At 43.0% G+C, this 72,089-nt stretch overlaps 1 protein-coding gene across 1 annotated transcript; it reads left to right on the top strand.

The window, feature by feature from the left end:
* Positions 1-36,965: 36,965 nt before the first annotated feature.
* Positions 36,966-47,282, top strand: LOC306934943 (kelch domain-containing protein 3-like; the record flags this gene model as incomplete). The annotated part of the gene is made up of 2 exons (XM_079517765.1): positions 36,966-37,929; positions 47,149-47,282. The coding sequence occupies 2 exons, from the start codon at positions 36,966-36,968 to the stop codon at positions 47,280-47,282; spliced, it is 1,098 nt and encodes a 365-aa protein (XP_079373891.1).
* Positions 47,283-72,089: the final 24,807 nt, after the last annotated feature.

Genomic DNA, 72,089 nt, shown 5'->3' with positions numbered 1-72,089 from the left:
ACTACATTTTGTCAACAAATTGAACAATTTAATTGAGATCGAAATGATTTCGAACTGATGCTGCTAAAGCAATCTTCTGCTTCCTTTGTCTCCTATGTCCTCAGTAGAATTGTGGTTGGGTGGGGGGGGTGCCTCCTCGCTATGCAAAATGCAAATGTGAACTTTGCACAGAGAGAGAGAGAGAGAGATAGAGAGAGAGAGAGAGAGAGAGAGAGAGAGAAAGAGAAGTATAAAGTATGAGTTGATGCTGCAGCTACAGCATCTAATGAGCTGTGTGAGCCCCAGTCTCAGTGGGTGGGAACCAGAGCACTCTGATGACTATGTTTAGAAAGCAAACAGGTGGAGGTGAATGTGGTGGGTCAACACGTGCCCTGTGTGTGTGTGTGTGTGTGTGTGTGTGTGTGTGTGTGTGTGTGTGTGTGTGTGTGTGTGTGTGTGTGTGTGTTGTGTTGTGTTGTGTTGTGTTGTGTTGTGTTGTGTTGTGTTGTGTTGTGTTGTGTTGTGTTGTGTGTGTGTGTGTGTGTGCGCGCGCACCCTCAGTTTTACTCCTGGGTAAATAAAATACGATAATGTGATAATGACTTTCGTGACCTTCTCTGCAGATGGAAAGTGTGGACAGGTTTTTGTAGCTGTCGCTTTATCAGGCCATAATTATTGCAAATTACAATGTTTTACATTGTACTGTTCCCCCATCATTTTATAGATAAAAAAACACCTCATTAGTTGGTACAATACATGTATACAGTCACTGTATGTATTGTACTAACTAATGAGGTGTTTTTTTTGTGTCATACATGTATGCCTGTTATTCCAGCATTAAATGCTGGATGAGTGAGAACTTTCTCAAGCTAAATGAGGATAAAGCAGAAGTTCTCATAATTGGTTCTAGTTAACAGAAAGAATCCATAAGCAATAGACTCATAGGTAAGTTATTTAACCTGGGGGTTATTATTGATTCTGAATTGGATTTCGTTACGCACATTAATCATGCCACCAAGACGGCCTTCTTTCATCTTAGTAACATTGTGCAAATCAGAGCCTAGCTATCATTAGACAATGCAAAAACATTGATCCACCCTTTTGTTTTCTCTCCACTTGATTACTGCAATGCTCTTTTCTCTGGCCTGCCAAAGAAAACAACTGACAGGCTACAACTTGTTCAGAATACGGCAGCCAGAGTTTTAACAACACATACAACAGGACATATCACTCCAGTGTTTGCCTCCTTACGCTGGCACCCGGTTGTTTTTAGGATTGATTTTAAAATTATTTTACTTGTTTATGAAGCTCTAAATGGTCTTACCTACAGTACGTGACTGCCTGCCCTGCCTAGATATGACCCAAACCAATATATAAAAACAGTGTGTATACTACAAGTAAAAAACATGTGTACTGGTCCCTTTTTTGCATACGGCTACTCAGATGGCTTTGTTGAGCGCATGGAGCGAGCTGTAAGGGTGAGTTCAGGATTGACCCCACTCAGCTATTGTAACCCCTTCAAAAGCTTAGAAACAAGTAAAACAACTTTAGCAGCAACAAAGTACAGAATGTGATGGCAGAATGATTTAGCATAATATCCATAACTGTATTATAGTACATGCGTGTGCCTGACCGTAGGAGCCCAGACAATCAATGCAAACAGTTTAGGCCCAATTACAGTCATGGATTGTGGGTTGAATAAAGGTTAAATAAAAACTACATTACAGCTCCCACACATCTAGTGGCATGTCTGTCTGGGGGCACTACCCTCACCTGACCTTCATTAAAATGGTTCTTTGCAAGCGGCGCATATTAAATGCATTTTACATTTTATCTTCATTCCACCTTGCTACAATTAATGTGAAGGTGCTTTAGCACCATCCTCTGTACCCCCTTAACCCGTTAAAACCGTGAAAGCTTCTATGTCATTTTAGATTTTAGAGTTTTTCCAGAAAACTCTTTTAGAACTAGATTTAGAACAGTGGTTTAGAACAGTGGTTCTCAAAAATAGCAGATCTACAAGCTCACAGCACATCACTTGGTGCCGAGCTAAAGCTTGTACATCTGCTATTTTTGAAAGTATTTAGAACATTTTTAACACCAATCTTCTGGCACAAAACACCCATATAAATATATCATTTTGGGGGTCCTTGGCCACAAAAAGGTTTGGAGAACTACTGATTTAGAAGGCTTTTTTTTAAATCGGACTCAGGTCTCAATGGGTTAAAGTGAAACAGTTTAATTGAGTCGCTCTTGATAGAGGTCCTTAAAATGTATTGAGGGTCAATGTATGCACTTACAGGAAGCAGCTACACACCAAAACCCGCAGTGCTAATGTACAGGTATATCTATCCGTAACTCAGAGTGTATGGTATTATTAACAGACTCTACCATAGCCTACAGATGATGTTTTATTCATTCAAATAGGTTCTGGACTGCAGCTTTAATGCTCAGGTCTTTGCAGTGTACGGAATATGGCTCTGTCTGTCGCACCGGCTGTCAGTGGTACATGGAAGTGCTTTTACTTAAGTAAAAGTATCAATACTGCAATTTAGAAATTCTCTGTTGTAAGTAGAGGTCCAGAATTGAAAATGTATGAGTAAAAGTACCACATCAGTGGTATCAGAATGCACTTCAAGTACCAAAAGTAAAAGTACACATATATGCAGAATCTCCCATTTCAAGTTTTCAAATGTATAACAATCTTTTGAAAAGATCAGATCTACAATCTCACAATGCCTTGCATCGTGACACATTGTGAGCTTGTAGATCGGCTATTTTCAAATGCCCAAATGCATATAGGGCAGAAGTGGTTAATGTATGTTTTGTAATAATAATCAAAATCTACAAACTAAATTAACTAGTTTTTATGTAGTGAAGTAAAAGTACAATATTTGGATCCGAGATGTAGTGGGGTAGAAGTAAATGTATTGAAAATACTTGTATAAAGTAAATGCCTCAACCACAAGTACAGTTCTTGAGTAGATGTACTTGGTTACTTTATACACCACACTGCTGGCCATAATGTTATATCCTTGTGCATAACTAATGCAGATCCGTGAAGTGTACAAGAGCAGGTGTGACTAATGGTGGGTTTCTGGTGACATTTCTTCACATCGCAATTGTCATCCATCTGCGGGAGCCGGCAGGTCGATGACTAACGTGACATCGTCTGCGTACGTGCTGTCACCTCAACTGTGGACGGAAAAAAATCCTTACCTCATAAAACCTTTGCAGATTACATTTTCCACAGTGGTCTTCTCTCCTTCTTTTTTGCCACATTTTCCACATACATTAGCTGTGCTATAAGTTAGAATAATGCTCCCTCTTCCTCAGTTCAATGGCCAGTAATAATTTTTTATGTCAATACATTTCAGGAGAATGCATGCCTTTCCCCCCGCTGTACATCATATGACGATTGACAAAGTACAGTACGAAGTAATGGCTTAACGGTTAACCCATTACAACCGGGAAAGCATCACTTTCAATTTGAACCACTTTGACCATTATTTTATACTATTAAAATGCTATTCAAAAAGAGCAGATACAGACAAGCTCATAGCTAGTATTAAATATATAAAGACACGTTTTTTAAACTAAAATATTTGCTTCTGGGGGGTCCCTAGCTGCTGGAACAAAATATTTTGAGATTGAAGTAATGATATGATAGGACACCATAGCATAGGATAGGATATTATATGATATGATAAGATATATAATATAATAGTGAAATATCTGCATCATAATGTATCCTAAACTTGCTCGCTGTGTGCTCATGCATCCTCCAGTGCATGCTGGGATAACATAAAGTGGCTCTTACATAGCGCAAACTCACAACAAGATGCTGACACTGTCTGCACATATAGAGCAGGTCAAGACCACACTCCTTACACTGTCTGCACACAGGGCGGCAGTGGCTCAGGGGTAGAGTGACCGAATGGGAACCGCAAGGTTCACAGTTCGAACGTGGGCTCCCCCAGAGGTAGTGTCGAAGTGTCCTTGAGCAAGACACTGAACCCCTAATTGATCCCGATGTGCAGGTTGGTGCCTTGCATGCAGGTTTCCTCCGGCATCTGTGTATGAATGTGTGTGTGTGTGTGTGTGTGTGTGTGTGTGTGTGTGTGTGTGTGTGTGTGTGTGTGTGTGTGTGTGTGTGTGTGTGTGTGTGTGTGTGTGTGTGTGTTTGAATGGGTGAATGTAATGCACAATCTATGTAAAGCGCTTTGGATAAAGGTGCTACTGTATATAAATGCACCATTTAGAGCAGGTTAAGAGCACACTCTTTACACTCTCTGCATATACTGTAGACCAGGTCAAGACCATAATCTTCACACTGTCTACACACAGAGCAGGTCAAGACCACACTCTTTACTGTCTGCACATATAGTGCACGTCAAGAACACACGCTTTACTGTCTGCATATATAGAGAAGGTCACACTCATTACAGAGGCACGGCGACTCCCATGTGCACGCATGTTGGCGACGGTGGCAAGGAAAAAACCCAGGAGGTACGTACCTCCCACAGAACCTGGCTCTGGGTGGGCGGCCATATGCCTTGACCGGTGTGCGCGCACACGTGTGCGTGCATGTGTGTGCGCGCACACGTGTGCGTGCATGTGTGTGCGCGCGTGTGCGTGTGCGTGTGCGTGTGTGTGTGTGTGTGTGTGTGTGTGTGTGTGTGTGTGTGCGTGTGTGTCTCTGGGAGAGAAAGATAGAGAGGGAGACAGAGATAGGCACAGTAACAATAATAACTAGAATGATGAAAACATTTATAAATAAATAACATGTGTACAATGTGATCCGGTCGGGAGCGGATTATAGTCGTTACATCATGTTGTAGTCATTGTTTTGTAGTCATCAGGCTGGAACCCTCAATCTGGAACTTCCTTTACCTCAAACCGGAAGAATGCCAATAAAAGACTTGTTCTCTCGTAGCCTGCAGCTTTTATCGGGAAAAATCGGTTTGAGGGAAAGGAAGTTCCAGATTGAGGGTTCCGGCCTGATGACTACAAAACAACGACTACAACATGAGGCAACGATAATCATCCGCTCCCGACCGGATCATAAACCCGAAAAGGAATGCTGCCCATGCAGGCTAATGCAGTTCCAAGCTGTGTTGTTTTCACCCCATAAAGGAATGGCGGATTCGGCCACTTCCCAAAACACCCGCATGTGTGTCAGAATCAAAGAAGCATGGTAGATTCTCCGAAGATTTCGCCTATTTACAAATGCAGCCTTAGCTATGAGCATGCACACCCAGGTTCATGAGGTGCTCCAGGTTATGTTAACGAGCCACCTGCGAAGGAACCGGGGAGCCACATAGTAACTCCAGATGACAGGAGGGGTCATCAACTCAACCCCCTCCCCTCCCCTTTGGATGGGGTCCCAACGGGATCACACAATGTAAACACATTCCTTGGTCTCTTTAATTCGTTCTGATAACCAAAAGGCCATGATGAAGACACACCGCCACACACATGCGCGCGCGCGCGCGCACACACGCACACACACACACACACACGCACACACACACACACACACACACACACACACACACACACACACACACACACACACACACACACACACACACACACACACACACACACACACACACACACACACAATAATACACTGTAATGACCCCGTCTGTGAATCAGATTCATTACATGCGGTTCATTGTCATTGTTTGCCCCAGCTGTGCAGTGAATGATGGGTCATTACCACTTGGCCAATACCCGACATTGCATCCTGTCATGTTTATTACCTTGTTTAATGGTCCATCTTCATCTTGTGGGAACAGACTTTATCATGCATTTGCATGATGGAACAATGGGGCCAATTTAAAGGGGGCCATGCCATGCAGGCCACTTCTACATACAGTACACCCAAATAATGGTGGCTTGAACACGAGAGGTGATGCGACGCATGCATGTTGTCAAAATGTGAGCAGATGGAACCGGCTATATTTGTCACAATGAGCACTATACCGTCTGCATGGGACGGGACTGTGGCCAACACTTATCAATGCTGCTGATTATGCTGCTTTTTCCAAAATAGTTGAGATATATATAGTTTTAGACGTGGTGTGCACTGAAAGATCTCCCCACTCACTAGTCACTGCCCACTTTGTCTGTTTCTTCCGGCTATAATTGTGGTTTTAAAATATAAATACATTTGGACAGCTACCAAGTGTGCTGTCTAACCGAAAACTATAGCAGTGTTGTCTTGATCACTGTTGATTACCATTCCAGCAAAACACTGTTGAGAAAATTATGCAGTTACAAAATGTTGTTTCTTTGAAGACTAAGTCGTGTTAGTATTTATTTAACCTGTTATAAATTTGGACAATCTGTAATATTTTGAGATTTGTATTCTGATTGAATTCTCTCCACCTGAGGTGGTTTTTAACCATGCGAAATATGGGTAGCCTACTGGTCTTTGAAACAGCACTGTACCTGCTGCCACAATTGTATTTTGTTTACCCAGCCCCTATTGGCAGCACGTTGTACTTTATTATGTCCGTTCACCTGTCCAGGGACTACAGGGAATGAGCTATAGTAGCTAATCAGGTACGAAGCTTATTTTCTCGTCGTTGCTCCAGATTAATACGTGTTGTACATGCGGTCCCTGCAACACATAAACTAATAAATGAAATGAAATGAAAATGCCCATCATGAGTCAGTGTCCACTGAGAGAGCCGTGCCGCAGCCTGATGCTCTGTGACTAGAGAAACGACTCCAACAGTCTCATTAAATGGCTGAGGTGTCACAAGTCACACTTGTGACACATGCACACTTCAGCAGTGGTGACAGTGACATAAGATAACAATATTATTCGTGATATAATTTATCGTATCGAGTATCAGTAAATGTATAAACTCTACTTGTACTTACATAACAGGCCATTTCACGCACAAGGTATTTCTGTCTAAACTAATCTTGTATTTGCATCTTGTATGTTTTATGAACCATTTTGTGCAACCACCGATGAATGCCAACTACAAAATCCGACTTAAATCTGACTGACTGCCACCTTTGCAAGCCTCCAGTATAGAAACCATGTGTAAGGATTATTAAAGCAACAGGCCTTAGATGATAGATGTAAACAATATTTATGCACACCTCGCCACCACTAATGTGCACATTAGCACTTCGTTGGAGCTTGGTTTTACAAACTGTAGCCTACATCTGGTAACTTGTAATCCTTAGGAACACATAGCACAGGGAAGCAATATCGTTATTACATCTCACGTCTTGTTTTCATATAACTGGTGGTGTTTTTATTAGACCCTTGTTTACTTTTCTCAAGAAATGAGCGAGATCAGTGGTTCTCATCATGTTCATGTCAAGGACCCCCAAATTGATATCTATAGGCTTCGGCCGATTTGAAAAGTAGGGACCCCTATATATATGCCAGGGACTAGGGACCACTTGCATGTGTAAGGGACCCCCAAATTCTCTCTCAATTCTTCAAGATGTTTACAGTATTTTAAGAAAATAGAAGATTTACAACCTTACTTAACAGTCTAAAGGCCTATTCATAGTCTGGATTTTCGGTGGTGAGGTGACCACCGCTCCGGTGGTGAGCTGACCACCGGAGCTGAAATATAGAGAAGGGCTGGATCGGTGGTGGTGGTTTGCTCTTCACCGCGGCTCGTGACGTCATGTTGTAGTTCGGTGGTCACCTAACCACTGAAAATCCAGACTATGTATGAGCCTTTTGTCCATCATTTGTTCTGACCCTCCCCTTATCCATAATTTATACATTATGGATAATTTGTGTGGATTTAGAATGTTATTCGTCTCAACTGCTTAGTAGCTTCACGTCTCTGGCTTCCATTGACAATGAATGGTAGATTGTATCTTTGCATATGCCTCGTGTGAATGCAACATCAGTCTTTAACCACATGAATGAGGGTAATACCAGTGGACCTATTATAGAGCCCTGGGGGACTACATAATATATGGATGGTACTGTATAAGTGGCTCAAGAAAAAGGTAGTTACATCTTTCTTCAGAGGCCGCCTGCCCTGCGCCTCAAATTATGAAAGAAATAACATTCCAGCTACATTTTGCTTGGGAGCCGTTAAGACGCGCGGCTCTCTTGCCAAGCCCTGAGGTTTTTTGTGATTACATCACCTGGTAAAGCTGGCTTCCGTACTTAAAGATGATGACACTGTAGAATCCCACTAATTAAAACCCTGAGGAAACACGTTGTTCTCACCACTGAGAACATTTCAATAACTGATGCGGAAGGAGAGAATGGAGCGTATTATGTAGAAATACTGCATAACATCCTCTGTTGAAAATGTCCTTTACCGTCTGATTTGAATTAGAGATATTGTTTCCCCAGAGAATTCATAAAATACAGTTTTGTGGCACTGCTGTGCATTTCATCCATCCACTATGCCAGCCATTCTCTCTGGTGTGCCAGTTATGCTGATAGAATGACAATCCAAGCTTACCTTTGATCTTTCCTTTTGTTTCTATTTTCAGGTATGTTTTGCAGGTATGTTTGGCCAGAGACTGAACAGAATTACAGAATTATTGCGACCGAAGGTCGCGTTTACTATGAAAACCTGCATCTCCCATCCGTTAGTTGGTTAGTTACCCACATCTCCATATATGGCATCGCGCCTCATGACATCTCGTGACATCATGGAGACACTTAGATCTCCATATATGGATCTGACCTAGTGGCATCTCGTAACATCACATGACCTCATGGAGACCCTTAGATCTCCATATATGGTTGCCAGTCCATCAACCATACATGGAGAAGACTTGATCATCATCTAGATCTGCATTATGGAGCCAGCCAGCAACTCTACAGCTGACCTCAAACCCTTAGATCTCCTATGGAGCTGACCTGTTCTGACATTCCATATGTTGATTAATCTCCACCTGTCCTTCCTGTTCTGACATTCCATATGTTGATCTGACCTCATCAAACCCTGTACACTCAAGACACGTTCCATATATGGCCAGTACAGAATTCATTCCATATGTTGATCTGACCCCCCATGCGTGTCCTGTTGGCCCCAGCCAATCTCTGGGTTGGCCCCAGCCCATCCCTGGGTTGATTGTACTTTGAATTCAGCTGTGTCAAGTTAGGTCCCTGTCTATACCATAGAGTATATAAAAGGATAGAGACTGAACTGGTGCGAAGCTCCGCCCCCCCAGCTATTCATGTCAGTGGAAGTTGCTCAGTGGCGTTTTGAAGCACCGGAAGACTGCCGGAAGTACCGTCTCAGAACGTCTACTTCCGCATTTGACCACCACATTTTGGTGGTCAAATGCGGAAGTGCAACCGAGCGCTCAATGTTAAAGCCCAGCTGCACGGGGTTTCCCGGTCATGAATCCACGGGTCCGCCTGTAGTCCCTCCTCCTACCACTAGGGAGGAGAGCTTCAACATTGAATAGCCTCACTGGCCCCTTGGTCTATACCCCTCTGTGTCCTCATGTTTATGTCAGTCTGTAAAAACCGAAGCTGGTGTGAGTTTGAGATTGGGTGCGGCAAACCTTTCATTTAATAAAGGCCGTTTCGGTAGAACTACCTCCCTACTCCCTGCCTGCTGCCCTACTCTGTCATCCTGCTCTGGGGTCCTGTACACTCACCCTGCCATAAATGTCACTGGTCTCAGTACAATGCTGCATCCTGGTAGATGCTGGCAAATAACACGAGGGGTGATTTCAAACTATTGTTCTCAAAGTGGGATCCGGGGACCCCACTTAGGAGTCCTTGATGGTGTTCCAGGGGGTCAGCATTACAATTCGGAACAGTTTAACCCATAACCTCTATTTAATCTATTTAAAAAAATAGGCTAATTCAGGCTATTTACCTACAGTATGCCCAAATAGGGATAATTTCACTGTAATAACCAGCTAGAAGGTTATCTAATGAGAATGTATGAGAATGACTATTCAGATCATAGGTTTCACTCTCTCTCCACAGTATAGACAGCTGCACTTAATCTTCTGTTATGGGCATGTGTATAGTTGTATCATGACAATTTGCTACTGGCAAGGATCAAATGGAGTTTTTAGTTCTTCATGTCCAACACAACTCATTCTTCTCTGTCCATGGGAAGCTGACATTTGTTCGGTTTCCCGTTGGCTGTATAGTCTGCACTGTTTAAAGAGAGAACCACTCACTTTGATTGCAGTGGCGTCGTGCCCAGTGTGAACTCAACACAACTGAATGACCGGAAACGATTAAATAATACACAAAGAAAAGCAATAACAAAAGTTTTTGCTTTGACTCCAGTTGACAGTTGGGCGGCCAGCAGCAATGTCGGTTTGAAAGAAAAAGTAAAAATAAAACAAAACTGCAAACATCGTTGGATGTTGAATTGGGCTCCATTGGCCAGCCCTGTGGGGGCGCCACTGCCTCGCCGAGAGCAATATTCAATAGCTCACTCTTGGAGGCTACATACCTATTGCTTTTGTACTCGACACCACAGAGGAGGGTTACGCTGCGCTCCCAATGTTCCGGACCCCCGTCTCTGAAGCCCCTGTTGAATAAAAGATTGGGAAATCATATCTTTCTGTCCCCACATATTTTAAAAATCCCCCACCGGCCTCCTACTACTCATCATGCTCACTTCAAACGGTGTCCCCGCTGTTTCATAGCGACATCACTCAAAGGCAGAACGACACAGAGATGGGTTACACATAGCATCATGGCAATGAATATGACACGGGCATGGGTGTGTGTAGTATGCAATACAGACAGATTGCATGAGTATTTGTGTTTGTGTGTGTGTGTGTGTGTGTGTGTGTGTGTGTGTGTGTGTGTGTGTGTGTGTGTGTGTGTGTGTGTGTGTGTGTGTTGCGTGCGTGCGTGCGTGCGTGCGTGCGTGTTCAAAGCCACCCTCCGTGATTCTGATCTGTTTGGAGCTGGAAGAGATTGCTGTATATCCCACCTGGTGTCTTTTTGACAGTTTGTTGTGCCAAATGAGAGAGATTTAGACAGACAGACAGACAGACAGACAGACAGACAGACATACATACACATACACATACACATACACATACACATACACATACACATACACATACACATACACATACATACATATATATATATATATATATATATATATATATATAAATACATCGCATGGATGCACCTGGGACGTATCCTCAGTGATGTATCCTAAGGCCATCAGGGTTTCGGGTCTCTCAACATCATACCCCTCACTCAGGCGACCCAGCCGGGGTGATCAAGTCCCGACTTACGTCCCAGTAGCTACCCTTAATCAGTCCCACTAGGGCACAACCAGGGCCACACAATCCGTTGGAACTACTCCAGAACTACTCTGCCAGGGCTGGGAGGTACACTTCTGGCGCATGGAAGGACTAGGCTCTGTGGGTTGTCTCCTGTCTGGGCCCCTCCTACGTCTCACCAGGTCCACTCCTGCTCTCACCAGGCCCAGGACCTGTGCGCCAGAGTCCCAGCACCAGACAGTTCATTCAGAAGTAATATATATATATATAAAATGTCTACACCTGAAAGGATAATTTGTTTCATGCTCATCTCTTGACTTCAACCAGACAGGCCTTTGAAGAAACTTAATCTCAAACTGGAAAATTGTCATGATTCAGTGCCCAGATATATCTTTGAGGATTTTTTGTTTGTTTTTGAAGAGTATTAGAGATCAAACTGAAACTCAAGTTTATTGTCACATCACAGGTTTACAACAGAAGTACAAACGAATGGATTAAATTACATTTTTTTTGTGCGAGCATCCATATGGCTTCAGCTACATTGTTAATTAGAAAATAAAACTACAGACATGTTTTACTGTAATAGGTTCCAGACAATTTGAGATATATTAGGGTACGATACCTACTTTTCAGGAAATGATAATAGTTATTATTTAGTCACAAGCTCTTCTTAGCACTGTTCATTGTTGTTTCAAATAACAAACAAATTGGCATCCCTATATGTAGAGCATGTCATTATTGTCAAACATAACAAAACGTTCAAAACCATGTTCGAACCATCAAAAATAGCTAAAATCGCTAAAACGAAAGAAAGCAGAACATTTTAAAAATATATAAATAATAATAATAATAATAAAAATAAACACTCATCTTGTACTTTCTCTAATAACCAAAAAAGAAAACATGAACCTTGGTTAAAAAAGTTGTCCTTTAAGTATGTATAATGCACAGTACACATGTGGCTGCTATATATGCTTTTATAATCTCAGGTTTACATGTGTAAATATGTTTGTGGAAAAATCTAAGAGACCCTTGGTTGTACAGTTTGCAGCAAACCCTTTACCTGTACTTCTTACCCCCCCTTCAAAATGACACGATGGGAACGATGCACAAAAACTAATTTCACCCGCTTTGTTTTACCTGTAAAAGTGTGATGTGACAAAAAGTTTAAAAAACATTTCAATTCAATAAGGGACACGTCTTTTAGTTTCCAAATAAAGGACGATTTCTAATTCCACGGGACGGTTTGCAACCCTAACGGTATAGCAGATAAACAGACGATGGATGATGCAATGATGCAACAATGTTGCATCCTTATGTTGCGGAGTGTAATCACACTATGTAGCCTATTTAAAATGTAAATTCACATGTAGCATTACCAACATGCCAAGCACAACTCACTCAGTCAGTAATCTAAGTGTGATATAACGTATAGGCTACATTACACAACATAGTTCTTAGCCTGCAGCAGTGTGTATTGTGTTATGTGCCCACACATTCACTTGCTGCTGTGATGCACGCACGCACGCACGCACGCACGCACGCACGCACGCACGCACACACGCACACACACACACACACACACACACACACACACACACACACACACACACACACACACACACACACACACAAAAGACAGAAGCTTTCATATACTAGATATGAATAGCCTACTTGAGCAGCCATCCATGTGTGTTGGAAGTAACTAAGCACAGGATAGCAGACTCTGCACCTGTGGTCAAGATTTAAGATGTGTATGATTATCCTTCTTCTTCTCCTTATCATTCAAATAAGCTTTACACATTTGAATACATTACCTGTTACATATACTACTGTAGGGAGAAAGACATATTGGCTAATAGTGCCGTGAGACAGTGTACTGATGTTTAAGTAAGGAGTCTCTGCCGCAAGACTTCTTGTGAGTGAATGTCTTGAATGAGACAGAAAAGCAGCAAGCTGGTTTTCAGCTCTTGTCTCCTTCACTAGCTATTCTCTCTCCTCTCCTCTCCTCTCCTCTCCTCTCCTCTCCTCTCCTCTCCTCTCCTCTCCTCTCCTCTCCTCTCCTCTCCTCTCCTCTCCCTCTCCCTCTCCCTCTCCCTCTCCCTCTCCCTCTCCCTCTCCTCTCCTCTCCTCTCCTCTCCTCTCCTCTCCTCTCCTCTCCTCTCCTCTCCTCTCCTGCAGAGGGAGCCGTGGTTCTTTTTATTGTTCTACTGTAAGGCTTAGTGAAAAGGAGCCCCAGTAAGGAAAAGAGCACGGCTGCAGCAGTGCAGCCTAGAAGCATGGGTTCCGACGCACGGCGGTCGTGTCTATAGTGGGCTATGGGTTATCGTGGATGTTGTATTATGTAATACATGCATGTTTTTAAAAGTTTCACACGGAAGAAGAAAATGATTAATATTTTAAAAACTGAAAAGGTTTACCCCATACTATGATCCAACACAACATTTTATCTCTGTCCCTCTCAATTCAAAGGAGCTTTAGTGGCATGAGAAAACATATAGGCCTACGTTTACATTGCCAAAGCAAAAGGTCAAGGTAAAATGTATTGTCCACAAGGGAAATTTGTCTTGGGGTTTCACCCACACACAAAACATTAATGACAAATAAAATACATAACAGAGGGAGACACAACATTACACAAGTGAATAATCTAACCTCTTACAGTCACTGCTGTTTCAGAGCCTCTTTCAATATTTTAGTTGACGCTGGTACAAACGATTTTTTTAACCTGATGTACTTGATCCACTTCGGTTCTTTGTACCTGCTCGCAGAGGGCAGAATTACAAATACAAACTCTGCATTTAAAACACGGGTAACATCACTGACAATTCTTTGAGCCTGTTTTAATGTAGCCTGCTCATAACTGCAGAGAGGGGAGTTGTCTATTACCCCAATGATCTTCCCTGCAGTCTGCACCAATCGGAACAATTTGGACCTCAATTGCACTGAGAGATTACCGAACCAAACTGTGATACCAAATATGACCAGGTTTTCCAAGACCGCTCGATAGAACACTAACATACATTTTTGGTTAACACCATGAACCCTGCAGACGTCGGAGGAAGTGCAGTACTTTGCTGTAGTTTACTACAGAGATTGTCTACATGTGTGTGTTCCAAGTTAGTGAGTTGTCAATCCAGTTGCCCAAGTATGAGGAGACCTGTGAGATGGTTGAGTCATGAATGACCACAGGCCTGTGATCACCAATACGCTTGGGGTCAAACACCATCTCCTGTGTCTTCTTAACATTAAGAACAAGGTGGTTGTCATCACACCACTTTACAAAGCTCTGTACCTCTACCTCTAGTAGTCAGCTAAATCCCTATCCTTATCCAGAAGGGCTAGATGGCAGTATCATCCAAGAATTTAATGATGAAATTATTTGGGTTGCCACTTCTACACTCATTTGAGTAAAAAGGACAGGTGAGCTCACGCAGCCCTGAGGTGCTCCAATACTCAGGGTTCTGCACTCTGACATAGTGCCATTCACACTGACCCGTTGTGTACGTTGGGTCAAAAATGAATAGTACCATAATAATAAGAGGATGGACATTAAGGTCCCTCAACAGCTTAATTAGAACAAAACAATCAAGATAAAACAATGTATGTATGAATACATATTGAATATAAATAGGAATGAAATAAACAGAGCTGTGTTACATTAACACTTTGAGTAATACTATCTTGTGAAACTATAAAAAGATTTTCTATCAGAGATAGTTATCACTCTCTCTCTCCCTCTCATGCACACCCATGTGCACGCACGCACGCATGCACGCACATTCCAGCTCATTCCAATACCTGCCTGGCTTGTAAGCAGTGAACCATAGAATGTGATGTTTATCTCAGAAATACCTTGGTCTGATCCCATCCCTGTTACATTTAGTTCAGACCTTATGGGGACAGCTACACAGCCAGTCTGAACTGGAAGAGCTTGTTATGTGTGTTGTCGTGATTGTGAACAACACTCATTATCTTTACCAGTTCTCATACATTTTCATTGCAATGGACCCCCAAATAATTGTTATGAATTTGGCCACGGACTAGATTTGGTGCCGCACCCAATAAACACACATAAATAATAATAATAATAATAATCGAGTATATCTGACTGAACTAACTCTGCAAGCTACGTAGCATAACTAAAATGAACGGAACTAGACAATCCGACCCGTCTGAAGTGAGTGGTACTGTACTGTACTGTACTGTACTGTACTGTACTGTACTGTACTGTACTGTACTGTACTGTACTGTACTGTACTGTACTGTACTGTACGCACGCACGCACGCACGCACGCACGCACGCACGCACGCACACATACACACACACACATACACACATACACACACACATACTGTACACACACACATACTGTACACACACACATACACACACACACATGCCATGGGAAGCCCCATCTGGTACTGTTGCAGTGTGAACAATGGGCGGATTCCTTTCTCCCACCCCCCCGCCATGCAGCTTTCACACTTGCCTGCAGTTCGGCCAGTTAGTACATGGGCCCAGAGTCGTTGAGCGTCTTGGACAGTGGCTTTCAGAGTCCTTGAAGGAGTTCCAGGGGGTCTGCGGTTAAAATGTGTAAATATAGCATACAAAACAGTGCATAAGCTATTTGAAAATTTCTGATCTATACAACCTAAAACGATTGACACATTTTGCTACATTTTAACAGCACAAATCTCGCATGGGGATGGGGGTCCCTGGCACGACATCTTCTTTCTTGCTCCACTGATAAAGCTTGTGGCTTTGTGGGTGGGTCAGTCTTAACCGGCCACGTAGGTCGCTAACCTTAACCTCAGTCTTAACCAGCCACGCCTCAGTCTTAACTGGCCACGTAGGTCGCTAACCTTAACCTCAGTCTTAACCAGCCACGCCTCAGTCTTAACCGGCCACGTAGGTCGCTAACCTTAACCTCAGTCTTAAATGGTTACTAAAGGGTTGGACAAACGGGAGGTCGAACTTATGGGCAGTCCCCTTGTGGGTCTCTTCTGATGGAACCAGTAGTGGTACTGGTACTGGAGGCCACGTGATCAGTAGTACAGTCACTGGAGTGGATTGATAGCAGATTCTAATGCCATCAATGCATTGGAAGGGACAAAATCACATCAGAGCATTCAATGCCCCAGTAGATACATCTACTGACCTACAGCAACTGTCTCCAGTGCGACACGTTATATTGTGACATTTGGAGAAAGTCAGTAGGCTGACTAGAAGTGTCTGTCATGTCAGTTGGAACTAAGACAAAAAGGAGAGGAGAAAGAGAGTATATAGCAGGCTTTATGTATTCTTATTGGTTTATGGTGAATACATGCTTTGGAGCTAGGAAGATGCTGTCGACTGTACAGAGACGTGTGACATACAGCAAAGTGAAGTGGTGTTAAAGGAGCCCTCCTGATCCCTTACTGCTTAAGGTGTCATCTCCGAGAGCTAGACATACTGTATCTGTGTGCAAAGTAAAGCTTCGCCTGATAGCGTGACGATTTCTGGAGTGTGGAGAGCTTTTCTACACCAAATGAGACCTACTGTACATACTGTCTTGTTCTATCTCTTTGTAATGTATGTAAAGTCCTTGTTCCACACAGAAGCTGTCAGTATTCACTCTGGTCTATACAGGTAAATTGTTAGAAATATGTCCTTGTGCCATTGTCTCCAAGACAACTCCATACTGCATGCAAGTATGGATCTAAGTTACTAAAGGAACTCACTTATTGTACTTGCCACTCAGTTGTCAAGACATTTCACTGCGTGCAATGATGCGCCCACTGTAAAATTTCAACTCTGTGTAAAACAGTGGACAACATGGACTCTCGCAGAGTTCAATTAAAACTGAGCTGTAAAAGGGGTAAAGGGGATGCACAAGCTGATCCGACACACCAAAGGTCCAACAAGCGGAAATCACCCATCGCTCCCGACCATGCGTTGGTCCGTGCTTGCGGTTAGGGTTAGGGAAGGGTGTCGGTCTAATGACAGTCACACCAATAGTATGTCAGAACTAAAGCCTGTACCTCAGTTAACAAAAGCCTGTAAATAAGCTAAGAGACCCTTCAGTTGTACCGTTTGTATAGCAAAACCTTGTAAATATCTAAGACCCACACAGAAGAAATACCTGTACTTTTTATTGGAAATAGTGCTCAAAACACAAAACAATCTCTCTTTTCCTGCCTTGATCTCCTTAACCCGACCAAGGCAGGGGAAAAAAAGTGTTGTGTTTTGAGCACTATTTCCAACAAAAAGTACAGGTAAAGGGTTTTCTTCTGGGTCTTAGATATTTACAAGCTTTTGCTACAAACGGTACAACCAAAGGGTCTCTTATACTGTAGCTTATTTACAGGCTGTTGTTACAAACAGTCGAAAGGGCGTCTTAGCTATTTCCACACTGCTGCCTGCAGGTGGTGCTGTTTAAGGCATGGGAATTGCACTGGAAATGGAAAATGGTTGCTTGATATTTATCCAATTATAACTCAGGGGCACCTTTTCCACCAAAATAACTTTGGTTCTAGAACTGGTTCAGTTCTAGATTCTTGTAACCTTGGTGCTTTCACAGAACCGGCGGCCATTTTTAGGTTCCAGTTCCGAACCAACTTTTAGGAACCAATTAATTTTCAATGGAAACACTCTGAACTGGTTCAATATTATAGGCGGGAAAAAAGGAAACAAACCGGTTCATCACCGGTGGAAAAGGGGCCACGAGAGTGTACAAATGTAACCAAATGGACCCTTTATCCATATCAATGGGTCCATATCAAGAAACCAGTTTTCATTTAGCGTCCATTTGGTTACATGTGTACACTCTGAGTTAAATTAACACGGCAGTTTGACTGTATATGGGGAAAATGAAACAGCTGCACTGGCCACTGTACAGTATATGAGGATTGATGCTGGCTTCCATTTAATAGACACAGTGAAAGCCCATTTGACACACGCAAGAAAACCATTGCAATACATTTTCTTCCCCTATCCATCATTGTACACAAAACACAACATTACATTTGTATTGCACGCACACTATTCACAGGTTATAAAAATCACATAGTGTGTATGTGTGTGTGTGTGTGTGTGTGTGTGTGTGTGTGTGTGTGTGTGTGTGTGTGTGTGTGTGTGTGTGTGTGTGTGTGTGTGTGTGTGTGTGTGTGTGTGTGTGTGTGTGTAGGTGCGTGCGTGCGTGTGTGTGTGTCGGTTTGTGGGCTGGAGCAACTCAATACAACATAAAGTCACACAATGCAATTATCAAAAGGCAATTACTCCCACAAACTCCACGCCAGAAAACTGCTCAATGGCAAAAACTCTCTCTCTCTCTCTCTCTGCTATAGCAGTGGTTTTCAACCAGTGGTCTGGGGACCACCAGTGGTCCTTGAGGGGGTTCCAGGTGGTCCCCAGCTAAATGATAGAGAGTTGGTAACAGAATTGGACCTTTATTAGATCTTTAAAGCAGCTATAACATGAATTTTAAAACCGTTTTGAATGCCACAGACGAATAACAGTCTAAGTCCACACTATTGATCCATAATGTATAAATGATAGATATTGGGTCAGGACAACGAGGCCTTTTCGTGGAGGGGTCAGAATGAAATTTGGACTTAGACTGTTTTTCATCTGTGGTACTCATTTAATATCATATTGTATATGTCCCTCAAACTTATTTCTAATGGTTTGAGCCTCAATCACCACTCTGATATAACTAGTCCATGGCATTTCTTTTTTGCTTCTAAAGCTGTTTTAGCTGCAGTACCACAATGTCCTAAGGTGGTGGGGGGTGCTGATATGTAATATTTGAGTCATTATAATACTGATGCTAGATAAACACAGGCTTGTTTCCATTCCATGCCAGCTTGAAAAATGGCAGACATTGTAAACAAAGTGGAAATGCAAATTTGGAACTGAAGACTGAAGAGAGGGAGGAATTATACAAAGTAGGGTGACACTGATGACATCACAAATACGACAAAATAAGTTGAGCTGTTTCTGAGAGCAATTTTCATAAAAGCCACTATATGAAGAAACATCCTGATTGTTCAAAATTGCATATTTGTGGGGATAGAAAATACACCAGGGAGCTAAACAAAAAAACACTAAGTAGAATTTTATGTTAGGTCCTTTAACTCTTGAGCCATTTGGTTTCATTTTACGCTCTCAAGAGTTAAATTATTGTTAACCATCTGCTTCACATTTACAAGAAGTCTAGACAATTAGAGAATGTAGAATAATTGTTCATTTGATCAACGTTTGCCTGTTATCTCTCCTAATGGTATACCACATCAATACAGCATGGACATGTGGACAAAATCTTATCCAGCTGTGAGAGTGAACACAATATTCTTTAGTTTTTGGTCTGCGAGGCTAAATAATATTTAATATTTATTAAGGTACATTATTTATTCTGCATTTCAGCCACGAACCACCATTAGATGATATTTAGTAAATATCATCAAATGGTGGTTTGTGGCTGAAATGCAGAATAAATAATGTACCTTAATAGGAATAAGGGTTGAAAACCAAAGTGCTATAGTATAGCACATCGAGGCTGTCGGTGTCGGGTGGGGAGCTTGTATGTTGTTCAAAACCGTTGCTTTTCAGGAAAAGTGGAAAAAAAAACGTTCTCCACTGTTCCAATAGAGTCATTATTTAGTCATGAGCTATTGTTAATACTTTTCATTGGTTAAATATTGATAAAACCCACAGACAGGCTTAAACACTTTCAACCTAGCATCCCTATTTTTTGGGGGAAAGGAAAGAAAACTAAACAAGATGTACAGCATTGCGAGCTATTTTGCACAACACTGTAGTATCAAGTATACAATGGCATGAATATGAATCTATCTATAGTTGCACCAAGTCTCCAAGTGCGCACGTCTGTAATCCACGTAACTTGAAAACCGGCATGGGGGGTCAGATCAACATATGGAATGAATTCTGTACTGGCCATATATGGAGCATGGCTTGAGTGTACAGGGTTTGATACGGTCAGATCAACATATGGAATGTCAGAACAGGTCAGCTCCATATATATGGAGATCTAAGGGTGGCGGGGGCAGTGTCAGTGTACAGGGTTTGATGGGGTCTGGCCATATATGGAGCGTGTATTGAGTGTACAGGGTTTGATGTGGTCAGATCAACATATGGAATGTCAGAACAGGTCAGAGAGATGTAGAGTTGCTGGCAGGCTCAAAATATACAGATCTAGGTGATGATCCACCAGTCGTCTCCATGTATGGCTATCCAGGGTTTGAGGAGTATTAACCAATTAGCTGCTCGTGGCGGAACGTTCCGTCAGAAGGAATCCAACCAGCAACTGCTTGTGTAATGTTCCGTCTGATAAGCTTTATTATTGATATCAAACCGGATCGCTGATTTCTTTTTTGATTTTTTTTTGGCTTGGCCTTTCCTTCTTTAGCGATCCTAGACCGGGTTGCGCAAGCGCGCTGCCGTCCACCTCCCATTATACAGGCTGACGAAAAAGCTGAATAACTAAAAATCTACAGAGCTTTCCGTGGTTTGGATAAAACGCGCAATGTTCGGAGGTCTTTGCAGATTATCCGGTGGTCTAGAATGGAAACATTGGCGCTTTCTAGAGCAAGGATGGCTTCATTTTAGCTCGCTAGCATTGACACTATTTATTTAGCATTAAACATGGACGCCCAAAACAGGATGTGTGTCCAGCGTGTGCTGCATTGAAATGGGCTCGGCAGTCTGAGGTTGGCTCTGCGTCCAGCAGGTGGCAGTGTAAGTGTTAACATACTCTACCATACAGATGCACAAGTTATTTTATATGAACATGCTCTTCTTTCATATTGGAAAGATCCAACAAGGGCTCACCAATGTTTGGTATAGATTCAAGTACCTCCTCAACATGTAGTACCTCCTCAACATACTCTTTTCATATTGGAAAGATCCAACAAGGCCAATGTTCGGTAGATTCAAGTACCTCCTCAACATGTAGGCCTACACATGCAGGCACACATGTGCGCGCACTCCCGCGTGTGTCACACACACACACACATGCACATCCTCACTAATGCACATCCATTTGTCTGTGCTAAAGCGAGGTGAGCAGTGCAACTGGAACTCAAAGTGCCTGGTGGCACTAAGGGACTGTGCATATATCTGTCCCGCAGGACAAGCCATATAGTCCCCTTTAAAGGTTCCAGCTGAGGTCCTTCCTCCTCCTATCTCTCTCTCGTTCCGTTTCGCCCCGTCTGTCTCGCCACTTTCAGGGCTCTTTCTTTCTCTCTCTCTCGGGCGGTCTCCTTTATTCCCCACCCGTGGGGATTCAGAAAACAAACAAAGCACTCTGTGGCTGCCTGCATCTCTGCAGCAGCAGCAGCATCATGGCAGAGTGCAAGGTTAACGCAGACGGTAAACCACGTGAAAAGCCACCACCATCCTGTATGGAGTAACGGCAAAATGGCCGCCGTGTCAGTATGGTTAGTGATGTTGATGATTCAGGGTTAAACTAAAGTCCTTAACACCCCGGGGCGGGGAATGCTTTTTTTGTTGTGTGTTCGGCCCGCCCCCTGGCCCTGTCATGACAGCCTCCGCAGCTCCGCTGCTCTCCCACAGACCCACAGATAAAGCGCACATTTGAAAACTGGAGCCTGTCTATCATAATGCGGGACAACGTCTCAATTTGCGGGACGCATGAAAAGTCATTGAAATGCGGGACAATTCAATTCAGTCAATTTGTAACGTATAGCGTTTGTTGGACGTTACGTCACTACTTGGGTCTAAAAATAGCTACACTACAGAAAACGCTACTTGGTTCAAAAGGAGCGACGCTACCATCACGCTACTGATAAATGTAGTTAAGCTATGTAGCGTCGCTACTTGTAGCTAGCTACTGCCCAACACTGTGTGTGGTTTGGGTGAAAATATGTTTTTCAAACTGATGGTCGTATCCACGAGACTCAAAGTGCCTGGTGGCACTAAGGGGCTGTGCAATGTGCATATATTTGTCCCGCAGGACAAGCCATATATATTTAAAGGTTCCAGCGGAGTGTGACTCAGGGGTAGAGTGGCTGGATGGGAACCAAGGTTACCAGTTCGATCCCAGGCTCTGCCAGAGTTAGTGTCGAAGTGTCCTTGACGCAAGACTCTGAACCCCAAATTGCCCCCGATGTGCAGGTTGGTGCCTTGCATGGTTTCCGCCGCCATCGGTGTATGAATGTACTGTATGTGAATTGGTGAATGAAATGCACACCAGGTAAAGTGCCTTGGATAAAAGCGTTATATATAAATACAACATTTACCACTTATGAGTACATCCAACAGAACGCAAATATTAATTCGGAACATGGACGATTTTCCTCCACCGTGAATAAAAGCATAATTTCTTAATCATGCCCCCGATGTGTAAACACTGCAGCTGTGAGAGTGTACATTAATATTACCAACTCTATCCTGATTGGATGAAATACCTACCTCATAACGTGTTCTCGGTTTATTAAAGAGCCGGAGAGACAATGAACTCTATAGCCATGATTAAACATCTTAACGGTTTTAACTTTTGTTTTAACCAAAAAATAATTTCACCTATAACACTGAGGATTTTACTGTGTGAATGCAATTAATTTTAAGTTGAAGCCAAATTCTGATGAAAGATTACACTTCTCGTTCAAAACAGCCGCAGCAATTTGTCGTAGAAATAATTGCCCTCCAAATCTTTCTACTTTTTTTCATTTTTAAATAATATAGATATGTTATGAAGCTATAAGCTATATCTTCCAACTTCCTACATTACAGAATCATGTTATTGGATGATGTGCAGCATCGGTTCACAGCTGGGTCAAACTTCACGAGACTCATTTGTAAACACACATTCATCATAACTTTGTTTTTATTGTACGCACGCACGCACGCACGCACGCACGCACGCACGCACGCACGCACGCACAGACAAAGGCAGCTGTGGCTCAGGGGTAGAGTGGCTGGATGGTAACCACAAGGTTGCCAGTTTGAACCAGGGCTCCCCCAGAGTTAGTCTCGAAGTGTCCTTGAGCAAGACACTGAACCCCTAATTGCTCCTGATGTGCTGGTTGGTGCTGGTTTCCGCCGGCATCGGTGTATGAATGTAATGCACAATCTAGGTAAAGCGCCTTGGATAAAGGCGCTATATAAATGCACCATTTACACACACACACACACACACACACACACACACACACACACACACACACACACACACACACACACTCTTTCTTTGGCCTGTATGAAGGTCACATGAAGGAAAAGCCAGGGATTATGGGAGCTCTGTGACTCTGTGACCGCTCCCACCCCTCGCCTGCTGTGAAAGGGTAAAGTTAATGGCTCGGAGTGGAGTGGGAGGTCTCCAATCTCACTGCTGAGGGCCATGAAAGCGGATGCCTTTTATTGCATACTGTCCCCCCCCCCCCTTTAGCCGTAGCTTGAGCCCTCTCACCTGAAGGTCTGAACAGGGACCTTGCGAGAGGGAGGGGGAGCGAGAGAGAGAGGGAGTGGAGGGGAGCGAAGGGGAGGGGACCGTGCCTGGATTTACAGTTAATGTACCGCTGTTAATGAAGCCTGCTCAGCTCCAGTGGCTCCCCCTTTCGCTGAGCCCGTCCCCCGTCGATTACTGTGGGTCCGCTGTGGGTCGTAAGCGACCGTAAAGCTCCCACGCGGGGGGCAGAGGTCCGATGGCCAACGATGGGTGGAAGCAGGAAGAGCTTTGTGGAGGGGGAGGGGTTGCTAAGCTCCGGAGCCCATGGGGTCCTGGGGCTAGTGTCCGTTTCCAAAGTCTGTGTTAAAATCAAAGGACCGGAATGACCTGGAGATCAGGCTAGCAAACCGTCTATTATTAAGTACTCTTTGACAACACTCTTTTTGTATATGGCCTAAGGCAAGGCAAGCCATGTTTATTTCTACTGTATCACATTTCAGCAACAAGGCAATTCATTCACAGTGCTTTACACACGAGAATACCTGAGTGCAGCGCTATAGTGAATAGATAAAAAAGTAAACGCTGCTTCTCAACGTTTAGTTCTGATCCTCGGTGCAGAAGTCAGGCCCGTCCGTCCCAGATGACCAATGTGTGGATGGTTCATGCACTGAAATGCGCTCTTTGGCCTCATCCAAACCATGCAGCATGAGTATTTTGAAATCAATTATTTGATGGACAGGGAGCCAGTGTAAACATCTAAGAAGTGATATGATCCGCTTCTTTGGTATTTGTAAGGACACGATGAGGAGCAGCGCTCGGAATCAACTGTTACAGGCTGCAGTATAGCCTACCTTTTCGGTTCTTGCGTCCTCACCTTCGTCTTCAATGTTTGTGTTGTTTACACAATGTTTATGTTTACATAAATGCTCAAAGCTGGCCATTCATTATCAATGGCATTTAATGTTTGTGCTGGGACAAACGCTCAAAGCTGGCCATTCATTATCAATGGCATTCGATGCTTGTGTTAGGAGTCAGGACAATGTTTGTGTTTACACAAACCCTCAAAGCTGGACATAGGCAAAACAAAAAATCACACCCGTATGAAGTGAGCGCTAATATATTAAAGTCAAACTCATGTTGATTAGGTGATGTGAAACAAACGGTGCCAACACAAACATTAAATTATCTTTATTGTTAATGGCATTTAATGTTTGTGTTAGTGTCACACCCCTGTCTCACGTGAGGGTAGTATGTGACCCAATAAACATCAGAGATGGCAAGGCAACGCAGTTGGACAGAGTTTTAACAAGGTTTATTTTCCCCAAGTGCATAATAAAGTGACAAACAAAGGAGACCAAATATCTGAAAGTAGAAAATAAAAGTATATTCAAAACCAAGTACTTCATATTATATACATAATGTAAATCAAAGCAATCATTTTTTTAAATCATTATTATATAATATAATCAAGTATTTATAAATCAGGCCTTTTTAATATAAAGCAAATCAAACACCATTATAATAAATCAACAGATCTGGATCCAAAAATGCATTTCAACCATGGTTATAAAAAATCACACCCGTGTGAACTGAGTGGTGCAAGGTCTTATATAGCCTGATCAGCTGTGGTCTGACGTAATGTCAGTGACCATAGTAACCATGCTCCTTTTTTGAGTGGACAGGTACACGAACATACAGACAAAGCTGGTTGTTGGAGTGGTTTGCACCACTGATATGATAAAGCAAAACATCAGAGACTGCCAACTTCCTCAACCAGCATCAGACAGTAGACTGACTGAAAATGCCATTTCTCAGAGCTATATACCCCCTGGCTCCTCCCACAACATATAGGACCAAATTAAAAAGGGGTCAACATGATCCACAACATGTTACAGTCACTCAAACTGTCACAAAACAGTTGCATACATTTCAGTACATTTGAGCTTGTAGCTCTTTTCTTTCTCAAGTCTTTAGTTTTCCAAAGTCCTTTTTAGCACCCAATGTCCCTCGGTGACAAATAATCCTCCCTATCCCCAGACAGGAGTTGGTTTGGCCCAACTTGGTCCGATTAGTGTTCAGCTGTGCTTCTCCCTATTTCAAGTCACAGGACCCATTGTAACTGTTTGTGTTTGATTGTTGAGCAGAAGATATGCACTTCATTTAGCGGAGAATATCTCAACTGATCTTGGCTAATATGACCGCTGCAAACAACTTAGGAACTGTGAACAATTCTCTATCCGGGGCGAAATACCCAAAAATGACCACGCCCTTTTTAAAACAAACATTGAACTACAAACAAACTTTAAACATGTATATAGGAGGGGCTCAAAAAGAGAATACGAAAAACATTATCTGTTGACATTCATTCACTGTTATTATCATGTTTGGTGCACGGCCTATCTCCCCCTCCATCTCTCTCTCTCTCTCTGCTCCGTCTCTCTCTCCCCCTCCATCTCTCTCTCTCTCTCTGCTCCGTCTCTCTCTCCCCCTCCAGACCCACCTCTCTCTCTGCTCCGTCTCTCTCTCCCCCTCCATCTCTCTCTCTCTCTCTGCTCCGTCTCTCTCTCCCCCTCCAGACCCACCTCTCTGTCTCCAAATCTTTCTCTCTCCCCACTTATATTGGCTCATGTGGCACACCCATTATGCAATGCTCAGCCAATTACAACGCATAATGACACCTTCCAACCAAATACTATTTGAGGACACATTCCGTCCACACATTTCGCAATCTCTATAGAATGAATAAGAAGATTACCATCATTATCACAAACTCCTCCTGCACCATGTTGCTCCACCACCCCAGGTCCCCCTCACTTTGCCTGACTTATACTTACGGTAGGCGGTAGCTGCACACACCACAAATAGCCAATCTACAAGCTCACAACGTGCCCCGCTGCAACACGCTGTGAGCTTGTAGATCCGCCTTTTCCCGTGCACAATACGTGACCAAGCACCTTCGACTGCATGCCGCTGTGCTCAATGTCATCCAAGCGACGTGAGTTGTGAGGGCTCCGCAGACCGCTTACCGCCACTAATGGAGATGGATGGAGAGGAGGAGGCGATGGTCCAGCGTGGGGGTCACAGACAGACGGATAACATGGTGTCTGTATCCCCCGATGACATCCAGTGGGTTTATGCAGTCTGCCAACCCGCTTTCCATGAAATACTGCATGCAGGGTTTTATGGGGGCCTATTTCACAAGAAGCACATGCAGGGGTCTGGAACAGATAATAGACTCGCTTCAAGAAGGTTTTAGAGGTTATCCTCCACATGGCTGTCATGGGGAAAAACCGAGTCCCACTTGGCATTTCATTTCATTTGATGGCACAGTATATAGAGAAAGGGAACTGCCGGAATGAAATTGGTGTCAACTGCATGGTCAAACGAGTTGCCACGGCTGTATCATTGATTTCCACATACGGCACACTGCTTTCTTGTAGAAATCTTTCTTGTAGTGAATGAACATTGAATGCCATTGACAATGAATGGCTAGTTTTGAGTGTTTGCACAAACACTCAAAACTAGCCATTCATTGTCAATGGCATTCAATGTTCGTGTTAGGACAAACACTCAAAACTGGCCATTCATTGTCAAAAGGCATTCGATGTTTGTGTTAGGACAATGTTTGTGTTTACACAAACCCTCAAAGCTGGACATAGCACCCCTCCAAAATCACACTGGTGTGAAGTGAGGGGCGCTCTTATCCTCACTTTTCTGTCATTCCAGCCGATCACAATTGGCGTTTTCAGGGCGCCCGCTGGCCAAGTGGTCGATGGGCGCATGACCCAAAACCAGGCTTTGGCCTTCGAGTCCCGTTCATGATGACCTTTGCTGCATGTCTCTCCCCTTCTCTCTCTACTTTTTTCCTGTCAATGCTCACTTGATACTATCAGAAAAAACAAAAACAAACAAGTGGCGTCTTCAATTTTCTGCCCTCACTTTTTATCCTCAATATGTACTTCGCTCAGCCAATGAAATCATCTCTATGGGGTGATCAGCCAATCAAATCATCGCAAAAATGTACACGCACGCACGCACGCACGCACGCACGCACGCACGCACGCACACACACACACACACACACACACACACACACACACACACAACTGGGCATAGGAGGGGCTAGCACCCCTCAAAAACTGGGGTATGCGTAGGCCTATGCATAAAGTGAGTGGCAAATCGAGTGGCAAAGTGAGTTTAACATAACTTTTAATGCAGTAGGACTTTTCTGTTTGGATGTATGGATGTGTAGTTTTTAGTTTTTCACCACTCAGTAGGCGTTCCCGCATAACGTCCCGGTATGATGATGATGTCACGTGCATACGTATACCCTCTATTTCGGATATGTCTGTGATTTTCATGTTGATATTTTGGTAACCATTTAAAATAACAATTAGCGAAAGGGCGAAAGGGCCTTTCTGTGTGGAGTTTGCATGTTCTCCCTGTGTCCCCTAGGGTAGGTACCCTCACAAAAAACATGCAGTAATCCTGGTCTCTAATCTGCCTCCCCCTGGCCAGCCGGGGCGCCTGATGGAGGGGGAAGGAACTGGTTGGAATAACGTGTTCCTTCCACGCGCTACGTCCAACCAGGGAAACTCCCCCCTGTCAGGTGTATAAAAGGAGCAACTTGGACACTCAGGCATGAAGGAAGCATGAGTTCAAGTCCGTTGCTCTCCCCATGTCCCCCATATATGGGGACTAGGTTGGCGGAGGGTGTGTAGAGCCCAGGATCACATTAGATAATTGACACAGGGGTGAAAAATGGGTTACAAAATCGTGGGATAAAAAATTATTAAAAAAAAAAAATTAGCCACGTGTTTTAAAGCATGGTAATTTGGTAACCCACGGCCTCTCGTGTATTATTGCTGTACATACTGTACAATACATCAACATAAACATAAAAGAACATCACACCCGTGTGAAGTGAGGGGCGCTCTTATGCTTCATCATACATCATCTCATTCTGGCCAATCACAATTTGTCTTCAATGTTTGTGTTTACACATGTTTGTGCTTATATACACAACTTTGTCTTCAGTGTTTGTGTTTACACAAACCCTCAAACCCTCTCGGTAGCGCCCCTCAAAAAGAGTTGGGCTTCACTCACACCTTTCGATCTAGCATACAACATTGATGCATGCTAGATGTAAACAAAGGGTAAGTGTCATGGCCGCCCCAATGCATTTCCAATGGAAGTCACATGGTTTGACACAACATTTTTGTTGTACGGCTTTCGGCTGTGTTTCGACTGCAAAAATGTTGTTTGGAAATGCATTGCGAGCTTGCATCAGTAAACAAGTCTCATGCATCAGCTATACATCAATCTGTTGTGAAGGTGTGAGTCAGGCCTTGGTCACCTACACAGTGTAAGATACTGGTGTATTTGTGGAAGCAGAATAGCAACAACCAAAGGAACTGCAAAGTTATGTAACCCATGTGACCTGCTCTTTGCGATGCACGTTTCACCCAAGCATGACAACATTAACATAACATGACTCCTAGCGTGTATAAGTGTGCATTAGCTTAGCATGATATAATTACCTCCTTTCACTAACACTGCATATTTAATTGATGATGTCCTGAAACCTCTGAATATCTCTGTTCGTGTATAATTGAGCACTATAGGGGTCTGGAATCTGAGCAGGGTTAAAGTGGCTTCCCCTGCTGTTTCCTATTTTAACCGTGACTAATTAAGTAAAGAGTAGACATAAAGAAGAGACATTTCTTTGAAAATCACCTGCAGGGAAGAAGAGCCTTTCATAATGAGTATATGCGATGTGAGGAATATTTTTGAAATTCAATATTCACAGTATTTGAGGGGCGATAGCTATGTGTAAACACAAAATTAAATGTCATTGACAATGAATGGAAAAAATTGATTGTTTGTGTAAACACAAACATTGCGTAACACAAACATTGAAGGCGAAGGTGAGGACATAAATTCTGATTGGCCGGAATGAGATGATGTATGATTATACGCATGATAAGAGCGCACCTCACTTCACACGGGTGTATAATAGATCTGAAGTTTTTGCTATTTTTGGAAAAGAAAAAAAATGATTTGGATGGAATATTAATTAGTCTAGGCGTTACGGTCAGCACTTCACTATATTTCATTGGAGGGATTCAAACCAAACCACATGTTGGTTTAAGGTTCAAGGTTCCAGGCTGCAGCAGCATTTTACAAATTAGGTTTTTGCCGAAACGAACAAAGGTCCGTCTTATAAGAATTATGAACACCATACCCCGCCCACTCAGTATAGTCTGCCTAGCAACCGGGGCTCACTTGAGGCAAGTGCAAGCTTAATGTTTTACCACGGATCTGTTTACAGGCTCCGACGTGCCTTGACATCTTTGTCTCGAACATTTCACCATTTCTGGCAACAGACACAGCAAACAAAGTCCCTGTCCATGCATTGCCATCTGGTTGTGGTTGTCATCATCACTCGGGGAGGGATTATCAGTAACCTTTCTTCAAAACTGTCCACGCAGACTGTAGAAATATAACTAAACACATGTTTATAGTTATATATACACGACTAGAGCCGTGGCTGGTTCTCAACCTTTTCTGGGCTGTGGCCCACTTGAAAATTGCAAAAATGTATTTTCAAAGCGTGGATATTTTAACACTTTTAGTGCCACAAAAGCACTCTTGCTGTTACTCATCTAAACACCAAGCGGTTTTAATTGATATAAGATGAGTACGGTATGCGTTCTCTCAACGGATTGTGTTCCACTGAATGCCACAGACGAAAAACACTATTGATCCATAATGTATAAATGATAGATAAGGGTTCAGGACAACGAGGCCTTTTCGTGGAGGGGTCAGAATTAATTTTTTGACTTTTTCTGACTGTTTTTCGTCTGTGGTACTCTAATGCAGTATACATTAAGCTCATAATGTGTCTTTTAATACCAATGTTATAACATCATTAAAATCTTAGTCCCTCAGGTTGAGAACCAAGAGGGCTATTAATAGAGGAGTTGTTTGGCTAGTCAGACAATCTTGGAGGTGCAAGAACTGCTGAACAGAACTTCGGCAACGCACTGCCGAAGTTCTTTTGCCTGGACATTTTAAAATGTTGTTCTTATTGACCCACCGAAGCAGTTGATGCAATCAGCAGTAGGTGATGTAAAATAGGGCAATAATAACCCTATTATACATCATATATATATTATTTTAATCTTGATTTTTTAAATATAATTTATATATTTTAATAACACAAATCTTGTATATGGGGGTACCAAGCACAAAATCATTTCTGATGGGGGTCCACAACCAAATGCAAATACATTCTGCTTCAGAACATCACTGCAGGGTGCACGATAAGCCCACACCCTTTGTTCCTTTTTTTTTTTTTTTTACAGTGACACCATCTGAATGTCAAACGGTGTCTCACATGTCATTGACAATATCGATTAAACTATATATAACAGAGAAATATATGGACCAATAACTCTGCAAGGCTTTAACAAGCCACCTGAAAGGCTACATCTTTAGATGAGAAGCAAACCACACAGGTTTCCACTTCACTGTCGCTGCTCACGCCTGTTTGAGTCACCGGACATTTTAGTTGATGAATAATACAGAAATTACACTGACCTGACCTCTCCCTTCTTTTACATTTCCGAAGCTATTTAATGGGGTTCCAGGACTGGTATGACATGCCAGCCAAGCAGTGAGCTACAGTATGTAATTGTCTCCACCAGGCCGAAGGCATGGGGAGAGAGTATGTTTTGCACTCCGTCCGTGTGTGTGTCCGTCCTTCCGTCCTTCCGTCCTTCCGTCCGTCTGTGAACAGCTAATCTCCGGCACCGTTAACCTGGTCGATGCCAAACTTTGCACACACACTCCCTGGATGCCAACGATGAACCTCTGCCCCGCATTTTCCAGAACGGCCTGTTATAGCGCCACCATGAGGCAGCTTTTCACATGTTTCATCTAAAACGGCACCGATCTGCGTGAAACGTTGCATGCACACTCCATAGAGGCCAAGGACAAACCTTTGACCTGCATTTTCCGCATCTGCCTTTTATAGCGCCACCAGGAGGCCGACTTTTGTAAAACACATTTTTTGATATTACTCCTCCAGATTCTGTCCAAAAATCTCACTAATCGTTAGACAGTATCTCTATGGTCATGTGCTCAAGTCGGATCTGTCCGATATTTCATATTCCATCCTAATTGGCTATAATTGGCTTTCACAGTTTGCAAGATGGCCCCGTTTTGAACAAAAGCCTCAAATCAGGAACGCAGCATGAAATTTACGTGAAATCTTTCACACATTTTCTTACTAGGCTGAGGAATATATCCCACCCTTTTCACATTGGCCTGTTATAGTGCCACCAACAGGTAGATTTTTGGAACAAAATGCCTCAAATCATCCAATTGCCATCAAAGGCAAACATGTTTATATTACTCCTAAACATTTTGCCAAACATCTCACACAGTCCTATCCTCCTGGTGGAGACCTGTGCCCAGAAGGGCACTTTTTCTAGTTCATGATGTGTCAGTGGTGCAGGAACAGGAACTAAGTACATTTACTCAAGTACTGCACAACTAGAATAGAGAGACTGAGAGAGCTATGGGTTCATATGGTTAAAGAGAGATTCCAGACTCGATATTCATCATGCATCCACAAGTTATTTTGTGATATAGAGCTGTAATTGTAGATTCCAAAACGGTTAGTCCCAGTACTTGATTCTGATTGGCTGGTTTCTGATTAGACCGCATACTAAATCTCACGTGAATCTACACCTTACATCAGTCTATATCAATCCCAGGTGTGTTACAGTGATCCAGCAAATCTGTAGCTGAACTAGGGGAGGGAAGCGCTTAATTTCCTTACAAACTCCAGCTCTCCGTGCGGGCTTCGAAGCACTGCCCGCGCTCATAGCCATAGGACTGTGAATGAGTGGCTCCAGACGGGCTTGTAAAGACAGCAAACGCCTCCTATTTCCCTGTGAACAGCTGCAATGTCTCAGTCGCTTCACTAAGTAGCATGCTAGCTGTTTTGACGTGATGTTCACATTCATGTCAGCTAAATCTGGATTGTGCATACGCACAATAAGCAGTCTGCTTAGGGCAACACGTTGCCGAGGGCAACAATGAGCACAAAATGTTTGCTGCGTGGCAGATCAAGGGTATGAGAGGCGTGTGCCGAGGGCTGAGAAAGGAATTGTCCCAACCCGACCCTTTGGTGTGGTTTGGGCTTTAGAAATACAACTAGTGTTGACTAATCATTACAAGCAGCGGATTCGAGTAAAAATCAACCGATAATTCCCAGTATGTTACTTATCAAGCCGATCTTATCGACCTACTGCATGTAGTCTGGGAGCCTACTGGCTGCGATTGGCATTGATAAAACGAAAACCCGGAAAACGACCAGATTAAGGTTGGCGAACATGCGTTAAATTTGGGACCGCGCTGCTACGTGCTTGCGGTCGGAATTACCTGCATTTTATAATGTCTGAGAGGGTTGGAGGCACCACGCCTCTCAGCCATTATAAAATACAAGGTAACCTCACACACACTCTTGTGGCTCGCTTATTGCTTTATTTTTGGTATAACCAGTTTTCTACAATTACCAGAATGCCGTCAACACACACACCTCTTGTGGCTGCATTGCATTCTGGACTAATTATGAGTCTGGAAATTAGCCCCTTGCTATTCAATCTTTAGCGGCTGCCATTGAAATCTGCCAATTATAATTTATTTTAATGACTGCTGAAAAAGATACGTTCTCCTGCCAAACACCTGGGATGCAACACAAGGTCTATCACCGATATGTGTTTTTAATCAGTGTTAAAGTGATTGAGGGTGAATGTTTCATTAAGAGTTACCAGCCCATTGTCCTTGAGCAGAGCACTTATGATTTAACTACCCCAATGAAGCTACTGGGTGTTGCACGGCAGAAGTTTGTGGTAAAACTAGGCAGCGCTCATTTATGAGTGCAGGGAACGAATGCACTCCATCTCTCCGAAACTACCCCCTTAGGTCGTAGCTGAAAATGTGAGCCTATCCTTCAAACAAACTGGCAGGTTAATTTGGGGTTTGATAAACGCCAGCAAACTAAACAGTTGATATCTGCGAGTATCTCTCAACAAGGACATTACATTCTAGTTCTACATGTTGCCACTGTTGGCAAGCCCTGTATGTCCAAAACGTACTTTTCAGGAAATGGAGGAAAATAAGTAATTCAAAATACATACATAAATAAAATAAAACTGTGCTCCAATGAATCAATATCCAAAGTCATTATTTGGTTACAATCCCATATTCAATATTCATTAAATCTTCAGACAGACTTATTTAAACCAGCTGTCCCTATTTTGGGCATATATCATTATTGGATTTCTTATTTTATTTTTTTCCAAAATGTAAAAAAAAATGTGAAAACCTCACCTACGAGATGGTAGAGATCGGCTATGTATTGTATGCATTTGCCATACTGCAGTACAGTATGTCACAGTGACTGTCTTAATATAATCTAGAGAAGTCTTGGATATACAGTATATGCTAAATTGGAGGCCTTGAGCTCATGAATTCTGCCAGGAGCAGCCATGGGTTTTGATTTTCATTATTCAGTTCCCCATGACCTGTCATCTGGTCTGTCACGCCTGGTTGCACCCCAAACATGGACTGACTTCGATGTATATACCATCTAAAAATAAACTGTTTCTCTGTACCAAAAAAAATGGACAACAAACTCCCTGGCTCACTCATTCATTTGGACAAAACCAAAGAACTTTGACAGATGCCAAGGAGTCAAGGAGATAATTTATGTCGTGTCTAACATCGGCAACGCTGGGACACCAAGTAGATATATAGGCCTAGAGCATAGAGCTTATACCTCCTCGTTTGCACTGCTCCAATTTAACATACTGTATAGCCAAGACATCTCGTTTGCAGTGGTGGAAAGCAACTAAATACATTTACTCAAGTACCGTTACAGTACAAGTACAGTACAATAAAAATGTCTATACTTTTACAGTTTTATTTCCACTCCTCCTATATATATGTGTGTGTGCACACGCACGCACGCACGCACGCACGCACGCACGCACGCACGCACGCACGCACGCAGGCAGGCAGGCAGGCAGGCAGGCAGGCAGGCAGGCAGGCAGGCACGCAGGCACGCAGGCACGCACGCACGCACGCACACACACTTTTTTGCTTAGTATTTTTCTGATTACTGATTTCTATTGTATTTTTGTTGTTAAACGAGGTTTAACTTTATAAACCCCACACCCACAGGGTTTTCTAAATCTCACTAGCACAACCCATGGTTATTTTCCTCTTGTTTTGGTGTTACCTATGACATTGAAATTATGTTACCACAAAATTGACCGCAATAAACTAAACTAAACTATTCTATTGAAATGTGCAAAACAAAAGCGTCCGTGGCCCACCCACCAGAGCATTTAACACGGCAATGGTAAAATGGGTGGTCCGACTCCACGGGCATTGTCAGACCATGTTTATTCTAATGATCAATCAATCGATTGTGTTCAGGCTTGGATAAATATACTTTATGTTCATAACTTCAAAGACACTTCTTTTTTCTTTTCATTTTTTTTAAGTTTCGTTTTTCTTTTTTCAATATCAATAGAATGTTTTGGCAATTATTTGGGGGCCCACTTCTTTTCATGGCCCTCTCCCACGGGTTGAGAATCGACAGCATTCATCTTTACAGGTAGCTTAACTTCAGCACCATGGGCAGTACTTGCATATCCGCCACATAAATACGCTTCAGCACCATGGACAGCGCTCATCTATCCGCACAGCTTAACTAAACGTCCATGGATAGCAACTGCCCCTCAAAACTGCACTATATATATATATATATATATATATATATATATATATATATATTTGCATTGCCATGTTATTACCTATTTTGTATTTGTTTGTTTACTTAAGTTATTTAAATGTATGTACATAGAATTAATATTATTTTCATTGTCATTGATTCTCTCTGTCTTTGTCTTTATACACATATATACTATATAAAGTGTGCGTCCATGCACGTGCGTGTGTGCTTGTGTGGCTGTGCTGCCGTGCGTGCGTGCATGCGTGCGTGCGTGCGTGCGTGCGTGCGTGCGTGCGTGTGCAACCTGTGCAACCTGTGCAACGTGAAACATTTATCCGTCCACTGTGGGGACAGGGTTACCGCTACCGCTAATCACATGTAGTTAAAAATAAAAAACCTTACCAGTCGATTGAAAAGCTGTGAGGAATACAGCCTACCCAAAGGACCTTGGCTTAATGGTGAGCACTTTAGAGCCGCGCAGCCGGCAGCAACCTGTCATTGTTGGCAGGCATGAGTTTTTGCTCACATTCTTATGCTGTGTCAACAACGCACAGTGAAATAATGTACTGTTTGTAGTTGTCGCAATTGTTGGTAAAGTTTTGCTCATGAACCTTCTTTGTTATGCTGGTTCCACGCACGCACGCACGCACGCACACACGCACGCACACACACACACACACACACACACACACACACACACACACACACACACACACACACACACACAAACATAATAATAATGAATTGCATTTTTACAGCCGACCCAGGGATCATTGGACGACCTGTTTCTCCATTCATAATAAAAAAAAATCACACCTGTGTGAACTGAGTGGTGTAAGGTATTATATAGCCTGATCAGCTCTGATCTGACGTAATGTCTGACGTAATTAAATCACACCCGGGTGAAATGGGTGACCGTAGCAACCATGCTAATTTTTTGGTACGAACAGACAGACAGACAGACAGACAGACAGACAGACAGACAGACACGTAAACTAACAAAGCCAGTCGTAGGAGTGGTTTACACCACTCAAAAATATCACACTCATGATGCATGATGACATCACGGGGGCACCAGCTGTGGCACCCACTTACGTCATTTTGCCATTGACTTGGTCTGAAAGTTTGTACTGTATGTAAGAAATGATTCCGTAAAAAGTCCATAGACTTGGCCACACATATGACACATATATATGTCACAGGCGACACGCACAAAGCCAGGCGTTGGACAGGCTTGCACTGCAACATTCTAAACACTATATGACTTGTGCACTGATACTGCTCTTCTCCACTGAGTTCTCTATATGCCATATTAGAGCATTGCCCTCCCTCATTGGCCAACCCAACTCATCGGATTAATGGATTGGCTGAGCTTACCGTGACATTGTATCACTGTATCAATATACTGTAAATGGTAGCGCAGGAAAATAGCTCTTCATTCTTGAGTAAGCCTTCAGCAGAACCCTTTCACCACACTGTTTCTGGTGTGTGAAATGTTGCAATGGACCTTTCATCTAGACAGAGCACCTGGGATGAAATGGGGAGGAAGGAGTAGTACTCATGTGTCAGTGGGGCACACAGTGTACTGCTTCGGAGGGTACATCACATACGCCGATGCCGATGAGGAGGAACTTCTCCATCAGATTAACGTATGCCTCTTCAACACAGTGTCTTTGCACTGGATGATGTTGGCAGAGCATGAACGCACCCCCGGGGCTCCCTCCAACCGTATGGGCCACACAGCTCAGCTGGTAGGAGATATCGTCTACATCTGGGGAGGGGAAACTTACACTGGGCGGTACTGCAACACGCTTTACGCATTTGATGTGGACATCCACAGATGGTTCAAGCCCAATGTTTCCGGGACTGTCCCAGAGGCGAGGGTCGACCACTCGGCCTGTGTTGTAGGGAACGTCATGTATATCTATGGAGGATACACCCAGCGGGCTGGATCCACCAATATATTATACAAGCTGGACACCGCCACAATGGTCTGGTCTTTAGTTAACACCAGCGGCACCCGACCGCCTGTCTTTTCCCCGTACTATGCCACCACAACCATCATCGGCACAAAGATGTATGTATTTGGGTACCGGTCGGATGAGGACCGGGTTGGGATCCAAGAGGAGTTCCTGGACCTGGTCCAGGAGCAGAACCACTACAAACACATCCGCGTGTTTGACACGGAGACCGAGCGATGGCTGACGACGCCTCCTGCGCGACTCCTTCCGGGACGACGCAGGCGTCACTCTGCGTTCGCCCACAATGGAGAGCTGTACATATTTGACAGCAACAACTTTCGTCTGGGCCGGGAATTCAACGATCTCTGGAAGTTTAATCCAGAGACCTTCTCCTGGAAGAAGGTCGAGCCCAAGGGGGAAGGCCCCACGCAAGGGTCGATGACGTCGATGTGCTGCATGGTGGAAGATCGTATCGTCTTTGGAGGACACAGATACCTCTACACCGATGACCTGTACATCTTAGACTTAAATCCAAGTATGAAGACGTTATGCAAGCTAGCGGTTATACAGTATGGACTGGAACAGTCTGAGCTCCCACATGATATCAGGTGGGAACTGGCAGCCATGACTACCAACAGCAAGGAGACAGAAACAAACCATGCTAGTGGAAGCATTAGTTCTTCACATTTAGACTGAGTGAGAGAGACCCTTGAAAGCACTTGAATGGACGCTCTAATGGGGTTGCATCATGCAGACATTGTAAAACATGCAATGTGAGGGAGCTGGCAAACTTTGTTGAGACAATATGCCCCATTTGTATGGAACATATCTACTGTATGCATATTCAAAGATCATATGGAAGCAATGCAGATTACACAAGCCCCTATGTGCCGGCATGTACCACTCTTGTTGAGTTTCCGTCTTTGAAAGAATAACTCTTTTTTTTTTTTACCAGTTCACAGGTTATTGTTTTTCTACCGTTTTGTTTTTCTAATTCTGCCAAATGTTGCAGTTGTGGCAGTTCTGTGCTGTCGCTTTCCACAAAATCCGGCAATATGGTAGAGGGTCATGGGAAACGGTCAAGAACTGAAGCTCACAGTCATTCGTCAAAGGTCTTCTGACCTTTAGATCTCCCAATGATGTGATTATATGGATTATATGATCCCAATCTATCCACTCCTGGGATTTTCTTGAAATCACATTTCCATTCATTTGTGCGGAAGAGTCTGGAACCTCCTAATGTATGGTTGGCTGCTGTAGTACAGCGTTGACAGACAACCCCTTCAGCCAATCAGCGTAAGAGAAAAAAGGTGATGTCGTCTCCAGTCTCCAGCGAACAACTTTATGACTTGGCCCGTCTTATCACTGCTTGCAGCTATATGTATTATTATTTATGATCATGCTTTGCCATTATTACATTATTGAATCTCTTTTTACGCTATTAGTGTGGTTGCTATAGGCAACACACTATTGTTTTCCGTCCGACAATCTTTTCTAAGTAAACCTGCTTTTTGTTAACTTTTGCACAACAGAAATATGAAGCTTTTGGTCTTGCTTCGCACACTAGCTGTTGTCACTGTTGTCATACATGCTTCACATGACATCATAATATATAATATAATGGTAAGACCGAATTCCTCGTGTCAGTGCAACCACGTTTGCATTTTCCCAGAATTGCAGCTTTCTAGTTTATTTATTATTTTCTTTTTATTTGATTAATTGTTGTAACTTGTTATTGCTTCTACAATGTTGAGGAACTAAAACCAAAAACGGATTCTTGTGTACTTGTGAAGTGAAGGGCGTTTTTATCATCATAAATCATCACATTCTGTGCTCAGCCAATCAAATCATCACATTCCGTGGTACACACAGACACACAAAGATGGGCATAGGAGAGGCTAGCACCCCTCAAAATAAAATAACACAACGGAGACAGCGCTTCTTTCACCTGACAAATATCACAATGTGATAATTTCTTGTTTTAGTTGGTGATTGTGTGTGCCAGTGAAATGTACAGAAGCTGTCCAAAATATACTCACAATTAAAATTACCTTCAGCTGCTGTCGGTTAGCCATCTGTCAAAAAAAAGTTCCATCCATCTGTTTTGTATGACAAGCTGTTTATTCTCTTAAACCCACCACCAGCAGCACTCAACAATCTCTCTGTACAATCAATCTGTACAGAGAACAAACCAAAGCATGGTGAAAGGTCCTCGAGGTCCTTGATGCTTCTAGGGGGATTAAACTTTTAAACGCAGCTTGCATTTTAGCGACACGCCCACCAGCCACAAAGGGGTCGACGCTGTGACTCCTCGTTTTACAGTCGGGCTTGGGCTTGGGGTTTAGCGCTACAGTTAGGGTAAAGGTTGAGGCATAGGGCTGTTCGTTCTCCCATGACATACAGTAGTGGGCGGTGATGTTGATTCACTCCACTCCACACTTCCCTCCACACACATCTTACCATATCGCCGCTGTCGGGCAGAAACCGCATATCTCCATACATTCACTTTTTGCATGCATGCATGCATGCATGCAAGTAAATTAATGCCCTACTTGATCACACGAAACCATCACAAGTAGCAGTCCTACAAGCTTGTTGATCTGCTACTTTTAGTTTGTGCTACTTTTGCTGTTTTTCTTTTTACAATAACATGCCGTTTTGGACATATGAGGTTTGCCCGGCAGAGAGGATTTGAACCATGCCCTTTGGCGAGGCTAAAAATAAATAAATAATACAAATAAAAGCACGAACAAAGTGCTCTGACTTGTCAGAGTTCAGAGTTGGCTATACGTGCTAAACACGACAGGGCCTATGCAATGATAAGGCCAGATGACCGCTGCCGCCCGAGGCAATGATTGAATTTAGATGCTTTGAGGGGCACACAAACTACACCCCCACCATTATTTACCACTAGGGCCCATTAGTTCCCATATTAGCAGGTGCAGATGGGTCTCCCTGTGCCAGCTTTGTATAGCGCTCACAGCTGGCATACCTGGCATGCCTGGCATGCCTGGACTGTGGCCACTCATAGGGGGACAAAAGAGATTCAAACTATTCTATTTAAATTGATTATTTCAAAATAATAATATCGATTTGAATAAATAATATATTTTTATTTTATTTACTTTTTACTTGAAGTACCAAAATAGCAAAAATAGCAGCTGTACAAGCTCTCAACGCAATTTGGGTATGATGCCATTGTACAACAAAGTATGGTTAATCAGACTTATCACTTTAGTCAATAAAACATAATTGAACTACATGATTCCCCCTCCCCCCCTCATTTTTCCCCTGATGTACGTACGTGGGTGCGTGCGTGCGTGCGTGCGTGCGTGCGTGCGTGCGTGAGAGAGAGAGAGAGAGAGAGAGTTTATGAATCCAAATATGTAGGTGTTGCTTTGCAAATTGACAAGTTTAATGAACTCATGGGAGCAATAGAGAGCTATGCTCAGATGGCAGATTAAAACTGGAATTCATGCTAGCAGCAGAAGTCAAGTATCAAAGTGGCTGTTAGTGTTTTTGAGCCAGCTCATTTATCTGAACTGTACAGATACAGACTACATGTCAGTGAACTAGTGGGGTGGGATTCATCACAGCTAGTAACAGACACTTTGCATTTATTTTGATGTGATGTTATTCCACTCAACGGCATCTGTATTCAAACAAAATACGATTGACGCACACGCACGCACGCACAAACACACACACACACACACACGCACGCACACACCGTGTTGCAATTGTGACACATTGTGAGGTCTAAATATGACTTAAAAGATACCTTTTGTAACAACAATCTAAATCTACAAAGTAACTAAAGCTGTCAAATAATTGTAGTGGAGTAAAAAGTACAATATTAGCCTATATGAGATGTGGAGTGGAGTATAGACTTATGAAGTATGAAGACATGGACATACTCAAGCAAAGTAAAAGTACCTCTTACTTGAGTACAGTACTTGTACAGCAAATGTACTTACTTTTCCTGAATGAATGAGAGACAAAGATTTTCATTGTACAAAGCAATCACTTGCCTCTGCGTGGTTACTGGCCCTAATCACCAGACTGGCCCTGTCCCACCTTGTTCCCCTTATGTCCCCCTTGTCCCCCCTGCCGGCCCAGGCTACAGCTGGCCAGCCCTGACAAGCCTGCCAAGTTCCCGTCTTCTGGCCAACAACCTCCAATGGCCACCTGTCACCTCGGATCAATGGACACACCTGCACACCCACCTGTCCACAACCGTGTCACATGGTGTCCCCAAAGGTGCTGGAGAGGCTGCGAGAGAGAGAGAGAGAGAGAGAGAGAGAGAGAGAGGGGGGCAGTTTGTAGGAATCAACCTAGTTGGTCGGTGGCCTGATTCGGAACCAACAAATGTTGATGGAGCTCAGATGATGAATTGTGGGACGATAATTCCCAGTGTCTGTGTGGCGAGAGACTTCCACACTTACTCATAGTGTCCACACACATCAGTCATCATGTCTGCATTTTTTGTACCATTCAATCACATCGCTCATATTTCTAAAATAACTGATAACAGACTTCTGACTTATCACTATGCACGCACATACAGGCGCACGCACACATGCACGCATGCATGCCAGATCTCTCCATATTGGGTGGGACATAGAGGTGAGGGAATATAGCACTGAGTGCGTGATGGAACACAGGTCTGAGTGGGTGAGGGAACATAGGGCTGAGTGGGTGAGGGAACATAGGGTTGAATGTGTGAGGGAACATAGGGCTGAGTGGGTGAGGGAACATAGGGTTGAATGGGTCAGGGAACATAGGGCTGAGTGGGTGAGGGAACATATAGGGCTGAGTGGGTGAGGGAACATAGGGCTGAGTGGGTGAGGGAACATAATGGTTGAGTGGGTGAGGAAACCTAGGGCTGAGTGGGTGAGAGGACATAGGGCTGAGGAACGGAGTTGATGCAGAGTGAGATTGATAGGGCTGAGGCATCAACATGTCAATCTCTCATCACACTATGTAGGTTTAATACTTTCAAACGGTATTGAACGGTAATTCTCTTGGTTGTACAGAGGCTGTCAGCGCCAATTCAACTTGTTTCCTAGTTGCTGTCACAAGACAAATATCTATACCAAATAACCCCACCAGCAAAGCACTTAATTGCCTCACTTCATCATTGTCAAAGCTGCCCTTATTCCAGTTTCATTAAAAATGTGAACAGATATAAACTTGATTTTGCGGATCGCATATAAAGTATACGGTATGCATGGCTGACTTGGGGATCGGCTTTGCAATGTGTGCCCAACCCCCCTCTCCACCCCACCCCAGCCCACCGCCGCCGTCCTCGAATACCCACCTCCATCGTCGCAATTTAGGCCTGATTACGGCTGCACGCTGCTGCAATTTCAATATTTACCGGGCACTCCTAACAACACACACAATTTGCCTCCACCCTCAATTTGCATAGTGATTCTCAGGCGTTTGGAATAAATACCAAGTCTAATCAGCGTTTGTTCACTCAAAGCAGAAATAGCATGGACCTTTTGACCACTGCGCTCGCAGCAGAATTGCCTGTCTTAAATTTGGCGCTTAAGGGCACGATACCCCCTTACACAACTAAATGCACTCGCATTTCACAGTGTGGAGCTGCTCCCAAACACTCTCTGCTGGTGCATTAATCTGAGTGGAAAATGGAGGCACTCTACTTTGTTTCAGGGCAAAGCGATTGCCAGGATCTTCTGATTGCAATCTAAATGTCCATCAACTGCTATGTTGTTGGAAACTCCTATTTAAAAACAAAGATAACTATAAATGCACCAACATAACTCGAGAACCGTTCGCCCCACCAACTTCAAATTCGACACACGCGTTCCACCCCACCACAGGGGGTGCAATGCCTGGTTTTGAGACGGTCGGACCCACGGTTGTCCAGAACCACCCCAAAAAGGCCTCTGCCCAGGCTCTGGACAGGGCCCCTGCCCAGTGTCCATATATGGAGCTGGCCTGTTCTGACATCATTCTGACGTCTGCATAGACTCCATATTTGGGCATGCCTGACAAAGAACTCCATATATGGGCATAAAAGGGACACAAACATAATAACTAGGTTGGGCATGCATTTCCAACTTGCATCATTCCAAGTAGGTAGGCTCTATAGTATATAAATAAATAAATAAATAAATCAAACTTCTTAAAGTGGGGTCCGGGGATCACTTGAGGGGGTTGAAAGTGATTAATTTAATTATAATCAACTAGAAGGTAATGCAGTGACAGAAGCTTAAAAAAACAAAAACAACAACCCTATGATGATTATTCATATCATGAATGGTTTCTCTCTCCCTACGTACAGACAGTACAGATAATTGTAGAATGATGTACTTACTCTGTACTTAATCCAATCTTACTGCACTCTCATGGGGTCCCTGCCACCAAATATTTTCAAATGGTTGGTCCGTGGTTTAATGTGTATCAATTTGGTGGTCCTTGACACAAAAATGTTTGAGAATCACTGGTTTTCAGTACACCAATTGGACCACTTGAACTACTTGGACTGCTTGTTTTCTTCTACACCAAATCTCTTCACCGAATATAGCCGATCTACAGAAGTTATATTCAAGATTTCCATCTGGTTATGTTGATCCACAACAATATTTTAATTCTGATGAGGTTTGACTCTGAGCCACCAATCAAGCAAACAGCTAAAACGGCTTTATTATTATGTGAAAAAGTGAAGATCTGATTCGTGACTGTTGCCCTTGGAAACAGCATAATGAAGCTCTCACAGACAGATGTTTGTTTGTTAGCTAGCTATGTTCTGCAAAATAATTTCCATACAAGTTGCTAGTGGCATTGCTTTGTAATGGTGCAGATACACCAACTGTTTGACACTGGTGGCCATGTGTTTAAATGTTTAATCCCCGTACAGGCACCAGCGATCTCCAACACCTTTCACCGTGCTTTATTTAGTTTTTCTCTGTACCAATTCATATTGATTGTTAATGCTTAAGTAAAACAGCTTGTCATACAAAACAGGACTATGGAAGTTTTTGACAGATGGCTAAACCAGTGGCAGCTGAATACTTAGACAACTACTGTACAGTTAACTTAATGTTATTGGCACACAGAAACACCTACATGGAAAAACACGCACATTATGTTATTATCTGACGAAGAGTGTAAAGGTTAAAATTCAACCCAAAAGTATAGGGCGTAGTAGAATGTTAATCTTGTTAATTTATGTTTTTCAGCTCAGACTGTCAGAAGCAGCAAGTGCATTACCCGGCAGGGGAGGCATACTTTGGTTAGACATAGCATTGGTTAGACATAGCATTGGTCCGACTGGATTAAGGGTTGGGAGAGGGTTAAGGTTAGGTTTAGGTGTGCTGCCCTGTGGGAGGTTAGGGTTAGGGTGAGGGTTTGAGATATCGGACCAATGGTATGTCTAACCAAAAGTATGCACCCCTCCGGCAGCGGCAGCAGCCACGGTGACGCCGCCAATTGCCGACAACACCCGTGGCAGTGTTTCCTCTGCCACCGGCAAAGCCTCCTAATCCGCCACAGACCGGCGGCTGCCGGCTGCCACCGGCACATGCCGGAACCTGCCGCTTGCCAACCGGTACATAAACACTGCCACGGCAGAGGAAACACTGCCACGGGTGTTGTCTGCAATTGGCGGCGTCGCCTTGGCTGCTGCCGCTGCCGGAGAATGCACTCGCTGTCCCTCCAGACTGTTTGCAATTTGCTTTGAACCTACTGGTGGGGACAAATTTGCCAGGCCTTAGTTTGGTTTATATATATATATAAACCAAATTTAGCCATCTGTCATATATATATATATATATATATATATATATATATATATACTTCTTTCTGAGCTTTACTTTCCTGTTTCCATTTTGTTTTATTGAAGAAGAAGCAACACCTTTGAAGAAACAAAAAAATCTGCATGGTACGTTTCCGTCGATCATGTCCTTTTCTGTGTTCCGTGAACATCTGACTGTTTGTTATGATTTGTTTTGGCCCCGCCCGAACCATCTGTTCATCTCAGATTGTAGCACGCCTCCATTCCTGCCTCTTCACTCGGATTGTTCCGATCACACCTGTGTCGTCTCATCTGCTCATTAGTGGTTCGGCTAATCAGTTCTGGAAACGTACTCACATTATGCACTTAAGTAAAAGTATGAATATTGCAATATAGAAATACTAAGGTCTCTATTTCCGTCCATGCTAAACCCCTTATGCCTAAACTACTTTGCCTTTTTTTTTCTTCTTTTTTTCTTTTTTACATTTTTGAATAATTAAAATAGCCCAGAAATCTAAAATGTACTTGAGTAAAAGTACAAAAGTATTGGCATCAAAAGTACTCATTATACAGAATGACCCATCCCCCAATTTTCAAATGGCTGAAATGTAAAATGTGGTTAATAGAAGTGGTTAATGTACGTTTTGTAACGATAATCAAAATGTAAGTAGTAGTGTAAGTAGTAACTAAAGTTTTGAAATAAATGCAGTGGAGTAGAAGTACAATATTTGGGTCCGAGATGTAGTGAAATAGAAGTATTGGAAATTGGAAATACTCCATTAAAGTAAAAATATAAAAATAAACTCTAAATTGTACTTGAGTACAGTACTTAAGTAAATGCAGTTAGTTATTTTCACCACTCGTCTACAGTACTGTATACACTGTCTGCCAGGTTGTGGCGTTTCCAGCGTTACCTGTGTGTGTTGTGTTGTCTGCTACATGTTCTGACCCTGGTCTGTTTACATGACATTCATTTCTGCCTGTTGTTTCCTTTGATGTAAATTGACCATATGGAGACAACGTCCATCTTGCCAGCAAGGTGGTAACTAGGTGCAATTTCCCATTGATATCTGATTGTATTAAACAAGGTCAAACTCACCAACATTGCAGCTGTACGAAAAGCTTGAATTAGTGTTTATTTCATAAAAATCCACTGTAGACATGTTATGAGCTATACTTTCTGTCAAGAAATTCCTTGCAGGTGATTTTGTTGTTGCACATAATGCAGGAGGCAGCAGGACGTTGCTTTACTGATCCAAACTCTGACACTAATTATCACTTTTCTGTTTTCTGTTTGGATGAATGGGCTGTCAATGGGAAATTGCACCTATTTACCACCTTGATGGCAAGATGGACGCGGTTTGCATATATATGGTCAATCTCAATTGTTCCGTTTCAAATGTTGCCTGTTGTTGGACTTGGACCAAATGCATTCTCGTGGGTTTGTAACTCAGTGTAACAAACAGAACCAAAATGGACCCGCTTGTACACTCTGGGATTTAAATTATAACGCTCAGGATTTTAATGTGCGAAGCGTGCCCGCCCGACGCCCGTCCCTCGACCTTGCCTTCTGCTTATCATTTTGGATTGTTTGCCATTGTGGATATTTTGGATTACCTGCCTGCTTTGCTCTGACTATACGAGATTGAACTGAATTTCTGTTCATTAAAATCCGCTTAAACGGGATCATCTGTGTCTGGGTCCTTTTCTGACTGGGTTTTTCCACATCTCCTAGCAACAGAAATGTAAAAGGGATTAGACTTTGAAGACGCAGTGACAATTATACTTAACAATGACTATATAGACACATCTCACTTATGTTTTATTTTTTAATACTTTTTGAAATATGAACTTGGATTGGTTTTATGGAAGTCAATGGGCCGAATCATATATGTCACAGACGACTCACATCATACATTACTGATGCCACAGGCTAGCTGCATGAAGTCTGACATCTACTGCTGTCCATGGTGCTGATTTATGGTGAAGAGCTGTCCATGGTGCTGATTTATGGTGAAGAGCTGTCCATGATGCGGCTGATTAATGTTGAAGAGCTGTACATGATGCTGATTTATGGTGAAGAGCTGTCCATGGTGCTGATTTATGGTGAAGAGCTGTCCTAGGCACTGTTCTATAGTGAGGACCTGTTCTATCAAAGGGAGACACACATTTAAGAGAATCGCCCTCCGAGTTATGCACCGGACAGACAGGTACATATATTTGGTGAAAGAGAGAGAGAGAGAGAGAGAGAGAGAGAGAGAGAGCTTCCTGCTAGCAAGACTTCATAAAGTAAAACATAATTGTTTCGGTTTAAACTTTCTTTTTTAACAGCCCTCACAAGTTGTTTGCTCCTTTTGGAAGCGGACAATATAAGAATGCCTGTTATCTACAGTACAGTCAGTACATAAGCGATATTGAAGTAATGTTTAAAGGAAAGACATAAAAGAAATTATTTTCCGCGGTGGCTTTAAAGAGTCAATCTATAATCCAAAAGTGAGGCTGAACAGAATAATTTTCCCGCCCTGCTGCTAGTGATGAATAGCAATAACTTGGCATCAAGTTCCCGGACGTTGACTTTGACACATGAAAGAAGAATCACATGTCAATGTCACCAAAATTAATGTTATGCAAATAGGCCTATACATAGCAATGCATAATGCATTAGCCCATTGGTGGAAACTGCTAAGTAACTAAGTATATAGTAGTATATGTCGTACATATACTCTACTTTAAAGGTTTCATGACATTCATTTTCATTCGTTTTATTGTTTTCTCTGTGTTATGAAGCCCTTTGAGCTGAAATGAAAACAGGCAAAATCCCTCAACAGTGACATATGCTGGCAAATTGTTATGTCATACAGTATATGGGATTTGTGGACTGTTACATCACAGTCCACAGGAAAATCCGACCACTTGTTTGAGCCAGAAAACCCCAGACCACTGAACATCTACTGAAAGTTAAAAGTTCAGGTTTTGTGGGTGCAATTGAACTCCTAAAAAATTGAAACCTAAAAAAATAAAACAAAATAAAATAAAAATTACAAAAAATGTAATGTCACCAGACCTTTAAAGGGCCATTTGTAATTGGCCCTCACAAATGCCAATAGTAACTCAACAAATGCTCACCATTGCTATTGCGGTGTCTCAACGGAGGGCTGTGGATAGTTCCGAAACCTGCCTACGAGCTCATTTCAAACAAGATGTTTTTATTTGTTTATTCTCATTTGAAAACGTTTTTTCTCCACGCAAATTATCTTTACCAAAAATAGTTTATCTACAAGCTGTGAGCTTGCAGATCGGCTACTTTTGCTGAATGTTCACCCCAGTCTGTTGAACTATGGTTTAAGTGGCTCATTTAAATTCTGTTATGAGCAAGGCAACAACACTGCTGGCAGCGTTAGCGGTTCAATTCCTGCCGGAGCTGACAATAGAAAAAAGTATGTATTTGCGGTACAGAGATACGGCTTACTGTATGTCCTAGCCCACATCTATCTGCCAAGCCCCCATAGAGTCTCTCTGAATGGCAGAAATAAATAGGGCGTCCTTGAAGCATATAATGTCACATCTCTTCCTCTGGAATTGGCATATGCAGCATCAGAAGGAATAAATAAGTAAGTCTTCAAACATGAATAAGTAAACGCACGTTCTATTCTTGTGACTTTAAGAGGAGAGCATGTGTTCATGTGGTCTGCATGTGTGCGTGCGTCCGTGCGTGCGTGCGTGCATATGCGTGACTGTGCGCGCGTGCACATGAGCGCTAGTGATGGCATTGCTGCGGGCTAGAGAAGATCTTCAAGAAACCTGACACTGTTGGTAAATAACTCATGAACAAGAACACACAAAGTGGGTCTGGGATGGAGGAGTTACGATGTCCATGTCCTTTATGAAATATAGAGCAACTACAAGAGTGTGATGTTGATGCTGGAGGGAAAGGACACACACACACACACACACACACACGCACACATGCACACACACACACGCACACACACACACACACACACACACACACACACGCACACACACACACACACACACACACACACTGCCCCATCATCTCATATACCCTGTACTGTCAAGTGAAAATCTTGTCTGTTCAAAACGGTTACTTTTCAGGAAATGAGAACCAGTGTGTTCCAATGGATCCCGTGTAGTAGGTATTAGTTATAGTCACGAGCTCTTCTCTAATGCTTTTCTGTCGGTTCCATGTCACATGGTTTTACAACAAATGTGTGACTTTTTGTTGTGGTGGAAAAAGTACTCAAATATTATATATTTACTCAAGTAAAAGTATCAATACTGCATGCAATATAGAAATAATCCGTTACAAGTAAAAGTCCAAGTAAAAGTACAAGTACAAGTCATGCATCAGTAAGCAGGAACTGGGGGTGGCAATGAAGGACCAGGAAGTCTGGCGTGGCATTGTGAAATCCATGATCTCGACCGCGGTTGGAAAATGATGATGATGATGAAAAGTCCAGACTTTAAAATGTAGCCTTCCCACACCTTCTTAAAGTGTCAGTTAGTGACGAGTTGGGAGGTCCAATTTCACACCGTGTGGACAGAATGTGATGCCTCAGGCATAACGCTCTTTACTCCTCCGTACCTGTAAACAAAGAGTAATGGTACATTAAATCAGACTTTATTTGTGAAGCACATTTAAAACCACCATGGTTGAACACGGAAGTGCTGTCAGATAATATACTTTATTCTGTGCATATACCTGTATGCAAGAGTAACCACATTACATCCGATATGTAGCCTATGCTAGTTACGGGGTTTTGTTTTATGTTTTGTTTTGTTTTGATTAGTGATCAGTAGTACCGGTAAAGAAGTGTATAACTGTTTCTTGTAACTTAATAATTGCATTTTTATAGCACTTTTCCAAGTGCTGAAAGCGCTTTACAATGGTTCATTCATTCATACATTGGGAGGTGAAGCGGCAAACAGTCAACACCAGCGTCCTCACTTCCCACATTCACACACCAATGGTGGCAAGCTCACACCGACCAACTCATTGGAGGCAATGTAGGGTTCAGTGTCTTGCCCAAGGACACTTCGACATGTGGGCAGGAGGAGCCGGGATTCGAACCGCCGACCCAGGGATCATTGGACGACCTGCTCTACCTCCTGAGCCACAGCCGCCCAACTTGTATGAAAAGGTGTCATATAATCCCATGAGGGATGGGCCACAAGGTGGCATGACACTTAAAGGAGCATTCAGTGATTTGGGTGATTTGGAAAACCACCCAGTCCGCCCCGGTAAAGAAATTTGCACATGCACACGCTCTACAGTGGGGGGAAGTGCAACAACATGTGCACCAAGGCCCGCCCCCACACATGATTGGAGGAAGGCCCCTCTCATCCTGATTGGATGAAGGCTTTGCCACCCGCCACCAAAACTGAAACTAGGGTTTTTTTTACCCCAGGGGCTCACTGGGGACAGGGAGCTAACTCCTTATATGGTCAGCACACTCTATAGTAGGGAGGATTATCCAAATAAAAATAAAAAATAAGTGATATTTGAATGAAGCGAAATCACTGAATATACCTTTAAATGAATAAAATCATTAATTAATTAATTATTAATTAGTTAATTAATTAATTCATTCATTCATTCATTCATTCAGTAATGATGAAGAACACCTTGAACTTTGAACCTTAAATCCATACCGGCACTATACTAGGTACACTCTTTTTTTGTTCCTCAATCTCTTCATAGAAAACAATAAAATAAAGCTGATCCATAAGCTCACAAGGTCATCACAAGCTCATTATATTCTAAGCTTGGCTATTTTCATTGTTGCAGTGAGACAAACCAGCTGCAACATACCACTGAGGTCCAAACATCGCAACATCCTGCAAGCAATGATAAGAAAGAAAGTACAACATGCCAAACAAAACATTATACAAACAAACAATGAGTATACTAATGTTCTGTTCAGTTCAGATCAGATCTTTTTTTTTTTTCCCCACAAGGGAAATTTGTATTGCAGCATGGCTCAATACACACAGCAAACACAAACCACATTACATCCAAAAAATAGACAGGAGCAAAATAGCCAACAGATAATCAGCAATATGACGCAGCAGTGTGTTACTTGGGGGTCTACGGAGCACGATGCATGTTAAAGGTATATTCAGTGATTTGACTTAATTCAAATATCACTTATTTTTTCTTTTTTTCTGGATAATCCTCCCTACTATAGAGTGTGCTGACCATATAAGGAGTTCCTCCCTGTCCCCAGTGAGCCCCTGGGGTCAAAAAACCATAGTTTCAGTTTTGGTGGCGGGTGGCAAAACCGTCATCCAATAAGGATGAGAGGGGCCTTCCTCCAATCATGATCGAGTGGGGGCGGGCCTTGGTGCACATGCTGTTGGCCTGTTGCACTTCCCCCCACTGTAGAGCGTGCATGTGCACATTTTGTTACCGGGGCGGACTGGGTGGTTTTCCAAATCACCCAAATCACTGAATGCCCCTTTAATTCATTCTGACAGATGCTGTAGTATGATCAAGTCGGGTGTTCATTTATGAAAGAACGCACCAGTGTATACTGTCCACTAGGGGTGGGACGATAATGGGTATCTCACAATACCATATCTGTGGCGATATTAGGCCCTCGATAATGATAAATAATATCACGACATTCGATATATTGCGATATTGCAAGATATTTCATCAACGATATATCACAATATTTGTAACAGAAAATGAAAAAAATAACCATAAAAGACACAAATCTACAGTAGAGGGTACAGTAGAGGGACCCACACACGGTAACTCTGTCATTTCTCAACCGTTTCGGACGTGGGGCTGCTCGCCGGATTCGGCCCGGCCCCCTGGGCACGTTTGTGGGGGTCTGGATGTTCCAGGGACCCCCCGAGGACTCCCCGGGGACCCCCGGAGACCCCCACATGGTAACTCTGTCATTTCTCTACCGTTTCGGACATGGGGCGGCTTGTCGGAACTGGGCCGGCACCCTGGCCGTTGTCCTGTGGGTCTGGAACTTCCGGGGACCCCCCCGGGGAACCCTACACGGAGTTGCACCACTCACTTCACACAGGTGTGATTTTTTAATACAAATCTTCTCTTCTCTGGGTGCCTGGCCCACAACATATTTTCAGATAGAGGTCCGCGGCCAAATACATATCATTGTGGGGGTCCTTGGCACAAAATGATGATTTAGAAGACACTTGTAGAATCGGCCTCAGGCCTTATTGGGTTAAAATACACAATTGCTGTTTCTGCACCAGCGCCATATGAGACTCCAAAGGTTTATGAGGTTGAATAAATTCCCCCGCATTTTTCTTTAGTTTATTCATAATCATAACTAACTACCCAATACTGTTTATAACTCTAATCGTTCCAGTCCATTGTTATTTATTGCTGTGGTGGTGGCCGTATATTTTTCGTGTGAGCCGCTTTATCAACCATGTTTTAGGGAAAAGAGCTACATAAGCACGTTTATTATTAGATGTGTTATATGAATTCATGCCACACCTGTAAACGGCGGAACCACACCGCCATGATAGCACTTTTTATTTCCAGATCCATACTACGTAAACGGTTGAATCCCCTGGGAGAGGGTAAAAACAGACTTACTGTGTTGACTTACTGTGACTGACTTACTGTGTTGCGGCATCACAATTATTCAGCACAGTGGTGCAAAATACATTTACTCAAGTAGAAGTACATTCATTCCGTTTATTTGAGTATTTCCATGGTTGATACTTTATTTGACATTTTTAGTCACTCTCCAAGCTCTCAACATGTCACATCGTAAATTCGTAACACATTGTGAGCTTGAAGATCTTCTACTATTAAAAGGTTTGACAGATTTTGTGTCACGATCCATGGTATCATGTTCTGTCTCCCTTGTTTTTTTGTTCTCCATGTTTCTTAGTTGTAGTAGTGTTTTACTTTATAGTTTGGTAGTTAGTTATTTAGGAAGATAGGCCAACCCATTTTTCGCCACTAGAGACAAAACGGCACACACATGGCATACAAATAGTCTCCTATTAGTAGTAGGCACCGTCTGACTTCAGATCTCACAATGTCCTATATTCTTTCGAGAATGTGTTGCTGGTACAGAAAAAGGCTGAAAACAAAGTTGATTTTCTCCTAATTTGTCTAAAAAAGCTATTAGTGTCAGAATGTTGGGTAACTTGAGTTGCTTGTGGTGATTGAGTCTAATATTAGTTCAGTGACCATAGGGCTAAAGAATGCCGGTCAGAAGCTGTGTTCACGTTCACGCTCCCATCGGAATTGATTGACTCCAACCTGCTTCCGGGCCCTCCTAAAGACTACACAGTTGTGTATGTATCTTTATTTTGTAGTGACCTATTTTCCTTAGTTACTGTTAACCTGTCATGTCTCGCCAGTTCTGATATTAGCATTAATGGTGTTCACCTGTCTTCTTTTTAACCTATCCCAGTGTTAATTACCTACGTGTTCACCCATGTTACCAGTTACCTTGTGTGCATTCCCCCTGTTGCCAGTGTTATCTTGCCAGTTTGACATCGTAGTCGTAGTGGTCAGTTGCATTGTGCGATTCCAGTTAGATTCTCCCCAAGTGTCACTATTGTTTGAAGCTTCCTTGTATAGTTCCTAGTTTGGTTTTCTAATATATAATGCAGTGGTTCTCAAACAGAGGGACCCGGTTGTATGGGTTGCAAGTAAAACATATATACCTTTTCAGTCTGGGAGCCCCTTTTCTATAATGGACCTCTTGCATTTGAACTGCTCTGCGTTGGCCTGTCTGTCACGTTACACCTCTCTGCATCGCACCGTGACAGAAAGACTTTGAAACAAATTCTGAAACAGACCATTCATAATGAGCACTTTTACTAACTGAAAATACCTTTGTACTTTTACTCAAGTGACATTTTGATTATACTATATAGTGGTATTGCTACTTTTACTGCAGACAAAAAACAAAACAAAAGAAAGTGTACTTCTTCCACCATCTCTGCTTCTGCAGCATTTAGTTTGTATGTTAGTGTTTGTACTGTTGCATGGTGAATTGACAGGGAGAAGTGACAGGGACATGTGACCATCTGATTGGCATGTGCCGAATGTGTGGGAGGGGGTTACATTGACTGAGGTGCCACTATTCATCCCTGGCATGCCAATCAAGCCCTCCTCCTCATCTGCAATCTGCTTCACTCATCCCAATTACAGTGCCACCTTTTTCGGCTGACATCCATTATCTCAAAACAAGTGCACACTATCAGTGAAGTACTTTTTTCCCCTCTCTTTTTTAAAGTTACTAGTAACTAACTAAAGCTTTCAAGTAATTATAGTGGAGTAAAACATACAATATTTGCTTCTAAGATGTAGTGCAGTAGTAGTATCAAAAATGGAAATAGGTCGACTCAATACACTTTTAAAATGTAAAACATTGAAAACTGGTAAAGTAAAAAGCATGTCAAAATAGTCACCAACTTGAGTACGTACTTAGTTACTTTCCACCACTGACCGATATCTCTTCAAAGTGCCTAGAGAAAAGCAAAACAAAACAGTGTAATATGGGTGTTAAGTACAGGATGCCTCTAGTGACGGATAAACTGAATCTTGGATGACAGCTGCCAGTCTGAACAAACTAAGGTTAAAGCTTTTAAAAGGTTGCATATTATGCTGCAACATAAAAAACAACCACGGGCGCATGGGATTGCCCTGTTACATAAGCCCATGATGATTATGCTGATGGCAAACAATTTGCATCCATGTGCAAGCGCACACGCGGCTACACACTGCTGGCAAGCACAAAATGTTAGCCATTAAGCCACTTTGCCCACACATCGCATACACAAACAGTAAACCGTTATGCCCTCACGCAAAAAAGTTTTTTCTCTTTCTCTCACACTCTCTCACGCATGCACACATGTAAACACGTGTGCACACAAATACGCACAATCTCTCTTTCACTGTATTTCTCTTTCTCGCTTTATTTTTCTCTTTCTCTCACTCTTTCTCTCAGTCTCTTTATCACACGCATGCATGCACACGCGCACACACGCACCCACACCTACGCCACATTTCTGCAGAGGCCGGCCTCCAGGGATGTGACTGTTCACGCCTTGTCTCTTAATCAGTGTGCTTGATTGGCCCTGGATTGTGTTTTGTTTGTCGACATCTCTACTTATTTATTGGTGTTCAGCATGCGATGGAGGTTGGCATGGAGCTCCCCCATGTAAATTACAAAGTCAATATTACATTTGCTCTGCCAGCTTCAGAGCCATCCAGGCTTGGAGCCGTGCCTATAATCTCAGCCTCGGTATAGGAGACAACAAGAGAACTAGCCGACAGGATCAGTGGTGGAAAGAAACATTTACTCGAGTACGGTACTATAAGTAAAAATTTGAGGTACTTTTCATTAGTATACGTTTGTCCGTTCTTCGATAATGTATACTTCCATCCACTACACCTCACTTCATCTATTCAGTAGCTGATCTAAATCAATGCATCTGTGAGTTTGTAGATCTGCGAGAATTTGTACTTAGGCTACTTTGGTACTATAAGTATATTTTTATGCCAATACTTTTGTACCTTTACTCAAGTAAAATATAGGTTTTATTAGTTTTCTTGAGCGTCTTGCATTTTGTATCTTTTATTTTAGGTTATTACTCAAATACTTGGCCTTTTTACTGTTGTTTTTCTTTCTCATTTGTACCCCCTTGGTAATATTTATAATTATGCACTCTTTTATTGTTTTAGTTGCCTTTTTTCTACTTTGTTACTTTTAGTTAAAGTGAGTACTTCTCCCACCACTGTGCAGAATGCGATGATCACAGTGTATCTCAGTTTTGAAGTTAGGTCTCTTGGCCGCTGGCCAGCTGTGAATCTGAAACACAGAGATTGCAGCTAGCGTATCGTTCTCTCTTCTTGGTACATAGTGAACCGTGGTCAGCTCCTTCTGCAAGTGAGCTCGGCGAGGCGCGGCATTCCAACTTTTGCAAACAACTTCCCTCAGCGGGTATCGGGCACAAGATACAATAACAATATTAGCTTCATTATCAGTGTGTATAGCTCCCAGGGATGAGCTGTGGATTTGTTAGCTAGTGGGGCTCTACGTACGCACGTGCACATGAGCGTTCGGCCATTGAAATAACCTCTTTAATATGTAGACCTATTTATAAACTGACAATATACTGTATATCAATTTCTATTTACTTGCATAATGGGGAAACTTTAGTGTTGTCATAATTACTGTATGCATTTACCTCGCAAACATCACCTCTGTAATTTAATTTGTTCATGAATCCATCGGGATCCAAACAGGTTAGGGTTTGGGGTCGGGTGTCGGACTATTGCTGGTCGCGCTATTAGGACGCTAGGACGTCGGATCAAATATATGCACCTGGCACAATGGACCGTTACCATCGATATGCATCCAACCAGGTCGGTCATTCCTCTTAATTCAAGCTATGACACTCGGTGTCGGTCGCCAGGTTTCGTTTTGAAAACTTTGAATGGCTGTGCGGGCGTGCGTGCCATGCATTGCAGCTTCACAGCCAGTGGAGCTCCGCGGCTCCGCCCCCAGTAGGCAGGGCCGGATTAACACCTCTGAGGGCCCCTGGGCACTGAAGCTCGAAGGGCCCCCCCCTTCACGCGCTCGCAACATTTTTGCGGTTATGGAGCCGTTTTGGGGCAGTTTTATGCCATTATATTAGCCTATTTCCGGTCGCCTACCCCCCCCCAGAGTGACAGCCAATCTAGCGCATTGTTGCTGCTTTACACACAATTGCACTTTTTAGCAATAAAACACTAAATCTTTTTAGACACCATTTATTTCATTCGGATTAGCAGGGACATTTTCTTTTTTTGAGGGGACCCTGGTGGCCAAGGGCCCCTGGGCACGTGCCCAAAGTGCCTATATGGTAGATCCGGCCCTGCCAGTAGGCCCCACATGCAGCCCACCCCTGGCAGCTCTAAGTTACACCAACTTGTGTGCAGCACTGCAGCTGTAGAGCTACAGTCAAGGTTAAGGTTAAGGTAAAGTTTATTTGCATGTCCCAAATTGGGCTATTCACACAACATACAAATACATACATAGTCACGAGATCCAGATAACAACTGATAAATAAAGTGCAAACTGCAACCACCCTCTTGCATAATTCAGTGATAGTCAGTAGTATGTTGTATCTTTTAGGCCGGGGTTAGACTGATATTTTTTGTATGATTGACAGTTTGACCTTACACAGACAATGTTTTAAATTGGCTCCGGCCGTATCTCCCAAAAGTCTATCAGTAATGAGATGGGATTTTCTTTTCTCTTTGGGTTATTGCTCTGGGTATGCTGAATAACCCTCGATAGTCAGGTCACAGCAATTCTCATCTTTGCCTTGTACTTAAACAGATATGAAGCTTTTCTGTTTGCTGGGAACGTAAAAGTACACAGAGAAAGCCCATTAGCAGAGGCTGCTGTTTAGAAAGCAATCCGTAAGATTATGTCCATTTTCACACTCTGCAGACAGACAGTTATAGCTAAATAAACAACTATTCACAGGGTTACAGCCGTCATTTGCATCGTATACCTGTATGTCACATGCAGCTAACCCAGTTTGTCATCACAATTCGCCGGACGTACGTCTTTGTCAAGATTTGTCAAGTTGGTTGTTTAAATAAAGAAAAATGTAACTGAGAATCAGCAAGTGATTATTTAGTTGATGTGAAAAGATAACATGAATGTGTCTCACAACACATTACTAATACTGCTGGTCCCGCACTTTTACTCTTTCCACAGCAGGAAAATTGTTTGTGTCTACTCTACACCAAATGCGTCGTCTAAAATTCTAAATATAATAGCAAAGCTAGCGCCTACAGCTTAAAGGAGAATTCCATGCTAGAAGGCTTTCTTACCTTTATTTGTAGTTGTTACGTCCCTACCAAAGAGGTCCAGGTGTTATTTTGTGCAAAAGTGCATTATTGGCATTGTTGGGTTTTTGTGCTAATTCGCTTATTTCCATCTAAATAAGTATTAAAGTGTGCCGCTTGGCCCAGGCGGTGGCGTAACCGTCTGGGCACCCGACTGGTAATCCAGTCGCAGTGTGCCGCGGGTTCGACTCCCGAGCCCGACACGGCCTTTACTGCATGTCTTCCCCCATCTCTCTCCCGTTTCCTGTCAGCCTACTGTCTGTCCCTTCAAAAAAACCAATAAAAGGCATAAGCCGCAAAAAAATATATATATAAAATTTAAAAAAAGTGTGCCGCTTGGGATACTATTTACATTATGAAGAGAGGATTTCATTGAGCGATTAAACACCCCATAGCCGCATTCAATTCAATACAATTCAATTCAATTCATTGAGGGCTTATGGTAGGGGAAATAGCCAATAATGCACTTTTGTACAAAATAACACCTGGACCTCTTTGGTGGGGACGTAACAACTACAAATATAGGTAAGAAAGCCTTCTAGCGTGGAATTCTCTTTAAATGCACCTTGCAATGCATCTTGGGAGAAGATTTATTTAATGAACGCCCAAAACACACCCGTGACTAATTCACAGGCTTATACAGCCCCTAAGTGCTGTACGCCGTCTTCATTCTAACTATAGCTAAATTGGTGTGGACATGTCCCCCCTACCCCCCCAACCCCCATTTAGACACCAGATCGTCTAAATGGGAGAGTAGGGAGTCTACCTCCAACCAGATGTGCTAAATTATATAACATACATGTACTCTAGCATACAGATTGGTTGGAATAGCGCTTTAGTCATTCAAATGAGTCCAGGATTGTAGCTTTGTACCCCAGTGTCTCTGTGGTTACTGTAGAGCAAGTCCATTAGAGCCCCTGCTGGGAGGCTGTGCACATACTATAATATACAGACCTGTCCCTGCGACTCAGCATGAAACAGACAAAGAAATATTTCCAAACCCTGCAGGGAGCCCTACAACCTCACCAAAATTGCCCTCTATTTTGTCTCAAATTGCACATCCATCTCATAAGGGGAAGGGAGGAGCATTGTGTGGTGTTATACTGCAGGTGAAAAGCAACCCACCGCTCTCCCAGGGTGTTTAAACTAAATTTAACATGCTTCCCAACCTCCGTCTAACGGGGCGAGAGCTCGGCCCTCATTGTTCCTGTTGCCCTTTCCCTCTCTCGGAGCGCCGCGGCGCCTTGCCTTTATCACACAAATTGCAGTGTTGCGGTGGGACTTCCATGTCAGGCCGAGCAGTAAAAATGAACAGTCATGCTGCAGCCTGGCCCCCGCTTGGCAGACAACCAACTACCAGGAGCTTTGCCCGTGTCGTGTCTGCCTGATGAGTCAGTACAGCTGCCATGTTGCAGCCAGGGCTGTCAAGCTCAGGCAGCCACTGGAGGCGGTGGGAGAATGTGATGATGGGGCGGCCCGCGTTTCTCCACGGCCGGCTTCACCTAAAGGAGATGTTCTGTTAAAGGGACATTTCACCACTGGAAGAAACTGCAGTCACTCAATGTTAATAGTATTTGTAGTATGATAACAGTAGAAATGTACAGCCTGGCCAGATTTTTTTCTGGCCAGGTAGTCTGTGTGTTTGACTAATAAGATTTGACTGGATTACTGAATTCCTACAATGACCATAATGCTTTTGTGCCCTTTTGTACCCTGTTGTGTGGGAGGGCTGTCTTATTGAGACATGTAGTCCAGGAAGGGAGTGAGACCAGTGTATATGACATCATTGGCACTTTGAAATACTAAAATATCTAAAAATACATTACAAACACAAAAATGCCAGGAAAGTGTTTCTTGTGTCCTAAACATCATTAAAATAAGATCTGGTCATTACTTGAGTAGAAACAATTAATAGACAGGATACCACTGATGTGGTTGACTGTACGCCATTTTCTTTTCAGATGTTTTCCATGAGCTTTTTATCATCTTACTATTTTATTCTATAGTATGGCAGTATGGGTGGGAGGGTTGAGGGTTTTCTTTCTATTTTTTGTCTTTGTATTTTTTCTTTCATTTTTAGTTTTCTATAAAATAAAAATGTATTTCATATCACAATGTTTGTGTAACAATTTATAATCTGTTCTCAATAAAAACCTATTTGACAAAAAAAAAAAAGATCTGGTTGCAAAAGGGTGAAGTGGCCCCACATTATTTTGAGGGGTTCCCCGGATTACAGTAAAGTGACAATTACAGGGGGGAAAAGACCATTACTGCATCAAAAGTAATCAACAAACTATACTGTAAAAAAAATTGTCAAACATTGTCAAATAATATGAAAGAGTTTAAAAATTGTGAAAAATAGCTGTGAGGCGTTGTGAGCTTGTAGATCAGCTATTTTCAAAATGTTTATTTGTGGAACCAATTCAAACTAAATTAATGGCTCACCTTCTATAATTCCAAGTGCAGGGTGGAGAGGTCCCCAGTTCAAATAGGTCCTAGGATTATGATTATAAAATATACAGTATGTTATGATACAGCCGTGGTGGTGTGCACGACGATGCTTACGCATACCAAAGGTCCTTGTAGTGGTGCCGGTCCACGGGGGAGTAAACTGAATAGAAATCGTGAAGGAACAAGAAAGTGGTCGCACACTGATAGCCAAAGTGCCAATACTTTATTTAGGACGCAGAGTACACGGTTTATTTTGTACTCTGCATCCTAAATAAAGCATTGGCACTTTGGCTATCAGTGTGTGCGGCCACTAGCTTGTTCCTTCAAGATTTCTATTCATTATACAGCCATGAAACTGAACCTTAAAATATTGGACAGTGCAGAGTTTAATGCACTAGTCTTTTTGGTACATCATAATTATTAATGAATATAAGGCATATACTGAAGAAAAGGCCCCGTAACCCTGCGGGAGGGCTATGAACAACATGATTGCCGACCTTCCATTTTTGAATACAGTTCATGCCATTAGAAAGGAATAAACCAATGAATCAATCCTATGAATCTACTGCCTTACAATATGTATATGGCCGAAGTAGGTTGGTGTCATGTTTTGAGGGACTGTCGTGCAAAAAGCGAGCTCTCCACCAAACAGACCACTGCAGATTACAGACTGGCAGTCGAATGAAGTCAAAAGATTTAGAAGGTAGAAGGTAGAAGGTTAGAAGGTATGAAAAAATTGCTGAATGCACCTGAGAGCCGACACGACAAAACATATCCAACAGTATATGGCTGGAAGTCAGGGAAGCCCGCTGCTATTACTGCCCTACAACCTGCGCCCCGACGCGGCGGTGTACCCACCACTACCCATTCAATAGAAGATTTAACAGTGTACCCACCGCAACCCATTCAACAGCAGATTTAACAGTGTACCCACCGCCCATTCAACAGCAGATTTTTACAGTGTACCCACCGCCCATTCAACAGCAGATTTTTAGTGTACCCACCGCCCATTAAACAGCAGATTTTTACAGTGTACCCACCGCCCATTCAACAGCAGATTTTTACAGTGTACCCACCGCCCATTAAACAGCAGATTTTTACAGTGTACCCACCGCCCATTCAACAGCAGATTTTACAGTGTACCCACTGCCCATTCAACAGCAGATTTTACAGTGTACCCACCGCCCATTCAACAGCAGATTTTACAGTGTACCCACCGCCCATTCAACAGCAGATTTTACAGTGTACCCACCGCCCATTCAACAGCAGATTTTACAGTGTACCCACTGCCCATTCAACAGCAGATTTTACAGTGTACCCACCGCCCATTCAACAGCAGATTTTACAGTGTACCCACTGCCCATTCAACAGCAGATTTTTACAGTGTACCCACCGCCCATTCAACAGCAGATTTTCCGCAACTGACGCTTTCTAACACTTCACTAACACTCCGTCATCTGTGCGCTGGAGAGCTACCTAAAAATGCCCCAGTGCAATCTCTGTGCAGTCTCTCTCATGCACGCACGCACGCACGCACGCACGCACGCACGCACGCACGCACGCACGCACGCACACACACACACAGACACACACACAGACACACACACAGACACACACATAAAAAAGGATGGGTACTGGAAGAGGTGCTGGAATGTGCGCAGGTTCTTCCATTATTTAGTTCGGGTGGTGTACCGGTCGAGGTGGAGATGCTGGTATGTGGACTGGTTCTTCCAGTAATTCGGTCCCATCTTCATTATCATCATTCCTGTACTACAGCAGCTGTCTCTTTCTGTAAGAATCCATTCTGACTCTCTCTACATCCTCAGGTTGCTACCTATACATTCCAATGCAGTTGTCTAGTTGTGAGATCCAAGAATGTAGCTTTTAGGCATACAGATAAAAGGAGAGGCATTCCAGTTCATTCTTCCTCTCATTCCTGACTATGAATGGATACGATCCACAATCACAGTCTGCATTTTCATTTCTACTTCTACTATCTCTGTCCTCTCACATGGCTAACATGAACATACAGTACGTCCAGTTCATCAACACGTTTAAAAACGCTTAAGTGCTTAACGAAAATGCACACCACCAAAAGTAGCCTACACTGCCCTACAGTATAACATATGCATTTAAATATGTATAGTATGTGTTAGACAAAATACTCTTTTCCACTTCAGAAAGAATCCAAGGAAGATCAAAGTCTTCATTTGAACCAATCATGTTTGTTTAATGGGAAAGAACCTGTGACAATGGGGTGATTATACAGACATTTTCAGTTTTTTCAGTTTCAAGTGTTCAGGAAAGTGAACAAAGTTCATGGGTTGTTCACTGTTGTTACTGTACTGTTGTCAGCCCGAACATGTCTATAGAGGCACATGGTAAACAGTGGCTGCATGCAGTTCCATCCATCCATCCATCCATACATTCAAATCAAATCAAATCAAATCAAATCAAATCAAATCAAATCAAATCAAATCAAACCGCCTTACCCTACTGGTAAAGTACATGCACGAGCAAAGAGCGTGCAGCTGGGGTTTAACACAGAGCACTCGTTCATGAATTGATTCAGGCGAGTTCATGGAGCTTAGCACTAAAATCAAGAACAATGTGGAAGTAGAGCGTTCTTCCGGGTGCTTGTTCAACTTCAACTTTCATTGAAATGAATTTCTGGGAGCAGGGCAGTCTGCCCTCTAGTTTATAACTCTATGGCCCATGTCAGTTTTTCACAGTAAAATGGGAGGAGTTGACCTGATCTGGTTAAAGTCTGGTGGCTGGGATCATGCAGATCAGACTGACAGTAGTACAGCAACATCACAAAGGTAAGACAATAACATTAACCTCTGTTTTCACTCTAGGCTTTGCCTTTACATGTCTGGATTACTGCATCCTCTGAACAATGTAATTTTAACAAACGTATATTTCATTCTGCCCTGTTTTTGATCACAATTGCGTTCATTGTTACTCCTCAAATGCACAACTTTTGAAAACCGTACTGTATATTATATTGGTTTGCCTGCAGATATCAGTCTAGCCTAGTGAACGGACTGTGTTGAATGACATGAGTAACATTTCTCTTTTTCTCTGTTTCTGTAGTTTCATCTTCCATACTTCCTTTGGCCTTTTCCTTCCGTGCATAAAGGTCAAAATGATACTGATACTGGGTATGGCTATAGTGATCTACAAATTGATCTGCGAACCAGAGCCAGGACCCTTGTTCTTCAGTGAGGATGATGATGCTGACATACCAGAATTGCGGAAGGCAATTGCGAGACTCCTAAAAAAGAGGACCCGGACTGCAAAGACTCAGTACCCAGAGACACTGACTCTGAGGCATAGATTCTATAGTGATGTAGCATGGTCTTGATAAGCATCTGATAACATCCAAAACCGCTATTTACCCTGTGTCTATTTAAGCCCTGTTTTTGCATTGTGTTATTGTTGGTTCCTATAGTTCCCTGTTGAGTGAGTCTGTCCTGTATTTGTATTCTGAAAATGCACAAGCCTTCGGTTGCCCTTATATGGAAGATCCTCTGTTTTGTTAATACACACTTTAAGTTAACTGGTTCTGCCTCCTGTTGCCTGCTTTTGGGTCATTACAGTACGATACAACTATAACGTGATTTTTAAGGCCAACAATGAAGAGTTGAGACGAAGAACCATTTGTGTCCAAAATGTATTCTGTGAGTTCCTTCTTCTGGTTGGATAAAATTGGTATCCTGACCTGAAAATGCATTTTCTTTTAAAGCTCTGGTGAGATGGAGACCTCTGTTACTGAACAAACACACTGTATAGCAATTAGTATTATCAGAGCTATTTAACACTTATTTTAACAAAGACACTTACCCTACCTTTAATGTACAAAACACAAATCAATTCTAAATTGATCAACTATGAATTGTTTTTAACAGTATAAGCATGACATATAAATGTGAGAACAATGCTTATACTATTAATAGTTTTAAAGGGAAACTTCACCCTTTTTGCAAAAAAATATATGTTAATGACACATGAAGATTTAGAACACTTTCCTGGGGGTCTTTATGTGTGTAATATGTGGTTTTAGATATTTTAGATTTTAGCAGTAAGCCCAGTGTCTCTGATGTCATGGACACTGGGCTCACTTCCTTCCTGGACTACAATTCCCAGAATAATAATAATAATAATGAATAATGAATTGCATTTTTATAGCGCTTTTCTAAGTGCTCAAAGCGCTTTAGAATGGTTCATTCATTCACACATTGGGAGGTGAAGCGGCGAACAGTCGACGCCAGCGTCCTCACTTCCCACATTCACACACCAATGGTGGCAAGCTTACACCGACCGACTCATTGGAGGCAATGTAGGGTTCAGTGTCTTGCCCAAGGACACTTCGACATGTGGACAGGAGGAGCCGGGATTCGAACCGCCGACCCAGGGATCATTGGACGACCTGCTCTACCTCCTGAGCCACAGCCGCCCCGGCCCCGGTGCACTGCTCCTCCTTGTGGATAGGGGGAGGGCTGTCTTACTGAGACAACATGTAGTCCAGGAAGCAAGTGAGCCCAGTGTCCATGACATCAGAGACACTGGGCTCACTGCTAAAATCTAAAATATCCAAAACCACATATTACACACATAACGACCCCCAGGAAAGTGTTCTAAATCTTCTAAACGTCATTAACATATATTTTTTTGCAAAAAGGGTGAAGTTTCCCTTTAACAGTATAAGTATGACATATAAAATGTCACTTTAACTGCCACTATATTATTAAGTGATCGTTGAGGGAGGTGGTATAGGCTAAAATTTGGGGGGAGAAAAATGGAAGCACGATCATGCGCTAGTTGTACAACAACTTTGACACTTCTGTACCCTGTCCTATATAATAAAGAAAATAAGTACATTTTGGTTGAGGTTTGCATTAGGCCTATGAAGTTACCATGCCATGATGTAACTCCAAATAGATAATGGTAAGTAACCCCCTGTAAGACAGATCTGATGGTGTCTGGGTACAGTAGCTCAGTTGGTAGAGCTCTCGCCTTTGTGTTAACGCAAAATCCTAGAATAAATGATGATTGTTCACACGCATGCACGCACGCACGCACGCACGCACGCACGCACGCGCACACACACACACACACACACACACACACACACACACACACACACACACACACACACACACACACACACACACACACACACACACACACACACGTGAAGGGTCTTCCATTATTTAGTTGGGGTGGCTGTAGGTTGGTGGAGATGCTGGTATGTGGACTGGTTCTTCCAGTAATTCTGTTCCATCTTCATTATCATTACCAGTCTGCCCTCTAGTTTATAACTCTATGGCCCATGTCAGTTTTTCACAGTAAAATGGGAGGAGTTGACCTGACCTGATCTGGTTAAAGTCTGGTGGCTGGGATCATGCAGATCAGACTGACAGTAGTACAGCAACCATCACAATTAAAGGTAAGACAATAACATTAACCTCTGTTTTCACTCTAGGCTTTGCCTTTACATGTCTGGATTACTGCATCCCCTGAACAATGTAATTTTAACAAACGTATATTTCATTCTGCCCTGTTTTTGATCACAATTGCATTCATTGTTACTCCTCAAATGCACAACTTTTGAAAACCGTACTGTATATTATATTGGTTTGCCTGCAGATATCAGTCTAGCCTAGTGAACGGACTGTGTTGAATGACATGAGTAACATTTCTCTTTTTCTCTGTTTCTGTAGTTTCATCTTCCATACTTCCTTTGGCCTTTTCCTTCCGTGCATAAAGGTCAAAATGATACTGATACTGGGTATGGCTATAGTGATCTACAAATTGATCTGCGAACCAGAGCCAGGACCCTTGTTCTTCAGTGAGGATGATGATGCTGACATACCAGAATTTCGGAGACTCCAAAAAAAGAGGACCCGGACTGCAAAGACTCAGTACCCAGGGACACTGACTCTGAGGCAAAGACTCTATAGTGATGTAAACTCTGTCCTTATCGGACTTATCTGCTTATGGGACTTATATTGTCTGTAAGGCAGAGAAGCTATCGGCGGACGTATCCTCCGGAACATCCGCCAGATGTATTTCCCCCGGATACGATATTTTCCCGACTAATCACAACACTTGTTTCATTCGCGGAGAATGTAAACTGATTTGTGAAGCATCAACGTCATTTCCTTGGGCGATACTTCCGCTAAAATCCCGCAACTTCCGCTGATAGTCTTTTCAGCGTAGGTCTTGCCCAGGGTGATAGTGATGGGAGCTATCGTTCATTTCAGTGAACCGGATCATTCACAGTCGTTCATTAAAAAGATTTGTTAAACGCGGAAGTGAAATTACTGCCACCGAAGCGAAAACATAGTGAAACTGCGCTATATATTTGCTTTATATTTACTTACGTGGCCGGTTAAGACTGACTGTTAGGGTTAGGGTTACAGTTAGATTTAGGGTTAGGGTTAGTAGTCAGACAATGTGCCAAACACGACGTCGGACAATGGGTGACAACAACGTCAATATGTAGGAAATGTCCATACTTGCTCCATTGCATGGTCTTGATAAGCATCTGATAACATCCAAAACCGCTATTTACCCTGTGTCTATTTAAGCCCTGTTTTTGCATTGTGTTATTGTTGGTTCCTATATAGTTCCCTGTTGAGTGAGTCTGTCCTGTATTTGTATTCTGAAAATGCACCTGCCTTATATGGAAGATCCTCTATTTTGTTAATAAACACTTTAAGTTAACTGGTTCTGCCTCCTGTTGCCTGCTTTTGGGTCATTACAGTACGATACAACTATAACACGATTTTTAAGGCCAACAATGAAGAGTTGAGACGAAGAACCATTTGTGTCCAAAATGTATTCTGTGAGTTCCTTCTTCTGGTTGGATAAAATTGGTATCCTGACCTGAAAATGCATTTTCTTTTAAAGATCTGGTGAGATGGAGACCTCTGTTACTGAACAAACACACTGTATAGCAATTAGTATTATCAGAGCTATTTAACACTTATTTTAACAAAGACACTTACCCTACCTTTAATGTACAACATTTAACACTTATTTTAACAAAGACACTTACCCTACCTTTAATGTACAAAACACAAATCAATTCTAAATTGATCAGCTATGAATTGTTTTTAACAGTATAAGCATGACATATAAATGTGAGAACAATGCTTATACTATTCATAGTTTTAAAGGGAAACTAGAACACTTTCCTGTGTGTAATATGTGGTTTTAGATATTTTAGATTTTAGCAGTGAGCCCAGTGTCTCTGATCATGGACACTGGGCTCACTTCCTTCCTGGACTACAATTCCCATAATAATAATAATAATAATGAATAATGAATTGCATTTTATAGTGCTTTTCCAAGTGCTCAAAGCGATTTACAATGGTTCATTCATTCACACATTGGGAGGTGAAGCGGCAAACAGTCGACGCCAGCGTCCTCACTTCCCACATTCACACACCAATGGTGGCAAGCTTACACCGACCGACTCATTGGAGGCAATGTAGCCCCCTTTCTGAAACCAGCTCCTCGACACTCGCTCTACACACTTGCCCTCGATATGCGCGTTCACGCGAGGCTGCGCCATATTAAGTGTCATCCGAAACCAAGCAGCCTTGAGTGGAAGTGGCTTATAAAGCCCTCAAGAGCGAGTCTGTGCCGATCTAGACTCGATTGCCTTGTGCAGCCCTGTTCTCTGTCCGCATGGAAACCGCGACATACATGATAAATAAACTCCTCCTAAACAATCTTCATCTGATGCAGAATAGACAACACTCCAACTGATGTTCACAAGGGCTCTTTATTTACCCCACCATGAAAAAACTATAAATGAAAGTTATGAAACCACACAAACAAAACAACTTTTAACACAATGATTTATAAACACCATGGATGTATATGACATGTCATTTTTGACAGTCACGCTGTATTTCCTTTTTCCATATTAATGAAATCCACATGTCACAAACATACACGATGCAATGCAATATAACTGTACAAACAAAATAACAGGTAACACAATTGCGTGATGGTAACCATGGCAACGAATGGTGTCTGTTTCCTGTTTCTGCACAAGGAGGGCGAGTGTATTTCCAAACAGTTTTTTATACCCAGCACCCTAATCAAGGGAACTTGATTCAGCTGGAGGGGCACTAGAGCACTTCAAGTCAAGGGACTGGTTTCAGAAAGGGCCTAGGGTTCAGTGTCTTGCCCAAGGACACTTCGACATGTGGACAGGAGGAGCCGGGATTCGAACCGCCGACCCAGGGATCATTGGACGACCTGCTCTACCTCCTGAGCCACAGCCGCCCCGGCCCCGGTGCACTGCTCCTCCTTGTGGATAGGGGGAGGGCTGTCTTACTGAGACAACATGTAGTCCAGGAAGCAAGTGAGCCCAGTGTCCATGACATCAGAGACACTGGGCTCACTGCTAAAATCTAAAATATCCAAAACCACATATTACACACATAACGACCCCCAGGAAAGTGTTCTAAATCTTCTAAACGTCATTAACATATATTTTTTAGCAAAAAGGGTGAAGTTTCCCTTTAACAGTATAAGTATGACATATAAAATGTCACTATATTATTAAGTGATCGTTGAGGGAGGTGGTATAGGCTAAAAATTGGGGGGAGAAAAACAACTTGACACTTCTGTACCCTGTCCTATATAATAAAGAAAATAAGTACATTTTGGTTGAGGTTTGCATTAGGCCTATGAAGTTACCATGCCATGATGTAACTCCAAATAGATAATGGTAAGTAACCCCCTTTAAGACAGATCTGATGCTGTCTGGGTACAGTAGCTCAGTTGGTAGAGCTCTCGCCTTTGTGTTAACGCGAAATCCTAGAATAAATGATGATTGTTCACACGCACGCACGCACGCACGCACGCACGCACGCACGCACGCACACACACACACACACACACACATGAAGGGTCTTCCATTATTTAGTTGGGGTGGCTGTAGGTTGGTGGAGATGCTGGTATGTGGACTGGTTCTTCCAGTAATTCTGTTCCATCTTCATTATCATTACCGGTATTCCATGTCTCATTCTGTAATAATCTATTCTGACCATCTCTACATCCTCAGGTGTTCCCTAAAGACCTATACATTCCAATGCAGTTCTCTACACCCCGTGTGACCTGCTGATCCAAGTATGCAGCTTTTAGGCATACAGATAAGAGGCGAGGCAAAGCTCTGAGCCATTCCCTAAAATATTCCAGTGCATTCTTCCCAACATTTCTATGAATTAATACGGTCCACAATGCTTCCATGGAAGCCACTAAATCATTGCATCCCATTATCGTGTTTCAGTATTGTTGTAGTGCAAGCTGTGTTGACGTCATGATTTATTTTTTATAGACGGTCACTTTGAAAACATCACCAGAGGCACATGATTGATAAATGACAACAAGTGGCATTTCTTGCTGGGTGAGTGTCCTGACTTTGGCAGCTCTGCAAAGTAAATGGGAGGAGTTGACCAACCTACAGTATAAATGAGGTGCTGGGCACTAGCTTCCTATAGGCGAGGTGATCAGACTGACAAGCAACCGTCACTCAGGTAAGACAAAATGGTCACTGCGTTCTCTGCTTTCATGGCTGCCGTTAAGAATTAGATTGACCATCGGGACTGTTGCAATGTAGCATCTCTATTTTGTTGTTCATTTCGGTTCTCTCTTCTTTTAAACAAAACTAAGCTGTTTTCTTGGATAGCTGAAAAATCTAATCAAAATCAAATCAAAATCATTCAATGAATGTGGCATATTTTGACATAGATGGTTTTTAAACCCACTGTGCTCAAATGTTACTGAGGAGCAACATTGTTCTTTCTCTGTTCCTGTTCTTCCATTTAAAGAGTTGAAGATGAAGCTGAAGTTGGTGTTCGGCTCCCTGGCATTGGTTCTACTGGTCCATACATTATTTAACTTTGCGATAGCTCTTATGAGCCTTCTCTCTGGACGTGATAAACTATGGTAGACCTCTGTTTAATTCTCAAGGTGTCTGGCTCGGGTGAGTGGACAGCACTGACAATATGAAAACAACACTTGTACTAGTCTGTAGGGGATATAATTACATCAGAAAATGGTGAAAAACGGTTTTAGGCGGAAATCCCCTTTTAGTTAAAACAAGCCATGTAGCCACCCTAGCTCGCTTGTATAAACAACATATAATGTAAACTTTGTTTGCCTGTGATATCAGTCTAAAGAAGTGACGGATGGCTGTTCAATGACAGCAGTATCATTTATTTACTGTCTCTGTTTCTGTTCTTTCATTTAAAGAGCTGAGGATGAAGCTGACACTGGTGTTCTGCTCCCTGCCGTTGGTTCTACTGGTCCAGACATGCATCTGTGCTGCAGCACCAATTCCACCCGAGTCACCAGAGACACTGGAGCCACCGAAGCTACTAGAGCTACCAGAGCCACCAAAGCTACTGGAGCCACCGGAGTCACCAGAGACACCGGAGCCACTAAAGCTATTGGAGCTACCGGAGCCACCGGCGCCAGAAGGTCCAGTGTCGACAGAAGAGACACTGGAGGGAGACAATTCACTGGAGGAAGAAGAGTCACAGGAGGCAGAAGAGTCACAGGAGGAAGAAGAGACACAGGAGGAAGAAGAGACACAGGAGGAAGAAGAGACACAGGAGGAAGAAGAGACACAGGAGGAAGAAGAGACACAGGAGGCAGAAGAGTCACAGGAGGAAGAAGAGACACGGGAGGCAGAAGAGACACAGGAGGAAGAAGAGACACAGGAGGAAGAAGAGACACAGGAGGAAGAAGAGACACGGGAGGCAGAAGAGTCACTGGAGGCAGAAGAGACACAGGAGGAAGAAGAGACACGGGAGGCAGAAGAGTCACGGGAGGCATTTGAGGCAGAAGAAGAGCAGATGGAGGCAGAAGAGACACAGGAGGAAGAAGAGACACAGGAGGAAGAAGAGACACAGGAGGAAGAAGAGACACGGGAGGCAGAAGAGACACAGGAGGAAGAAGAGACACAGGAGGAAGAAGATACACAGGAGGAAGAAGAGACACGGGAGGCAGAAGAGTCACTGGAGGCAGAAGAGACACAGGAGGAAGAAGAGACACGGGAGGCAGAAGAGTCACGGGAGGCATTTGAGGCAGAAGAAGAGCAGATGGAGGCAGAAGAGACACAGGAGGAAGAAGAGACACGGGAGGCAGAAGAGACACAGGAGGAAGAAGAGACACAGGAGGAAGAAGAGACACAGGAGGAAGAAGAGACACGGGAGGCAGAAGAGACACAGGAGGAAGAAGAGACACAGGAGGAAGAAGAGACACAGGAGGAAGAAGAGACACGGGAGGCAGAAGAGTCACTGGAGGCAGAAGAGACACAGGAGGAAGAAGAGACACGGGAGGCAGAAGAGTCACGGGAGGCATTTGAGGCAGAAGAAGAGCAGATGGAGGCAGAAGAGACACAGGAGGAAGAAGAGACACGGGAGGCAGAAGAGACACAGGAGGAAGAAGAGACACAGGAGGAAGAAGAGACACAGGAGGAAGAAGAGACACGGGAGGCAGAAGAGTCACTGGAGGCAGAAGAGACACAGGAGGAAGAAGAGACACGGGAGGCAGAAGAGTCACGGGAGGC

Source organism: Electrona antarctica (assembly GCF_951216825.1).
Source record: "Electrona antarctica genome assembly, chromosome: 13".
Classification (NCBI taxonomy): Eukaryota; Metazoa; Chordata; class Actinopteri; order Myctophiformes; family Myctophidae; genus Electrona; species Electrona antarctica.
The sequence above is the reverse complement of the archived record's forward strand: the minus strand, read 5'-3'. Positions and strand labels throughout refer to the sequence as shown.